Here is a 58,583-nt window from a genome sequence, read left to right as displayed (position 1 = left end):
ACCGCATTTCAGGAAAGATGTGGAGAAATTGGAGAAGGTCCGGAGAAGAGCAACAAGAATGATGAACAGTCTAGAGAACATGAGCTATGAGGGAAGACTGAAGGAATTGGGCTTGTTAAGTTTGGAAAGGAGACGACTGAGAGGGGCAAATGAAATTTAATGTGGATAAGTGTAAAGTAATGCACATCGGGAAAAATAAACCCAACTATACGTACAGTATGATGGGGGCTAATTTGGCTATGACAAATCAGGAAAGAGATCTTGGAGTTATCGTGGATAGTTCTCTGAAAACTTCCACACGGTGTACAGCGGCGGTCAAAAAGGCAAATAGGATGCTAGGAATTATTAAGAAAGGGATAGAAAATAAGACACAGAATATCTTACTGCCCCTGGATAAAACTATAGTACGCCCACATCTTGAATACTGTGTACAGATGTGGTTTCCTCACCTCAAAAAAGATATTTTGGCCTTGGAAAGGGTTCAGAAAAGGGCAACTAAAATGATTAGGGGTTTGGAACGGGTCCCATATGAGGAGAGGTTAAAGCGACTGGGACTTTTCAGTTTAGAAAAGAGGAGACTGAGAGGGGATATGATAGAGGTACAGGCAGTCCCCGGGTTACGTACAAGATAGGGACTGTAAGTTTGTTCTTAAGTTGAATCTGTAGCTACTTCGTGCCACGTGTAGCCGCGCGGCACGCAGTCCGAACTAGCCGGCATTTAAAAATGGCGCTGGCCGGCTTTATGTAAATGAAGCCCGGGATATTCAAATCCCGGGCTTCATTTGCAACTCCGTATGACTACATTACCCCCCCTAGTTTGAACTAGGAGGGTAGTGTAAACATACCCTAACAGAGTTTAAAGAAAAGCTAGATCATTTCATGGAGGTTAGGTCCATGAAAGGCTATTAGCCAGGGGATAAAATGGTGTCCTTGGCTTCTGTTTGTCAGAGGCTGGAGAGGGATGGCAGGAGACAAATCGCTTGATCATTGTCTTCGGTCCACCCTCTCTGGGGCACCTGGTGCTGGCCACTGTGGGCAGACAGGACACTGGGCTAGATGGACCTTTGGTCTGACCCAGTATGGCCGTTCTTATGTTCTTCTGTTCTTACGACATGAGAGCAGCTGTCAAGTATCCAAAAGAGTGTTACAAGGAGGAGGGAGAAAAATGGTTCTCCTTGGCCTCTGGATGACAGGACAAGAAGCAAGGGGCTTAACTTGCAGCAAGGGAGGTTTAGAAAGCAGCGTGGGCCAGGACACCTCTTCCTGCTGTTCTCAGTGGCCAGGAACAGCGATCCGTGGCCAATGGGAGTTGTGACTGTGACCTGCGGCCGTGGGGATAAATATAGCAGTGGGGGCCCGGTATTTGCCCACCCCTGAGCTAGAGCCACCCTCAAAGTTCAGCGACTTGTCCTGGGCTCAAGGCGTGGACACTCAGTGCCAGGCATTCAGCTCCCGGGAGAACCCGACTCGATCGCGAGATCACGGCATCCTCCGTCGTGCTGGGCTTCGGTGCCTGAGGAAGCCATTCACAGAGCGCCTGGTCGTTCCACTCACCGGGGAAAGATTCCACATTAATTGGATTCTATAAATAGCTCCCTGAGGCACTGCAAAAAAATACCATGAAATATTTAAGCTCCAGTTCTGACAAACACATGTCGTACCGTACGCACCCCCCGATGGACAATTTTCTCCCTCTCGTTACATCACCCTGTCATCACGGAGCATCTTGCATCCCAGAGGCTCTCCCAGCACACCCGGAGGAATCGCTTCTCTCCACCCTGGAAAGCAGCCACTGCTGGGGTGGAACGAGGGACTCTTTAACAGCACGCCGCAACAGCACCCGGCAGCCCAGGGCAAGAAACTCAGACGGGTCCCTTGGTTTTTCAAGGCACGTGAATTTAGCACTGGTGCAAGCAAGGGGCTACTAGCGTAAGCTGGAGCTAAACGCAAACCAGGCAGGTCTCACAGAAGCTTTCACCTCTCAATCCCAATCTGCAACCCTCTGCTGCTCCGGTCCTAGGCGTCTGCCAAGCCAAGGCTGGGCCCAGCTCGGCAGCTAACACAGTCCCCCTGGAGGTGCATCCTTGAGGCTAAGCGCCTGTCTGTCTAGGGCACAGGGTCAGCAAAGGTTCAGCAAGGGACAGGGTAACCTCCTCTGGCTCCACGGAAGCCCTGGCCTCCTCCTAACGCTTCCTCTGAGCCGCTCTTACCCAGCCCCAGGGAAACATGCTGCTTCAGCAGCATCAGGCTTTCTGGGTGTCCCCCGACTGCAGCACTGCACTGCAGGGGAGCCGGGGAAGCGCCAGCCTGCCTTTTGGAAAGGTCTGGGAGCACCTCCCCCGGCACCTCAGGGAGAGGCTCTCGGCCCCGTCCCCTCTGCTCGCTGGTCCCTCCCATCCCGGCTGAGGTGGGCTCAGGTGGGCAGTGGGGGGAAGGGGCTGGAGCATTTTCCTAGGTGCAGGTTGGCAAGGTGACTGTCCCCCCCAGCCCAGTGAGTCGTCTCACGCGACTGGGCCAGTTAGCATCACTCCGGCCTCACGGCCTGCCTGCTTCACTCTGCGCCTCAGCCTGGCTCCGTCCATCCCTCCCCCTCCCCCGCGGCCCCTTCCTCTCCTCTCTCCCTCTGGTGCAAGCCCAACAGCCCCTCTCTGGTTCCCTGCCCCCGCAATCCCTCTGCAGGCTCCTCCGCAGGCTCGGTGTGATGACACTCGGGTGGTGGGCAGAGGACACTTGTGCGCACAGGAGGCAGAGAGCACCTCGCTCGTGGGAAATCGGCTGGGACAGTCCTAGCTGGGCATGGGGGGGGGCGATAAATTAAGCACAAATGCCCCGATGGCAGAATCCATGCCCTGTGAAGCAGCAGAGCTTTGCAATGACCATGCGCCCCCCCCCGCACACAAACCGCCGAGCACACGCCATGCCATGCACACGCACGCACCTCTGAGCACGCCAGCCCCATGCAGACATACACTCCATGGCAACCAGGTGCCCTCCCGAGCGTGTAGCCAATGCCTGCACCCGCTAGGATGCAACCTCAACCCCCTCTCCCCCAGGGCAAATTTCGAGAGCCCCGCAAATCCGCGGAGATCCGTTGTATAGCCACGGGTAGCCGCATCCGCAGCTCAGTTTTGCAGATGCAGATACACGTTTTGTATCTAGGGCCCTCCGCCTTATAGCCATCTCCCCGGCTCGTTTTTGCGGATATGGCCGCGGATACCAATTTTGGTAGCCGCGCAGGGGTCTATGGCTACTGGCGCATTCTCAGACGTCTGCCACCAGGGCATTCCTATTCGGCACCTCAGCCAGAACCACCCCCTCTGCCCGGCGCGTCCACACGTACTCAGGGAATGTGAACCAGACACCACAGGCTCAGACCCCTCCCCTCCAGCACACAGCCTCCCGGCCTGGCCACCGCAGGCTTCCTGCCTCCCCTCTCCCCAGGCCGGCTTTTGGGCTCTTTGGAGGGAATGCAGCTGTCTGGGGCAAAATAATTTCCTGAGACTAAAATCAGCAGAGACGGGGTCAGAGACAGACTCAGCCTGATGAAACAATGAGAGTCGTGACTTCCCAATGCTCCAGCCCGGGGAGTCGGGACGGCAGCTTCCTAACTGAGCCCTAGGGGCCAAGCTCCAGGAGGGGGAAAGGCGCCACCCCAGGCGAAAGCAACTTGACACAGGCAAGAAAAATCCAAATCATGTTGGTGCATCAAAATCGGATTCATGGAGAACACACAGGGGCCAGATTCTGCCCGGGTGTGAATTAGCGCCGCTCCGTCGCGTTCCAGCTGCGCAGGGACTGGCCCTCTCACACACGCAAGCGACAGGGCGCGGTGGCTTGCGGAGAACCGGGATTTGTGAGTGTTACTAATCTGGGGAGGCGTCTTGATCGGAACCTTGGTTTCTTTTGATTCTTTCCCTGCATGCCCTGGAAGTCGATTCCTTCCCATGGCTCTGTCCCCCCGATCAAGGGCTCCTCTCACCCGAGTCCCTTCTGGTCCAGGCTATTGATTCCTTTAACAAGCCCTTTTCCCTCTGCCCAGGGTTTGCACGAGGGAGCGCCCCAGCACCTGTGTCCCAGAGCACAAGCCGGTGGCCGTGACACCCAGGTGAGACCGGAGAGCTGCTACCCCTGCATGGGGTAAATGCCCTGCCAGGATATGACCTGATTTCCTTGGAGCCGGATTCCTGATAGGCTGCCTACACTGCAACAAACGCCGCTTTTGCTCTGCGCCTCTCGGTGCAGTTATGACCATATATGGGAGAGAGAGTGAAAGGCGAACTGTTCTCAGCTGCAGCATCAGAGAGGGGGTGGTCTCCGGCGGACAGTTTTCTGTGTCACTGTGCAGCTTTGCGAGGCACCATCAGCTGGTTCCCAAGCAAGAGGGGTGGGGTGCACCCTCCCCAGGCCCTGGGTGAGCATCCTGGGTCACCTGGGTCAGTCCCACCCAAGAGCCACTTGGCATGAGATGGGGATTTGTAAGTTGCGCATTTGACCTTCTGGAGGGCGCTGCTGACCCTTTGGGGCAGCTCTGGAAGGAGAAAGTGCCAGGAGAAAGCCAGTTACTCCCCGCACAAGGGAATCCAGCTGCCTTTGCAAGCAGCAGCGGATCCTACACTCTGCCGCATCGAAGGTATTTTGTTAGCACTTGTGCCCAGACAAGCACAGGAATAAGAAGGCAGGCAAACGGCACAGCTAGGAAACCTGCAACCAGGTTAACCAGAGACCAGTAAAGCCGGCCAACCCCGATCCTCTCCAAATAATCCCAGGGGGACCAAACGGGAATGTTCTTCTCCCACCAGGTCCCACGCCAACCTCGGTGACATGGCCTGTTGGCAAAACCGGACCGGGTCTGACTGGCACCGGTGTCATGATGAGCCAGTCAGGCTAACGATGTTAAGATTGGAAGCAGGTTATCCATCGTAGAGATGATGGGCCAAATTCACCCTTGCTGCAGGAAGGACTTATGATTTCTGCTACACGACCACGGAGGGGCCGCATGAAGAGGGCGGCCCTATTGTGCAAGTTATGCTACAGGGACGTGGTTCCTGCCCCCGAAAGCTTACAGAGCTAAATAGGCAAGACAAAGGGACACAGAAAGAAGAAATGCAGGTTAGTGGTAAAACCACCACTGGGACCCAGGTTGCAGTGTTCTAACCACTGGACCGCGCTGCCGACAGGTTCGGTGCCCTGATGTGAACTGGAGACGGCGCTCTGGAGCTAAGCAAGACCCTGCATTAACTCCTAGGAACACAACACATTTTTACAAGCCTCCCGTTGTCCTGCACTCACTGCACGCTTGGTCCCGCGCCCTCCCCCGAGTCCCGGGCCCAGCCTAACGAAGATGGGGGGATGGCAGTGCGTCGCGTGGGTCACTCCTTGGGCCCCGCTTGGCCTGCGGGCTGCGCGGGGACCCCCGGCTGAGCATGAGCAAATCTAATTCTCGTTCCGAAACCCATAGCCTGGGGCTCTCGACGGGTGTGTCTACAAACAAACACCAACTAACCCTGCAGCAACGCTCCCTCTGGGGCTAAAACCAGCCAGGGAGCCGTTCCTGCGCGGGCTCGGAAGCCAGGTGGGAAGGCGGGGGGCGAGTCAGAGCCCAAGCGGGAGCATCGACGCGGCGATTTGCAGGCCCGCAAGCCCGCGCCAGTCGCTCCGGGCTCTGAGACTCGCTGCTGTGGCTCATGGAGGGGTTTCTACAGCGCAGACGTCCCCAAAGGCCTGGCAGTGGTTTTCGGGGTTCAAAGGACACCGGGGCCCATGGGACGCAGGACAACTCCAGGATCTGCTGCTGCTTGCCAAGGAAGAGACCCAGTTTCTATTGCCCCTGGAGTAACCCGACCCTCCCCGGCAGCCCTCCCCACCGCGGAACGGCCCCCAAGGCTCAGCACTCGCCAGAGCAGCATACAGTGAACCCCCAAGCCTGGTCTCGCAGCGTTCCCCTCCGTGAGCGATCCCGGGCTGAGACTCACCCATCTGCCCCGGCCCTAGGAGACGCTGCCACCCATCTCCTGTTCTTGTGGGCTTTCCCACCGGGAAACGAAGGTAACCGGCCCACAGAAAGCACAGCCAAGGGCAGGCCCTGCCAGACATACCCTGAGCACCTGCCAGGTCCTAGGGGCTGGGAAGCTGCATAGATTCCCCCGGCTACACGCTCATTCCAGCACATTGTACAGCCCCCCGGGACGCTTGCTCTGAGCTCTACAGCCGGGTGGAGCCTACAGGCAGGTATCTAGTCATCCGCATCCCCAGCCCTGCTGGGGCTCAACTTCTGTAGCCGCACAGCTCACCAGAGACACCCGCACCGCAGGCCCTGCCGCAAGCCGGACTCGCGCCTCCTTGTCCGGCGCAGAGACCTCACCCCGGACAGCTCTGCAGAGAGTCGGCACAGCCACACGCAGCCTCATCGCCCGCGGAGCCGAGTCCCGCGACCCTGGGCTCCCCCGCGACCCTGGGCTCCCCCGCGACCCTGGGCTCCTCCGCGACCCTGGGCTCCCCCGCGGGGCAGCCAGGCAAAACTCCCCTGCTCCTCCCTGCCTCTGCCCCCCCCCATTGCTCTCCAGACCCTCCCCAGGCAATGCCCCTTGCCTGCCCTCACTGGGCTCCTCCGCTCCCGTGAGGAGCAGCAATTTGTTCTTTCCCTCCCGTCACACCCCTGGCTGGAGCAGCCACGAGGGAGGGGCCTGCCCAGCATGAAGTGAAGCGGTGCCTGTGATTGGCTGTCTCCATGGACATGCAAGGGAGTGACACGCAGGCCAACCAGTCTCTGTCTGTCCCTCCAGGGTGATTGGGAGAGGCAGAGCATAGAGGGCTGGTACATTTCCCCAGTGCCATGTGAGCACACGAGGCCCCTGCCTTGGGCACTTCCGTCCCGCACGAGGCCCGTGCCTTGGGCACTTCCGTCCCACACGAGGCCCGTGCCTTGGGCACTTCCGTCCCACACGAGGCCCGTGCCTTGGGCACTTCCGTCCCACACGAGGCCCGTGCCTTGGGCACTTCCATCCCGCACGAGGCCCGTGCCTTGGGCACTTCCATCCCGCACGAGGCCCGTGCCTTGGGCACTTCCGTCCCACACGAGGCCCGTGCCTTGGGCACTTCCATCCCGCATGAGGCCCGTGCCTTGGGCACTTCCGTCCCGCACGAGGCCCGTGCCTTGAGCACTTCCGTCCCGCACGAGGCCCGTGCCTTGGGCACTTCTGTCCCGCACGAGGCCCGTGCCTTGGGCACTTCCGTCCCACACGAGGCCCGTGCCTTGGGCACTTCCGTCCCACACGAGGCCCGTGCCTTGGGCACTTCCGTCCCGCACGAGGCCCGTGCCTTGGGCACTTCCGTCCCGCACGAGGCCCGTGCCTTGGGCACTTCCATCCCGCACGAGGCCCGTGCCTTGGGCACTTCCGTCCCACACGAGGCCCGTGCCTTGGGCACTTCCATCCCGCATGAGGCCCGTGCCTTGGGCACTTCCGTCCCGCACGAGGCCCGTGCCTTGAGCACTTCCGTCCCGCACGAGGCCCGTGCCTTGGGCACTTCTGTCCCGCACGAGGCCCGTGCCTTGGGCACTTCCGTCCCGCACGAGGCCCGTGCCTTGGGCACTTCCGTCCCGCACGAGGCCCGTGCCTTGAGCACCTCCGTCCCGCACGAGGCCCGTGCCTTGGGCACTTCTGTCCCGCACGAGGCCCGTGCCTTGGGCACTTCCGTCCCGCACGAGGCCCGTGCCTTGAGCACTTCCGTCCCGCACGAGGCCTGTGCCTTGGGCACGTCTGTCCCGCATGAGGCCTGTGCCTTGGGCACTTCCGTCCTGCACGAGGCCCGGGCCTTGGGCACTTCCGTCCCGCACGAGGCCCGGGCCTTGGGCACTTCTGTCCCGCACGAGGCCTGTGCCTTGAGCACTTCCGTCCCGCACGAGGCCTGTGCCTTGGGCACTTCCGTCCTGCACGAGGCCCAGGCCTTGGGCACTTCCATCCTGTACGAGGCCCGTGCCTTGGGCACTTCCATCCCGCACGAGGCCCGTGCTTTGGGCACTTCTGTCCCGCACGAGGCCTGTGCCTTGAGCACTTCCGTCCCGCACGAGGCCTGTGCCTTGGGCACTTCCGTCCCGCACGAGGCCCGTGCCTTGGGCACTTCCATCCCGCACGAGGCCCGTGCCTTGGGCACTTCCGTCCTGCACGAGGCCCAGGCCTTGGGCACTTCCGTCCTGTACGAGGCCCGTGCCTTGGGCACTTCCATCCCGCACGAGGCCCGTGCTTTGGGCACTTCTGTCCCGCACGAGGCCTGTGCCTTGAGCACTTCCGTCCCGCACGAGGCCTGTGCCTTGGGCACTTCTGTCCCGCACGAGGCCCGTGCCTTGGGCACTTCCGTCCCGCACGAGGCCCGTGCCTTGGGCACTTCCATCCCGCACGAGGCCCGGGCCTTGGGCACGTCTGTCCCGCACCCCAGCTCTCCTGTCCAAAGGCTCCACCTCCCCAGTGTGGCCAGTGTCCAATGCTCCCTCCTTAGGGGGATCGGGGTGGGAACCCTTAAGGCTTCTTTCCATGAGGCGATCTGTCAGTTTGCCAGACATGTGTCCTCCTGGCTCTTGCCCGGGAGCGACCTGTTTCCCTGGCTGTGAACCCCTTGGGGCGAAGGGCCCGGAGGGTGCCCCTAGGCTCTGGGGTTGTAGGGGGTGCAGGAGCAAAGTGGGCGGGATGGGGTCTGGGCAGGAGCAGGGTGCAGGATGGGGGAGTTGTGGGGGGTGTGCAGGGAGGTTGTGGAAAAGCTATGGGACAGACCCAGGAGCCTGGCTGCGAGCAAGGGGACTGGGACAATTGGGGGGGGGGGGTGAGAGCCACTGAACCAGACTGGCAGTGGAAATGCTGGAGAGGATGGAAACCACTTCACGCCAGATGCCTGGCGCCTCTGGGTGACAGGGAGCCCGGGGGCAGGCGGAAGGGGGCCGGCTCACCCCATGGACAAGGCTGGTGGTTGGTGAGAGGGACGATCACTGTCCGTGTCACAGCCTGGCCTGGAGACGAGCCCCACGTCACGTTGCATTTGCAGCCCTGCCCTGCCGCCCTCACCACCGAGCTAAGCCCAGCGGGCCAATGGCGAGAGGGGAAACTGAGGCACGGAGCTGACAGGCTCCTCTTGGCACGAGGCCACAGGCTGGGAGCAGAGCTGGGAGGAGGACGCCTGGGTCCCTGCCGCCCTCACCACCGAGCTAAGCCCAGCGGGCCAATGGCGAGAGGGGAAACTGAGGCACGGAGCTGACAGGCTCCTCTTGGCACGAGGCCACAGGCTGGGAGCAGAGCTGGGAGGAGGACGCCTGGGTCCCTGCCGCCCTCACCACCGAGCTAAGCCCAGCGGGCCAATGGCGAGAGGGGAAACTGAGGCACGGAGCTGACAGCGTCCCCGCCAGCAGAAACGCCAGGCCGGCGAGCAGAGAGTTAATCGGCCCTGGCTCCCCTGCACCTGACACGTCACGGCGGCGGGTGGGGGGGCCGCGGTCTATGGTGGGGCTTTGTGATGCGCCGGCTACTGCTCGCGGCAGCTGCACGGAGCTCGCCTCCCTCGGCTCGCCTCGCGCTCGCGCACCGCCAGGGGCTGGGGCTGGGCGCTACCCCCGCCCGGGCTGCAGCGGGACCGGCCTCCCTCCCTCCTGCGGCCGCTTCGCCCGAGAGCCGCGCTGGCGAGCGGTGAGTTGCCTCCCGGGGCCGGGGGGGGGGGATGTGGCGTTTGCGGAGCCCCCAAAGCTCGCCTGGCCGTGGGCACCCCCCGCGCCCCGTGCATCGCCCCCCCCGGACCCCCCGCACCGCCGAGCCCCCCGCGCCCCGTGCATCGCCCCCCCCGGACCCCCCGCACCGCCGAGCCCCCCGCGCCCCGTGCATCGCCCCCCGCGCCTCGTGCATCGCCCCCCCCGGACCCCCCGCACCGCCGAGCCCCCCGCGCCCCGTGCATCGCCCCCCCCGGACCCCCCGCACCGCCGAGCCCCCCGCGCCCCGTGCATCGCCCCCCCCCGGATCCCCGCACCGCCGAGCCCCCCGCGCCCCGTGCATCGCCCCCCCCCGGATCCCCCGCACCGCCGAGCCCCCCGCGCCCCGTGCATCGCCCCCCCCCGGACCCCCCGCACCGCCGAGCCCCCCGCGCCCCGTGCATCGCCCCCCCCCGGACCCCCCGCACCGCCGAGCCCCCCGCGCCCCGTGCATCGCCCCCCCCCGGATCCCCCGCACCGCCGAGCCCCCCGCGCCCCGTGCATCGCCCCCCCCCGGACCCCCCGCACCGCCGAGCCCCCCGCGCCCCGTGCATCGCCCCCCCCGGACCCCCCGCACCGCCGAGCCCCCCGCGCCCCGTGCATCGCCCCCCCCGGACTCCCCGCACCGCCGAGCCCCCCGCGCCCCGTGCATCGCCCCCCCCGGACTCCCCGCACCGCCGAGCCCCCCCGCGCCCCGTGCATCGCCCCCCCCCCATGTCCACCACACCACTGAGCCCGGTGCATCGCCCCCCCCCCACCGCCCACCACACCTCTGAGACCGGTGCATCGCCCCCCCGGACTCCCGCCCCCCCCCCGCGCCCCGTACATCGACCCCCTCTGCTCCCCAAGCATCAGCCCCTCGTGCATCGTCCCCCCCCCCGTGCCCTCCGCACTGCCGAGCCCCTTGCATCACCCCCCCCCCATGCCCCCAAGCCTGGCTCTCAGCCCGCTGCCCCTGCGCTGGGTGGGGGGGGGGGGCTGAAGGTGACTCCCTGCCAGGAGGAGCTGGGGGAGTCTGTGCGCTTGGCAGGCAAGCTGCCCCTCCCCCCAAACAGTGCCCCCCCCCCCCCCCGGCGAGGAGGGGCTGCTGGCAGCAGGGCGCTGCATCCCCTGCGGTAAGTTCTCCGGCGGGGCGGGCGGAGGGAGCAGGCGCTGCCCGCTTGGCACCGGCGCCGGCTGCTTGCCCGGCGTGGGGGCAGCTTTCAGCCGGGGTCACACAGCGGCTTTGCCACCCGGCCCCAGGGGCAGGTTCCCAGGAGGGCCAGGCTGGAGGGCACCAGCAGCCGGGCGATGCCCTTCGCCTGCTCTGGCCGGGGGGCAGGCCCCAGCACAGCCTGGCTGCCGGCGGGGAAGCGGAGCGCCCCTGGGCCCAGCCCTGTGACCTTACCTCCTCTTTCGGGCATTTCCCCGAGGTCAGAGCTGCCAGGATCCTGCCCCCCTCGCCCCGCCCGTCCTGCAGCGTGGAAGATATTCCTCCTGGGGTTTGCGTCTCTCGCTCCAAAGGGGCTTCTTGCGGGGGGGGGGGGGGGGTGATGCTGGGTCAGTAGCTCCAGGGAGGGCGTTTCGGGTAACGCGGTGACATGTTCTCCTCTGTCGCCTGCCAAGGAGCAGGCAATGAACTCCTGCAAAACAAGACCTGGGAAGGGGGGGCCAGCCTGGGTCTGCCCTTGGGTCTGGGAGAGGGGATATTGGGCAACGGGGGGAAATTAGGCCACCCTGAGCTTCCACCTCTCCGGGGGGCTCGGGGCTTGCGGATTCTCTGCGTCCCTGCGCTGGGGCGGTGGGAACACGCTAGCGGCCGGCACCCAGGGCCCCGGCTTGGCTCAGCTGGCTGGCAGGGTCCCGGGGATCCAGCTTCCTATTCAGTGTGGCAGGCTCCATGCACCATCTCCCTGAACATCAGCCATAAAGCGCCGCAGAGCACAACAGCTGGCACATCAGGCAGGGGCTCCGGCGGACGGGAGCGGAGCGGCATTTCTGGCCCCTCCCGGGAGCCAGGGGTCTCCGCAGACAGCGGTGGTGCAGGGAGGGAGCCGGGCCGGGCAGCTGGGGACAGCGGGGTCTGACCAGGGTGGGGGACGGGCAGCCCCCTGCCGCGGGCGGGAAAGGAGGGTCCTTGGTGGAGTGTTATGGACTGAGCCCTGGGCTGTTGTCCCTTCTCACCTGGGCTGCGCGGGGGGCGGGGGGGCAGCCGTAGGGGATCCAGCCGCAGCCCCTGAGCGTGAGCAATGGCTGCAGGTCTGCACTACGGAAATGGGACACGCTCAGCCGGCTCCAGGCCAGGCCCTTACGCTTGCAAGGCTCCGCTAGATCCCCTCTAGATCTGCAGGGAGTGGGCCGGCTCCGGGCGGGGATGCAGCGGGAAGGACGGCAGCTGAGTCCCAAGCAGCACATCTAGGCCTTCCTGCCGGGCCGACGGGGAACGGGCTCCCTCGGGCTCTGCAAGGGGGTGGCCCGGGGGCTCCCTCCCACCCCACCCCTCCGGCTCCGCTGCAGCACCTGCTGCTTTGCATTCACCGGCGCTGGCACTCCTGGCTTGCACGGCTGGGCCTGACTCAGAACCGCCCCTTGGGGAGCGGGCGATGGGTCTTCCCCACTCGCAATGTTGCCTTGGGGCTGGGCCTGTGGAGTCCATACGGCGCTGGCACGGAGCTCCTAAGTCACCCTGCTCTTGGACCGGGGCCCGCTGTCACGCCTGGCCAGCTGCCTGGCCCTCCTGCCAGCCGGATGGCCCTCCAACAAGCCCCATCCCCTCCCATGCCCGGCCTTCCCTTCCTGGCTCCGACCTGCCCCCGACCAGCCTGCTCTGATCGCCTGCTCTGTCCTCACGCACCTTTGTCTGCTGCGCCCCGACGCCTGGGAGCCAGGCTGCTGCTGGCCCTCGGCTGGAGCCGCCCTGCGGGGTTTTGCTCTCAGGAAGCCAATTGGCAACCTGGGTAGCGAAGGGCAGGTCTGGGCTTCTCCCCATCCCTGGAAACCACCCTGGCGGCCTCCCCGGTGCAACACAGCCATGGGTGTCGCTCAAGGGTTTCACCAGGCAGTCGGCTCCCGGGGACCCTGCCTGGGGCTGGCGGGTTGCAGAACAGACCCGGAAAACCAGAGCGGCCTCCCTGCAAAACTGGCAGCCCCTCTGCCTCACTGCAGGGCCTGAGGGCGGGGCTGGGACGATGGCTGGAGGCGAGGAAGAGCAGGGGGTCTGCTGTTCATCATGCGTTTGGCAACTCAGTCAGAACAGGGGGGCGGTTGCCCAGCAGCGCGTGGGGATCCGCTGTCCTGCTCGCCCCTCGGAGAGCATCCCCTGCATCCCTCGGTGGTTTGCAAAGTGTCACGCTGCCCTTCCCCATCCCTGGCTCTGTGGCTCCTCCCCCATCTCACTTCCTGTCCAGAACTCCCATTCTCCTCTCCTCCCCCTTTTCCTTCTCTTGCACTCACCCCCCATGTGCTCTCCCCTCCTCATTCACCCTCCCTCTTCTTTCTCCCTCCCCCACCCTCCAGGGAGTTTCACTCCTGCATCCTCAGTCTGCAGCGAGCCCTCTCCAAGCCAGGTTCTTGGGCAATAGTGCCTTGAATTTTTTTCATCCATGTGCAGAATAAATGTTGTTATGTGCACCAAGACACACATGGATGTGCACCACCACATGCTGTGAGCACTCTGCTAATCAGCTGGGCGGCATTGGGATCTCTCCTGAGTGGCCGCACAAGCGCCCAGCTTCCAGGGAACACTGCTCTTGGGTGCTTTTTGTCGCGCCATCCAGCCCCTGTAGCGAGGCTGGACCCGAGAGGGAGAAAAATGGGATCTGCACAAAGAGGCAGGAGGAGCCCCGTGACTCCACACGGGTAGCCCCTTCCTGCAGACTGACGGTACGGCAGAGACTCCCTGCAGGGGAGCAGACACGGGCCCTGGGGGGTGGCATGGCAGGTCTCCCACCATTCCAGGAGGTAGCTTCCAGCAAGTCCTGAGCCCCCCAGTGTACAGCCGATTCCTAGGACAGGCGCCCCCCCTCCCCGGGACAAAAGCCTCCGCTCTGTATACTGCAGCCTCAGCTTCTCCCCACAAGCAATTCTGAGCGGCCCCACGAGGACTGGGAGGAACAGTCCCCCCGGGCCACCCCCTGAAATCAACTAAGCGGCGATTTGTGACGTGGGGCTTGTAAAAGGATTTCGCCCAACGCACCTTTCCTGCTGCAGTGCCCCCGCCCCCGTGTGTGCCTGGCTCAGCGAGGTGCCTCCGTTCCCTCCGGCCCCTGGGCAGGGCACGGCAGACCTGCTCAGCTGACAGCTGCAGGCCCCAAGACCCCTCCTTCGTTGGGGGTTTAATTCTCCTCTCCAGAGGCAGGGACACCCCCCCTATCGCCCATGCGCAGGGGCAGGACCTGCCCTACCTGGCACCGCTGCCCCTCCCAGACACCCCTTCCATAAACCACTCTGTCCCCTCCATGGATCCCTCCTTCCTCCCGGCGCCTGCTCTGTCCTCGGCAGCTGGGACCTCCACTCCCCTGCCATGCCCAGCATGACCCGGCTGGCTGCTGCAGGGCTTCCCAAGGGGGCAGCACCGGGCAGTGGGGGGCAGGATGGGAGAGACCCAGCGGCAGCGAACAGAAGCAGGGGCACCCTTCGGAGGAGCCCTGTCGCTGCCCTCCTGCCCGCTTCCCCTATTCTGCCCCCTCCGTGGCAGCTGGAGCTCCGGCCCGGCCCCCAGCCCCCCCTCAGGCAGAGCGCAGCGTCTCAGCCGCCCTCGCCAAGTCGGCCGTCTGCGCTCGCAAGGCGCCGCTGGAAAACGGGGGGGGGGGTGGCTGCTCCAGGATCAAATATTGTGGTGAACCCCCCCCCCCTTCTGCCCCCCGCAGCTCCCTGCTTTCCTAGCCGCATCTCCTTCAGCTCCCACCTGGGACAGAGCTCTCAGGAGAGACACTGAGCCAGCTGTGGGGAGAGCAGAGCCGAGGGGCTGGCGAGCGAGGCCCCTTGTTTTCCAGGGCCCTGCAGGGATCGGGAGAGACTGAATGGGCCTAAAATCATTCAAGGGGGAGTCACTGGTAGGGCAGTTCCAACGGATTGTCTGTCAGGGCTGGGAAGGGGCGACCGGGGAGGGATCACTGGAGGATTCCCTGTTCTGGGGCACCTGGCGTTGGCCACCGTGGGGAGACAGGACACTGGGCGGGCGGGATGGACCTTGGGGCTGGCCCAGTCTGGCCGTTCTTCTGTTCAAGGGGCTTAAACTGCCGCAAGGGAGGTTTAGGTTGGACAGTAGGAAAAATATCCTGCCTGTCAGGGTTAAACACTGGGATAAGTTGCCTAGGGGGGTTGTGGAGTCTCCATCACTGGCGATATTTCAGAGCAGGTGAGTCCGACACCTGTCAGGGATGCTCCAGACGGAGCTTGGTCCTGCCGTGAGGGCAGAGGACTGGACTTGACGACCTCTCGAGGTCCCTTCTGGTTCTGGTGTTCGGTGATTCTATGAATGGCTCCATGGCCCGGAAGGGCCGTCCAAGAGACGAGATCATTCTTCCCTCTCCCCTTCTCCTTTTAAACTGTTGTCTATTCCCTGGGGCTCTTGCTGGCTCCTGCATCCCCCAGCACCCGGCGCTAAGAGCCGGCAGGGGGACAGCGCGTAGATGCCTGGGCACAGACCCTCAGAAGTATTTAAGAACCCAATTCCCAGCGGTTGGGAGCCTCAATCCTTTTGAATCTAGGCCCTTGTTTCTGGCGGCTTTAGATCAAAGAACGGCAACCGAGAGGAATGGCCCAAGGAGAGACCAGAGCCTGCTGGCCGCCGAAGAGACATTTCAGCTGTAAAGAAAAAGGAACACGCTGGCTCTTTTTTCTTCATCGCTTTGTGCTGCCCAAGAATCGCCTGCAGCAAAACCACACAAACAGCGCTGCCGAGAGACGGGCGGGGCCGCGGGGCCTCCTGTACATGGGAGCCCGACCCTTCCCCATTTCACCTCAGTTAGGGTACGTCTAAACTACATGGCTCCGTCGATGGAGGCATGTAGATTAGACAGATCAGCAGAGGGAAATGAAGCCGCGATTAAAATAATCGCGGCTTCATTTAAATTTAAATGGCTGCTCTGCTCTGCCGATCAGCTGTTTGTCGGCAGATCGGGGCAGTCTGGACGCGCCGCGTCGACAAAGAAGCCTTTCTTGATCGGCACAGGTATGCCTCATGAAACCAGGTTTACCTGTGCCGATCAAGAAAGGCTTCTTTGTCGACGCGGCGCGTCCAGACTGCCCCGATCTGCCGACAAACAGCTGATCAGCAGAGCGCAGCAGCCATTTAAATTTAAATGAAGCCGCGATTATTTTAATCACAGCTTCATTTCCCTCTGCCGATCTGTCTAATCTACATGCCTCCATCGACGGAGCCATGTAGTCTATACACACCCATACAGACCTTGGAGGAGGGGGGCACTGAGCCTGAGGCCTCAATAAATAATCCTCCCTGCTCATCCACCCCAGAGTAGCCTCAGGATTTTCCTTCTCACCGCACCTTCCGAGCACCCGCCCAGTTGCTGGCGCCCAGAGGCAATGGTGAGGGGCACATGCAAGCACGGAGACTAACAGGCAGGAAACAAGTAAACCACGAGGAAAAAGTGCTGAAAAGAATTGTAGCTTCTCAGGCTGTGGTTCTCAACTGGGGGTCCATGGTGACTTTTTCAGTGATCCACAGGAACATTGTCCAAAGTCACACAGCGTGGGCAGGTGCTGCCTTTAGGCTGTTTTACACTGTGTTCACAAGCACGTGTCGTGTCATCCATAGCGTCACCTAGGACGCCACCGCGTTGTGTTGCCAGTAGCTTCCGTCTGAGGCTCTGAGCATCAGTGTAGCTGCCGCCGTCGTGCTGAGCGGTTGCTTTCTTAGCATGTCTCTAAAGGAGGTGGTCCACGAAAATTTTTTGATTGGCCTGGTGGTCCGTGGACTGAAACGAGTTGAGAACCAGTTTTAAGGCCAGAAAGGGCCACTCAGGTCATGGTGTCTTACCCACCAAGAGACAGCAGATGGCAGCAGCCCAGTCCAGTGCAAACCAGCAATTCCCTCCATCCCACAAAGACCCGGGCGTCTCTTACAGGGAAAGAGACCTTGCTGATGCTTGTTTCCACGGATGCTCGTCTGAACCTTTCAAGGGATTTGCTTCCGCGGCGTTTGCTCCTCTTAAACATTTATATTTTGCTGGCCACAAATGGCCCATGGAACAGGCATTCAGAGCCATGTGCCCGAGCACCTGCAGACGGCAAACTTTAAATTTGCACGCGCACGGAATAGGGATGTAAAGGGTTCACCACTTCCCCGCTAAGCATCATCCTCACGGGGTCATGCTTACTGGGTAAGCAGTTAACCAGCGGGCCCCCCGCCCGCAGGATCCTGGTTAACTGGTTAAACTTAACATTCAACCGGTTAACTTTTTAAATGGGCTGTTACGTCTCTCCTACAGAACCATGCACTTGCCGCTCCAACCACAGAAGGGAAACAAACCCATGTGGCCAGTTTTACCAAGCCCAGAGAAGCTGGAATTCGGACTGGTTTGTATTTGCTCCAGAAAACAAGTCCATTGGAAGAGGCGTAGGAGGGAATTGCCTTCGGATGGAGGCTGAAGATGGCTGATACATTATTCCGTGCTAGTATTCAACTCTGGTTGCGGCCATGAAAAGCTGGCCCCGTTGGGATGGGAAGAGGAGAGAAGGGCCGCGCCCAAACCACCTGGCCTAACGTAGGCCCAAGCCTGGTGGGCAAGAGAGCAGGTTGGCTTTGTGAGCAGGGACTTACGCCTGCCTCTCTCAACGGCTACTTGGGCAGAAAGCAGCGGCCCAGACCTGCCCCGAGAGCAGCAAAATCCCTGCAAGTCCCCGGTGCCAGGCCGATGGGGAATTCACTTGGGTGTCAGCAGCGCGGGGAAATCTCGGGGTCGGGGAGTCGTCCCTTGGGTGTCAGCAGCGCGGGGAAATCTCGGGGTCGGGGAGTCGTCCCTTGGGTGTCAGCAGCGCGGGGAAATCTCGGGGTCAGGGAGTCGTCCCTTGGGTGTCAGCAGCGCGGGGAAATCTTGGGGTCGGGGAGTCGTCCCTTGGGTGTCAGCAGCGCGGGGAAATCTCGGGGTCGGGGAGTCGTCCCTTAGGTGTCAGCAGCGCGGGGAGCAGACGGGGTCGGGGAGTCGTCCCTGGTTTCTGCCCGTCTGGATGAAGCGATTTGGGGGTGGCCTTTCTTTGAACCAGAAACAATCCAAATGTGGTCCTGTCACACCCTTGCCTGCCCTCCGAGCCATCCCGCAGACCAAGCACCTGCCTCCCCCCTTGGAGCCAAGCTGCCTGGCTCTCCCGTTTCGCTAATCCTGGATTTACGCTCAGGGCTTCTTCTGTCACTTTAGGGGGCCAAACATGTTTGTTCTGCAGGCGCTGAGCCCCCGCCACTGGCTCGGGGACTGAAGAAAAGCTCGGGTAACGCCCTCCCCACCCCTGCAGCTCCAAACAGAAGGCTTAGGGCCGGGCCCTGGGAGGGACGGAACGCGCAGCCTCAGCTGGCGCCGTACGGTTTAATGAGGAGTGTCAGACACTTTACAGGGCCTGTGGAGGATCGATTTAACAAAAAGGCCTCTTGGAGCTTTAAGGTTCACATTCATTTAGCGCTTCTGAATAGCCGCGCTTCTCATTTGACAGAGAGACGGCTGTTCTTTTTCAGCTGGTTTTACCTCCGTAGCAAGCTGCAGACTGGAAAATACCACGTTTGTCATGGTAACCTCAGGCACAGGATCATGGTTCTGAATTGCTGTGCGGGGATGGACAAAAAGGACCCTCAAAGGAGGAACCGGATGGCTCAGGGGCCGGGAGAGGAACATGGAGACTTTGCCTTCTATGTTGCACGTTCAAATACAGCCCAGCACTGCAGGAAGTGAAAGCGATCGCCACGTTTTCTCCTGTGTATTGTGGGAACACGTCCAGGGAGAGGGCCCCACTGTGCAAGGCGCTGTACATGCAGATAAGGACAGGACAGGCCTTACCCCAAAGCACAGATAACTGAAGAGGAGAGACAACTGGTGGTCCCAACAAGCAGACAAGGGGGAGCACAACAGCCATCTGGTGTCAGCTGTCTGCCAGTTCAGACCACGTTCATCCCCACAGCATCTGTGCAACATGTGCGTGCGTGAACAGCTTCCCTGCTCCCGGGGCAGCTGGCAAAGCTCAGAAACGGTTCTGGGCGGGGCGCTGGGCGAAGGCTCGGTCCCAGCAGCCCGCTTTGCTCTGCACCCTGAGAGCAGAGAGATCTGTGGTCATTTCTCACCTCTCCCGAGGGAGTTCCCACAGCCTCAGACCGGCACACAAGACAGCCCCGCCCTCGGTCTGCTGTGTTCAGTGCTCGGGGTCTGCAGCTTCGCCGAGGCTGTGAAACAAAGCTGTCAGGGGAGGATGTGGTCTGTGAGCGACAGATGTTCTGCTCGGTAGGGAAGGCCCATGCCACAGTGCGCGTTTCTGATGAAAGCCAGGAGCTTGACTCTGACCCTGGGCATACGGAGGCTGCGTAGCAAGGGGCCACAGGGGCAACCGGCTCTTCTGGGGCCTAACTCCGCGGAGGGCTGTGCCCCTAAATGCCTTTGAGGCTGTGAGCCTCAGTGAGCAGCAGCGGGAGCTGGACCCGCTGCTGTTGTTCTGAAGCCAGGGTAGCTGCTCCCAGAGGACCACTGGGGTCATCTCATCTTCTGCTTTCCCATCAGCCCAGCGATTAGCGAGTGGGCCGCATGTACGGCCCTCCTCCATCTCAGCGGCGGCAAGATCGTCCTAACCAAGGCGGCCTCTCAGGACAGGGCCGTTTGCTCCCGGCACGGGCGCATCTAGAATTTGCAGGAGGTGCCAATTGCTTCGCAGCAACACTGGGATGGGCTGCAGGGGGCGCGCCCAGCTCTCACAGTTCGTGGTGGGTGCAATCTGCCCGCACCTCCCTTCACACGCCCTGGCTTTCCGTGCGTGCCAGTCACACCAGGCGGGGAAAAACCACCTGAATCCAGCAACCCTGCGCGTGGCAACGGTAACAAAACATCTCGTGGGCCCCACAGAGACCCCGATGGGCCCCAGGCTGCCCGCTGCTGCATTAGCCCCGCAGGGCAGGAGGTTGGAACGTCTGTGAGGCAAGACGGTTTGGAGCTGGGCTCATAACTCGGACAATGGGCTGGGGAGATCAGGAAGCTCCGGAGCAGAGTTTGCTCTTCACCTGGTTGGCTGCCCTGAAATCTGCTGCAGCCGGAGGAACCAACCACAGACGGAGGGCCGACCCGCTCAGCAGAAAAATGACCCATTTGGCTGAAGATGTAAAACAGTAGGAGTCGGTGCTTGAACTGGGAAAAACCTAAAGTCCTCCCCCTAGATCCAACCATCCAGGCACCTCTCAACCCCAGGGGGTACTCAGCCACCCCCCTGTATTGGAAGGGGTGAGGGGCATCACCAGAAGATGCAGAGCCCACACCAGGGAAAGAGGCAGCTGGCAGGGTGTCATAACCACGCACAACTAGGGGAATCTGGCTTGCTTGGCAGAGGGATTCACGAACCCATACGTTCTGATGTATGGCAGGAGCTGGAGAGAAGCACCACTTTGGTTGGCAACTCAGAGCCCTGTAATTAAAAGTGCACTAGCAAGGAAGCTGCTTTAAGAGCCCCGGGAACTGCAACTCAGAGAGATGCAAGGAAGGCACAGAAGGGAAAAGATAGAGGAAGAAAAGAAGCCAAAACCGGAAAGAGCAACAGAAAACTTCCACCCCCCCCATCAGATAGTCATGTTTCCATGATGCACCCATCACCCTGGCCTCTCGTGCGCAGTCTGAAGGCTGAAGGGTGAACGCTCACGCCTGGCAGGATCTCGGAAATTACCAGGATTAGAATCGGTCAGGCGGGGTGGAGTACAAAGTGCATCATGTTTTCAACCACCCGGGACATCCTGGGCTCTTTTTCTAGCGTCCACTTGCAGCCCTTTCAACACAGAGACCTCACAGCTATTTTTTTTTTTTTGTGGTTTGTTTCGATAGTGTCTACCACTCAGAAAGCAAAAGCAAAAGGCTGGCCCAAGACTGCCGGCTGGGGTGAGGCTGGCCGTGCTAGGGCCTGGTCTCAGCTAGGGACCTGATCGGAATCAGACGACTCGAGTGCTACAGGCCAGTTCCCTTGGAACTGGAACCTTTGGAGCCAAACACCGTGGAGGGCCATGGAGCAATTTAGTGCTCTGCTAAAAGTCTCTCTCACCAAAGCGCCGCCCCTCGGGCACGAAAAGACAGGGACTGAGAGCACCGGCCTTCTCAAACTTGGGTGCCCAACAATGTTCCCTCTAACCTTTTCCATTCGTGTGTGGAATAATACTGATGTGCACCCAGGCATGTGTGAATGTGCACCACCATTGGAAAGTAAAAAACCGAGCGGTGGGTGCTCAGCTGGGTGGCATGTGAATCTCTCCAGAGTAGTCGCACACGTGCACAGCTTACAGGGAACGCTGGTGCCAAAACTTAGTTCCACATGACCCATCCCCTGTACAAAGAACTCGTCCACGGAGCCTCTGTCCGGGTCTCACTAAAATGCCTTGTATAGACCCACTTCAGCTGTGCTGCTTATGGTGAATCACATGCACCTGTGTGTAAATTGCCTGTTGTTGTTCCCCAAACTCTAGTCGTGGGCTACCTTGTCTGTCCTCCAAACAGGGAGTGTCCGTTTACAGCACTAACCCCAGACTCAAGTCCTGAAACCCAGGGCTTGATTTTCAGCAGTGCAGGACACTGGCTGCTCCCTCTGGAAGTGCCCCACACCTCTGAAAATCCAGGCGGTGACGACACCCAGCGGGAGGGGTCTGACGGACGGGACCCCGCTGTGAAAACGCTGGCCGGGATATTTCCTCCCCAGCCGCGCTGCTTCGCCACTGAAGCATCCTCTGTCCGTTGGGCGCCTGCGTCCAGGCAGCCGGGCTGTCTTCACACAGGGCAGAGGGCCCTTCCTCTGGGGGCCGGCGCCGGTCGTTCCGTAACTGAGGGCAGTTGTGGTGTGCGGGGAGGGACCGGAGTTCACAGGCACGGGGACGGAAGTGCTGGCAGGGGCGGTGGTGGCACCTGGCCGGTGCGATTGTCTCTGACGGGGCGGGGTTCGCGCGGCGGCGGATGGTGGCTCGGGGGCCAGGGAACAAACCCAAAGTCCGTTCGATTTGACCTCACTCTGGAAAACGCCGGCGGCTCTTCGGTCACAGAATCGCTCTTCCAGACGCAGCCCGGCAGTGGAGGGGAGCTGCCCCAGGCTGTCCGCGGCAGCGCTGGGCCGGATCCGGCCCGCCGACTGCATCTGGCCGCTTTCTAGGATCCCGTTTAAATGGGCAGCAGGATCCCGTTTAAATGGCTCAGGGCTCCCGGTCGCAGCCTTACCCTGGCAGGGGCCAGAGCCTGGGGTGGGGCCTGGAGCGGCGAGCCCTTTGCTATGTTTGTCATTCAAAGCCTCCAGCCCCAGACAACCCTGGGGAGAAGCGAGTCCCTAGCCACGCCCCTTCTTCTCAGGCCACACCCCTTACTCCTGGGCCACACTCCTTCCTCCCAGGCCACGCCCCTGCCTCCCAGGCCACACCCCTTCCTCCAAGGCCATGCCCCCTTCCTCCCAGGCCACTCCCCTTACTCCTGGGCCACACTCCTTCCTCTCAGGCCACGCCCCTGCCTCCCAGGCCACGCCCCTGCCTCCCAGGCCACGCCCCTTCCAGGGTGGAGTCGGCCCATGACCACATAGCAAAATTCATTAAGTGGCTCCCCCATAAAATTATTGCTCACCCCGGTCTACGGTCCAGGGCCCTCAAGTGGGACGGCTGCCCCAGTCAGCCCAAAACATCGGCAGCCGCCACAGGGATTCCTTCGGCCGGCCTGCCAGCCACAAGAGCGCACGAGAAGGGCCCCGCCATTCACAACCTCCCGCAGCGCCGCCACTGGGCCGGCGCCTGTTCAACTAGCGTAGTGGCTTTCCGAGCGCCCCGTCGCCAGGGCAGCCGGGTGCACGCCAACGCCTTTGAAAGCGCCTCTTGCCGGAAAGCCGCCCGCCGTGGGGAGAGCTGCTCACGGGGCCGCGGAGACGCGCAAGACTGGGAGCGGTGGCGGGATGGCCGTGGGGCTTCTTGTTCGGCAGGCCACAGCACCCGGGCAAGGGCTGACGGCGCGGGCTCCCAGAAACCTCTTCATGGCAGAGCAGGGAAGAAGCCGTGAGCGGCTGAGACCAAAAACCAGGCGAGAGAGATGACCCGGGAATAGGCGTCTCCATTCATACTCTGCCCCACGACACGGCCCTCACCGTGGGATGCCATTCGGAAGGCAGAGGACTGAGGGAAGCCACGGAGCGGGGGTGGGGGGAGAGCCGTGTTAGTCTGCAACTAAAGGAACTTACAAAACACTAATGGTCCTGTGGCACCGGAAAGACTAACCGAAATATATAAATAGTGTCCTGAGCGTTCGTGGGCCTGACCCCTGGCTCCGTATTTGGCATCTGAAGAAGCAGTCGCGCCCACGAACACTCAGGATAGTTGTTAGTCTCCACGGTGCTACGGGACCGCTCTTGTTTCCACGGGCAGTCGGTCTGCCTGGGATAACGTGGCTGGAGACGAGCCAGAGAAGTGCCGGGAAGGGCTTTTGCCCTTGTTCTCGAGCGGGAAGGATGCAATGTGGTGCCACCAGCCTTCTGCCCAGGCTGCGGGGCAAAAATCAGGCTCCAAGGAGATTAATGCAGAGTGTCGTATGGAGACAAGCACTGAGGCGCAGCCTGAGTGATCCCCTTGTATTTCGGAACGGTGCCCAGGAACCGCCGGGATTGGGAAACATCCGTCTCGTCGTGGCTCTTACAGCGCCATGGAACACCTGGGGCCAGAGCCTCACCTGGAGTAAACTGGCTGATCCGCCACGGAGCTACACCCATTTACACCTGTTGAGGCGCTGGCCCTGGGGAGTCACTCTGCCCCCATTGCAGCAGCATCGGAACAGGCGGCGCTGAGGGACGCTGCATCAGGCGGTTACCGGACCACAGGGAGAGACGAGGCCCTTCTCCCCATGGCAGTGTCCGGAAGAATGAGCCACTTGCCTCGTCTGCAAGGTTTTGGCAAGTCCTCGTTTACTCCTCCAGCCACACCACAGCCCCACGAGGCACCCAGGCCAAATGAAGCCGGGCTCCATTGTGCGAGAGCGGTTTGGATACGGAGCCAGAGGCTGGAACTAAGGCAAGCCCCCGGCACACAATCCGGGCACGGCCCCTCTACCAGCAGAGCCTCGCGTCACCTCGTCGGGGAGAGAGGAGGGGTCGGGGCGCGGAGGCGAAGGAGGATCTGCAGTAAGAGCTTTTTTTCCAGGAGCAGCTTTTGAAGGGTGAAGGTGAAGGGCTCCCTTCTTGTGCAGCCCGCGGAGAGGTCTACCGAGGGGGGCGCTCGGCTTGAGGAGCAGCTGCCTTGGGACTCGACCTGAGGCCGGCGCGAGCTGTTCCCCACGGCGAGCCAGGTGCGAACGGCATGATCGCCCCCAAGCCCTTTCCCTTTGGGGTTTCTGCCACGTCCATTCAGCCTGAGCAACCCGCCTCAGACATGCACCGCGGAGCTGTGAGTGAGGGCAACGTTGTGGCTCGGATGAAAGTCAGAAACCGCTGCCTCGGGGCCGGCGCGTCCTTCACCGCTTCCCCGGGCGTGCAAGAATGAATGAATGAGGAAGCAGCTCTGGGGAAGGTGTGAGGGGAGGGCTTTGCTCTACCCTCGGCTACGCCCGCCTGAGGCCATGCTGCTGAAGTCAGCCCATTCGCACCAGTGTCGCTGAGAGCAGAATTTGACTCAGGGCAACTTGGAGCCACATCCTGTGTGTTTTTGCTGAACATACCAAGTGTTGTTCCCCGGGGGAGTGCCTCCTCCCCCCTCTCCCCGCTCTTCCCTCCTGCCTGGGGCGGCTTGCTCCATTCGTAGGCCAGCACTGCCGCCTGAGGGGCACGTCTGTTCTGCAGGGACGAGGGATCCAGATCGGGGGTGGGGGGAGCTAGGGCTGGGGGCGGCCGGGTGTATTCCCCACACAAGCCCAGTGGTGGAATTTTAACCCAGGCTCCCGCCAGCGCATCCCTGACCCATCCCCGTTTGCAGCGAGCAGGCTGGGGGCTATGCAGGGAGATGTTGCTCCCGTTCAAGTCAATACAGCACTAGGGGAGCCTGCCTAGGAGAAGGCTGGTTCGCTTGTGCTCCTGTCTGTCTCCACCCACTGCTCCCCGCTCTTTGGGGCAGAGACAGTCTGTGTGTTCTGTGGCTGTGCAGTGTCCCAGGCCCTGGAGTTCTCCTGCAACACACACTAATGAACACAGAATACGAGAGCGACCTTACGCTGGCTGGTGCTTAGGCCACGTTCCGAAGCCAGCTCTGATGTCAGATTCTTCGTCGGTTTCCTCCTGGCCAAATGCCATTTTCTGGGGGACACGCCGGCCTCCCTGGAGACCCTGCGCCTGGAAACACTCATCTGGAAAGCCACAAAGAATCAGCATCCTTTGGCACGAGCTTCCACTGCAAACCCCTGGACGAGGAGCGGATTCCGGCTCACCCGGGGAATGGTTAAGCTCGTCCCAGTGGCCGTGCGATTCTTACTGGCGGTGATACACCCACCCCGAGAGAACCCAGCTTGGCTTTCAGGCTCCAGCGGGAGTTGGCAGGGCGGGCAGCTAAAAAAAGAAATATCTTTGCAATCTGCAAGCTGAAGAAACTGGGACTGGGCGACGGGAGGGATCCCGTGAGGATTCCCTGTTCTGTTCGTTCCCTCTGGGGCACCTGGTCTGGCCCAGTCTGGCCGTTCTCGTGCTCTCAATAACTCTGCTAAGGAATTGCCGAGAAATTCCACTCGGATTCCACAGCGCTGCTCCCACAGAGCCATTTCTCAGAGTGGAACTGAGCCTGGGGAGGCAGTGACCTTTATAAAAGAGGCGTCACGCTCAGGAAGCAATGGGATCAAATGCAGGGGAAGGTGTAGACAGCAACTGAGCTGAAACGGTTTCTCCTGTGCACCGAGCATGACAGGGCGCTTATGTGATACCTGCATTTTGCAATTTGCTCTTGCAAAGCGTGGTCAAGAGAGATGGTAACAATGTGCGAGTCCCGTTCATTTCCATAGGAGTTGCCGCATTCCACATCGGTTGTGATCAGGACACACCAGGATTAGAGTGAGTTGACTTTTTTGTTGAAACAGTTTTAGGACAAAAACCAGCTTTTCTGCTCCAATATTTTTGCAGAAAATTTCATTTTGGTCAAAGTTGTCAAAGGAAAAACAGAAACTTTTCTGGTTTATGTTCTCTAAATGGCCAATTTTCAGAAAAAAAAATAGGTTTTCAGTAAAACAGTTTCGTTTCAGAAACTGAGGGTATGTCTAGACTGCACTGTTTTTCCGGGATACGATATCCTGGAAAAACTCTGCTGCATCCAAGGAACACGTCTGCTCTTCTGAATTTTTTTTCAGAAGAGTAGACACGGGTTTTTTGGCATCCCTATAAACCTCGTTTTATGAGGAAGAAGGGATGTTCCAAAAAAGGGTTTTTTCCTGACATTTGGCCCAGTATAGACAGGCCAAATGTTGGAAAAGCCTCTTCCAAGAAAAGAAGAAAAAGATATGCACATTGCGGTTTCAATTTGCGTATCTTTTCCCGGAAGAACTGTGTAGTCTAGACACAGCCTGAGCATTTCTACTAAAAACTAATTTTAAAAAATAAACAAACGTTTTCAAGAGCATTTTCCAGTTCCCAAAAATATTTTCCAGTTCCCAGTTCTGGGTTTTTGTCAGAAAAAGTACACAGAATTAAACAACCTGACATATTTTTAAAAATGATTCCCACAAAAAATAAATGGCGTATTTTTTACCAGCACTAAGTAAAGAAGTTGCAACACAAGTGCTCAGTGCTACACAGTGTTGTAGCACATGGGCATCCCAGGCTCTGTCGTCCTAGCTGCTGTAAAAACACAGAACTTTTTTTTAATTGATTTTATAAGAAATAAAACAATTGTAGGGAAAATAAGTCTGGTCGTGCTGATAGTTTATAGCCCTATTGCTTTCCATGAGGGAAGAAGCTGCAGCTACTCCCATAGGTGTTGGATTTCCTCTCCTAATATGAAAACTGAAAACTTAGCAAAAGGACAAGTAATGGAGAAGGCGGGGGGGGGGGGGGAGTAAAACTGCTGGGAAGGGGAGCATGGCTGCCGGCTGCAGTTTAAGTCACAAGCTTCACAATGGAGCCTGCGAACTTAAGCGTCTTGAGCTTTTCCGACCTGAAAAGAGGGAGCATTATCAACATTATTTGCATTGTAATAGCACCCAGGGGCTGCATGTGAGCTCATGGTAGGTGCTGCACAAACACGTCCATGAGATAGTCCCTGTCCTCCCCCTCGTCCCCCAATGTACAATCCAGGGAGAGGAAGGGTGAGAGAGAGGCAATATGGCAGCCCTGATTTTGCAGCTGGGGAACTAAGATGCTGAGGTAAAAAAGGAGGTGGTGACAGGGCTAGGAAACGAGGCTAGCACCTCCACCACAATTCCACCCGGCCTTCTGCAGCCAGCGGCTGTCTTTTGCCTCTCGATTGGGGGGGGGGGCTTTTTTCCCCACATGCCCAGAAGGGGGAGTGTGGTACGGTTTGGTTGTCCTGGCTTTCGGGCTCACCGGGGGGTTATTCATCTGGTGACACACAGGCCCTTAAAACCAAACGGGACGTGTTGCCGGGAGGGTCACATTACCTGATGGTTTGTGGCTAGTGGCAGACCAGATCTCTGGAGAGGTTTGATGGTTTGGAACAGCTCTTACTGTGTGCCTGAGCTTCTGACTGACATTTTGCAAAGTGTATTTCTGCCTCAGATTTGACAAAGTGTTGCTGAAGATCAGAAGCGTACAAGCGTCGCCACCAGCTGTTTGCTCTGTGTGATGGGATGGCAAAGATCCCTAGTTTAGCTCTTCTTTCTCCATCTGTTTGTACTTTTTCCTTTAGAAACGCTGGGGGGTGCAGAGGAGTCTGAAAGACTTTGCTCCCCTCCGAGCTGTGGAAGAATGAGGAATTGGTAGTCCTGTGCTCGTGTACTCCCCAGGACTGGGAAATTTCCTTTAGGAAAAGAGCAGGGAGCAGCCTTGTTTTCAAGGGGCGAACAGTGACATCCGTACCCATACCTGTGGAACTCCTTGCCAGAGAATGTTGTGAAGGCCAAGACTATAATAAGGATCAAAAAAGAACTAGATAGGTTCATCAAGAATAGGTCCATCAATGGCTATTAGCCGGAGTGGGCAGGGGTACAAAACCATGTTCTGAAGTCTTCCTAGTCTGTTTGCTAGAAGCTGGGAACAAGCAACGGGATGGATCACTCAAGCGGAGCGTCCACACCTCAAGCGCACTTTCGCACAAGTCAAATGAAAAACAGAGGGGTTTCCGGTGTAGGTATTTCTCCTTCTATGAGGAATAACTCCTCTTTGCGCAAGAGATCTTGCGCAGAAAGGTGTGTGGGGACGGGAACAGGGTTTTTTTGCTCAAAAACACAAAAGAGGAAAAAGCACAGGTGCCCTGGTGGCCATTCTGTGGATAGCTATCAACGCTTTCTTTCGAGAGAGCGGCCATGCAGTGTGGACGCTCTCTCATGCAAAAGCACAGCGCTTTTTCGATCTCTTCCGCAAAAAGCTTCTTGCGCAAGAAGCCTGCAATGTAGATGTAGCCTGAGCTATCTGGACCATTAGCCTAATCCAGTAGAGCCGTTCTTAGGGTCAGATTGTGTAGAATCCTCCCTGACAACTTGGAATGGTACAAATAAATAGAAGGAGGTTTAGGTTGGACACAGGAGCGGCCCGAGGCCGGCTGTGGCAGCTGGCGCCCCAGGTGGAAGGTGCGATCGGTGCCCCCGCCTGCACGGCTGTCAATGGCCATGACATCATCATCGGGCGCCCGGGCTGGCAGCGCCCTACGCAACTGCAGAGTCTGCCTAGGCTCACGGGCCGCCCCTGGTTGGACATTAGGAAAAGCTTCCTGCCTGTCAGGGTGGTTAAACACTGGAATAAGTTGCCTAGGGGGGTTGTGAATCTCTATCACTGGAGATATTTAAAAGCAGGTTAGACAGACACCTGTCAGGGATGGTCTAGGTCAGTGGTCCCCAACCTTTTTGGGGCTGCCGGGCACCCAGGGACGGGGGCTGCACATGCGCCCGGGGCTCAAGAATGGCTTGGGCCAGCCCTGGTCACTAGGTGGGTGCACATAAATGCCCCGGTGGGTGCCATGGTGCCCACGGACACCGCGTTGGGATCTAGGTGCTTGGCCGTGCCGTGAGAGGATGGGACTTGATGACCTCCCGAGGTCTCTTCCAGTTCCAGTATTCTATGATTTTAAGACAAAACAGAAGAAAAAGGGTATTTTAAATTCATTACCCAATGAGCCAAACTCTGCCATATGTTCATAGCGAGGTTTCAAACCTAACGTTCTGTTCGGTTTGCCAAGGCTGGGCAAAGTTAGGGTTTGAGGAGGAAATCATGGGAGAAGACTCAGAGTAGAAGACAGTCCTGCTCGCAATTCCAACCCTAGCCAAGTCCCACCCACAATCCCAGTGTGGCTGGAGGTTTCTGCCAAACGATCAATCTGCCGCTGGGAGGAGATGAATGGAGCCGGTTCACAACTCCTCAAGTCATGACTCACTCTGTCTGCAGGCTCAGCAAGAGGGTTGTATTCAGAACAGGATGTTTTCGCAACTTTCATGCCACCAGCTGTTGGCTGGTAAGGGCTGCTACTGTCATAGCGCCATGAACGGGCTCTGTTCAAAACTCAGCCCTGGCGCGTGGTTTCTCTTGGAAGGGATGGCTTTGACTGCATTTCCCATGGGGCTTTGTGGGCAGATTCAAACTTAAACCACAGAAGGGTCCTCGGAAGCTTTGAACCCACCTGACCCAAAACTAAGGAAAGTTTTGCACCTCCCCTTGCAGACTGGCCCAATGTTCCAGCTGCTTTCTTGGGGCACAGGGGTGCCGGTGTAGCAATGGTAATGTGCCTAGGAGCATGCATAGCCCGCTCCTGACAACCGATCACTTTTTTTGTTTTTAATAGAGATAAACCTATCTCATAGGACTGGAAGGGACCTTGAGAGGCCATTGAGTCCAGTTCCCTGCCCTCATGGCAGGACCAAGCACCATCCCTGACAGATTTACCCCAGATCCCTAAATAGCCTCCTCAGGGATTGAACTCACAACTGGGGTTGGCCTCAGGTGCCAGACTGTGGGGGGCGCCACTAAGACCCAGCGTGTAGAATAGTGTGTCTGCTGCTGGTGCAGATGTAGGCAGCAGAGCAGGGCCATGAGAGAAGCAGAACAGGGAGGAGGCAGAATTGAGACCTTGCCAAGTTTTGGCCCAAGCGAGGCGGCCTGGGGGCGTCATTTGAGCTCCCCGCCTCCGGTGCCAAAATGTTGTGGGCCGGCCCTGCCCCCAGCCCTGGGTTTATCAGGGTAATGCTCAAACCACTGAGCTCTCCCTCCCCCCAGCCCCTTCTCTTGGTCAGGGCGGCCACTATCCTTTATTAATTGCCAAGGTCCCGAGCTGAACCGGCCGGTTTGCTGTGCTGTCCGGAGACCAGACAGATCCTCTGGCAGCAACCGATCGGTGCGAAGAGGAAAGTCCATGCCTCGTCACTGCTCCATTCCAGCCTCTAACTCAGGGTCAGACTGCGAGGCCAGAACAGCCGTTGCCCCTTTTTTAGAGTCAGCGTCGGATGCAGCAAACTTCCAGCGTACCAGGTGGCAAGATGTTGAAGGGGCCTCTGGGCAGGCGGTTGGGGCACCTTGCAGAAGGCGGTTCTTCATCCCCGCAGAGTGGCAGCCATCGGTTACTATTGCTCGACTGCTCTCCGGGCGCATGGTAACCGAGGCCTTTCCATGCGCCTCTTGCAACCGAGATGGCTGATAGGAAGCGGCCCTGGGGGAGAGAGAGACGGCTTGGACTGCAGCGACCCCCGGCCTGGCGTGAGGAGAAAGGCCTCTGAAAATGCCAACAGCTCGGGCAGCTGCCTCTTGTGGCTCTTGACTGCTGGAGGAGCAAGGGGCCCCCTTATGCACTCGCTATGGGGCGGGGGGGAGGCTGTCTTAAGAAGAGATTTTCGCTGTTGCCATAGTGACGTGAGAGCTCAGCACCGGCATGGAAACCAGGCAGACAAAGCGTCTTTACTGCAACTTGCTCTCCCGCTCGGAATTCTGGTTCTCTAGCGCCGAGCCCTCCCCATCACGGACGGGCCGTGCTGCCCTGGGGAGTAGGAAGGCATGGGGTCCCAGCCAGGAGTTCCTGGCGGGAGTGACGGGGACGGTCCCGATGGGAGGAGGAGGAATCTGGTAGTTAAGCTGGCCTGTGAAAGACACAAAATCCATCACTGGTGCGCCATCGTCCGCCCTGCATCCTGGATTTCGTTCCTGCGGAAAGACTTGCCCCAACCCAAAGCAGCTAAGCTCTTAACCGCAGGGTCACCCCTTTGAGTCACAGGCCTCTGACAGGAAGGTCATTTTCAGACACGGTCATCGTGCCCGGAGGCATGGCCAAGAAGCTGATCTGAACTGGAGGAGCCAGAGCACGGATTGAACCTCTCTAGTCCAGAACTCGCTGGTCCAGAAGCATCCGTCGTCCGGAGCTATTTGAGTTAGCCGGACGCCCACTTTTCATGGGTGTGGCACTGTTTCCTGGGGTCCCATCAAGTTTGTTTGCAGCCCCCAGTGCTGGCTCTCAGTGTTCTGTGCTGTGATTTCACTCAAATTTCCCCCGAAATGTCCTCTTCCACGGCTTAGTGCTGGCAATGCCACTAGACAATAGCTAGACCCCAGCTCCCGGGGTCTGGAAAATACTCCGGTTCAGAACCAGGCAGGTCCCGAGGGTGCCGGACCCGAGAGGTTCAACCTGTACAAATGAAAGACCTGCCCAATGAAGCCACGACTTGGGCAAACCGCCACGACGCAGCCTGGATTTCGAATTGGCAGATTTCTAATTGGCGTTCCCCTACTATCTTCCTCCACGTGACCCGCTCCTGACTTGTCTGGAGAGCTTTGCACAGACCTTGGCTGAGCTCCCTGCACGACAGACCAAGGTCGGGGCCTTTAGAGGGGGCTGCTTCGCTCATGATGGCGAATGCAATCGGGAAGCTGAGGCGGCGTGTCGGGTACCCCCCAATCCTGCACCCCCGTCCGCAGCAAGATGAGACTCCGCCAGCCAGTAGAACAGAGAGGGCTTATTGCTTCTCCAGGATACAGCCCAGCACAGACGTGATGTGGTTACAGGAGTCAGGGCCAGGCTGCCTCAGACCCCTTGGGGTGGGGTCCACAGGCCCCTGACCCCTCAGAACTCAGCTTAGTCTCTTCTCTTCATGTTTTCCCAGCCAAGACTTCCCTTCTCCAAGCCACCCCCTCCCTTTGTTCAGCCCCTTTCCTCCTCAGGTGAGAACCGGTCGGGCCATGGACTACCTGACATGAGGGCCCTCAGGGCGACCCCCGCTGGGCCGTGCTTACAGACAGAGGCCAGTAGGGGTCACCCACAGCCCACACAGCAACCAACGAATGCCCACTGGGGCCGCTAGAGTAAACAGCCCCCCAGCTCCGTGTCAGAAGCCTCCCGTGATGCTCTGTCCTCCTTCGCCCCGCAGATTTCTGCCAGCTGATGAAGTGATTTAGGAGCATCACCCACGCCCAGCTCCTGCCGGAGACGTCACCGAAGCATCAGAAACCAAGGTAAAAAAACCAATCGTCTCTTGTTGTCCAGTGCAAACCCGGCCGGGAGGCCCGCTACAGGCGGCTGCAGCCTTAGAGAGGAGGTTGGGGGGTCTGCTAATGGAGCTCCCAGCCAGCCTGCAGGAGTCATGTCAGCCCAGTTCCCTGGGCATGGGAATCGCACAGAGCCGCCTCCGTTCCCGCACTGGCCGGGCGAGGCAGCCCCGGTGGCCCCGCTAGCAGGGTAGCACTGCCGGACACAGCGTCCAGCCTGGGCTCCTGCCGGTGAAGGACCGTGGTACCCGCTATCGTAGAATCAGAGACTCCCAGGAGGTCACCAAGTCCAGCCCCCTGCCCGAGGCAGGACAAATCCCAACTCTATCAACCCAGCAGATGATACTGCCCCTCTCCCCCAGCCATCCGCCGGGGGGCGGTCAGCGACGGCAGTAGACCAGGAAGGGGTCTGAGCCCTGGTCTTCACAAGGGTTGTATTTCGAAATAACCCCCCCATCCTCCCGGGCGGAGCGTCCACATGACCCAGCCCGGGATTTCGAAATCTGCGCTCACGCGTTCCTCGGGGAATACCAGTGACGGTGAACTAGCGGGAGCGCGGGCGCCCCGGTGCCGCTCTTCAGCAATAACCACTCCCGAGTCATCCGACGGAGGGAGTCGCCAGGGCTTGCTGGGGCTCCGCGTCGAGGGAGCGCGGCGAAGACCCCTGGCTGCGAGGCGCTACGTTTCCCTAGCTGCCACTGAGCGAGGTTGAGGGTTTCCCGAGAGGGGCTGCAGCACGTGGGGAGAGCCGCAGATGGAGTTTTCTGGCCACCGGGCTCCACGCCAGCCCGAGGGAGTTTTCTGCCGAGTTTCTTCCCTGTGAAGCAAACCAGGGCAAGGCTCACCACAGGGAGCCCAGCCTCAAGCCTGGTGCCCTTTCAAGGCAGACTGGGGGGGTGTTGCGGCCGTACATGCCGTGAGACAGGGAGCAAGACTGCCCCTTGGAGGAGGACTCAGGAAACGTGGCCACCACTCCCTCTCTGCCACTGACTCACTGCATAATGCTGGGCAAGTCACTTCACTGCTCAGGCGCCCCGTCGGGCTAATGGGGATCATGAGAGCGGCCCGGAGCTGTACAGCTGTAGCGTGCCAGGCCTGAGCCAGGCCTCTCGCGTAGCTGGCGCACTCCAGGGACACCTGAGTAGGCTGCTCCCGGAGGCCTGCTCCCGTTCATTTGTGGAACTGTCGCTGCAGGGCTGGCCTGCGGCTCTGTTTAAGGAAGTGCAAAGGCCCTGGTGCATCAGGGACAGGTGTTTTCCCCTCCCAACACCCCCGGTTGGCAGACAGGCGCTGGCTGGGCTCCAGAGGAGCGCCCGCCTCCCGCCAGCTGGGGAACAGGTTCTCCCAGCTGCTGACCAGGTGCCAGAGCGAGCAGCAGCACGAGGCAGGGAGGCCGGAGGGGCGGGGGGGTTCTCAGTCGTCTGGCCGGGTGAGGAGGAAGTCCTGAGAGGCAGGCTAGCTCGAGCGGAGGGGAAGATGCGAGAGGCTCACACAGGAAATTCGAGGCACGGAACGAGTGCTCCGCTTCCCCTCCCGCCTCAAAAATAGAAAAAACAGAAGTCGGGGCGGGGGGGGGAGCGTTTCCGCGTCCTCGCGCAGACAGACGGCGGGAGAGGGAGGCTGGCGGAGCAGACAGCTGTGCTGCAGACGGTCATGCTCGGCTTTCACCGCCGCTCGCCTGCTCCTGCATCCCAAAGGGCATAGGGGGGAGGCAGAGGGAGACTCACCTGTATTTGCAGCGCGGCTCCCAGGTGTATCTGGAGCAAGCAGGTAAGGCGGCGGCGGGGGAGCCTCTGGCGGGGCAGTCGGCTGTGAGGTGCAGGCGGGGGCTGGCTGGCGGCCGGGGGGCGGAGGAGTGCCACGCTCCAGGCGGCGGCACGCTGGCGCTCAGGGCTTCTGCTGTTCTATTCTGTTCTGTTTCTCTCGCTCAGGTCTGCTGGCCATGGGCAACCTGATAAAGGTATTGGGCAAAGATTTAGAAAACTGTCCTCATTTTTTCCTGGATTTTGAAAGTAAGTCCGGCGCTCAGGGCTGGGGGGTGTCTGTGCCTGCTCAGGGGGCAGCCGCTGCTCTCGAGGGATGACAATCCATTCACACGCTGCGCTGGGTTTGACGGGAGGCCCTTCTTGTGCTGGCGGCCCCAGCCCAGCGACCGGGGGGACACGCTCCCCTGGCCCGGGGCGGCTCCTCTAGGTGCACACGGGGCCGGCCTTACGGGCGGGGGCCGGGATTAGCGGGGAGCTGCGGCCAAGAGGCAAGGAGAGGGGCAGGCCTGGGATGTGGGGCTGCGGAAGGGAGCTTGGGGCACAGTGGGGCAGGGGAGGCCCTGAAGTGATGAGTGGGGTGGGGAGCCCAGAGAGGCAGCAGGGGCGAGGGGGGAAACAAGGGGAGGCAATGGGAGCCCAGGGCATGGGTGAGGTGCCCATGGGAAGCAGTGGGGGTCAGAGGCAAGGAGGTATGTGGGGAATAGATGGGGAGTCGGCAGGGGGATGGGGGGTGGGTTGGGAGCCTGGGGAGGTGGCGGGGGCTGGGGCAATGGGTGGAGAGCCCGGGGGGGGTAGTGGGAGCCAGTGGGGGTGGGGGGATAGATGGGTTGAGAGCTGGAGGAGGTGGCAGGGAGAAGGGGGAGGAGGAAGGAGCCCAGGGAAGTATGGGAGCAAGTGGGGATGGGGGGATAGATGGGTTGAGAGCTGGGGGAGGTGGCAGGGAGGAGGGAGAGGAGGAAGGAGCCCAGGGAGGTATGGGAGCAAGTGGGGATGGGGGGATAGATGGGTTGAGAGCTGGGGGAGGTGGCGGGGAGGAGGGAGAGGAGGAAGGAGCCCAGGGAGGTATGGGAGCCAGTGGGGATGGGGGGATAGATGGGTTGAGAGCTGGGGGAGGTGGCGGGGAGGAGGGAGAGGAGGAAGGAGCCCAGGGAGGTATGGGAGCCAGTGGGGATGGGGGGATAGATGGGTTGAGAGCTGGGGGAGGTGGCGGGGAGGAGGGAGAGGAGGAAGGAGCCCAGGGAGGTATGGGAGCCAGTGGGGATGGGGGGATAGATGGGTTGAGAGCCGGGGGAGGTGGCAGGGAGGAGGGAGAGGAGGAAGGAGCCCAGGGAGGTATGGGAGCCAGTGGGGATGGGGGGATAGATGGGTTGAGAGCCGGGGGAGGTGGCAGGGAGGAGGGGGAGGAGGAAGGAGCCCAGGGAGGTATGGGAGCCAGTGGGGATGGGGGGATAGATGGGTTGAGAGCCGGGGGAGGTGGCAGGGAGGAGGGAGAGGAGGAAGGAGCCCAGGGAGGTATGGGAGCCAGTGGGGATGGGGGATAGATGGGTTGAGAGCTGGGGGAGGTGGCAGGGAGGAGGGAGAGGAGGAAGGAGCCCAGGGAGGTATGGGAGCCAGTGGGGATGGGGGATAGATGGGTTGAGAGCCGGGGGAGGTGGCAGGGAGGAGGGAGAGGAGGAAGGAGCCCAGGGAGGTATGGGAGCCAGTGGGGATGGGGGATAGATGGGTTGAGAGCCGGGGGAGGTGGCGGGGAGGAGGGAGAGGAGGAAGGAGCCCAGGGAGGTATGGGAGCCAGTGGGGATGGGGGGATAGATGGGTTGAGAGCCGGGGGAGGTGGCGGAGAGGAGGAAGGAGCCCAGGGAGGTATGGGAGCTGGAGAGGGATAAATGGGAGGGCTATGGGGACAGGGAGGGAACCCAGGGAGGCGGCAGGAGCCGGGAACGCTGAACTACAAGTTTGCCCGGGGGGCCATTTTCCCTAAGGCCGGCCCCGGGTGGCCACTGAGTGGGGGGGATGGGGTGGGAGCATTAAACCGACTCTCACGTGAAACAGCCACAGGATTTCCCTGTCACATCCCATCTCCATCGCCAGCCAGGCCCATGGAGGGAAACCCTTTGACCTCCTCTCCTCCCTCCCCGCACACCCATGATGCTCAGGGGCTCTGCTGGTTTTATCCTGGGGGGGTCCTCCACACTGGAGCCCCCAGCACTGCCATGCAGAGAGGCCCCAGCCCACTGGCTGTCTGTAATTACACACCCAGCCTCTCGCCCCGGCTCTGGGATCCAGGTGTGAGAGCACAGGGCTCCTCCCCGCTTCCGGCTCCGTTGCTGGCAGCGATGGAGAAGTGACCTTCCCCTGGAGGCCAGTTAGCAGGGAGAGGCCTTTGCCCTTCCCCCGGCCCGCAGGGTCTCGGCCCCCGAAATGCACCCTTGGCAGCTGCCTGCTCTGCCCTCTTGCCCCTGAACCCTGGCGCGCCTGCAGGCCGAGCCCCCCACCAGCCCGGCTGCCTGTAACGGCCGGTCACGTGCTGCCAGGAAGGAGGAAGGAAGGATTTATGCTGCCTCATGTACCGCAGGCAACATCCCATGTGTCGGGGAGCCGAGCTGGCTCACCCCAGCGCTGGAGGCTGAAAGGGGAGCATCTCAGAGGCTTACCCAGCTGAGAAAGCCCCCCCACCAGCCGTGGGGTAGAGCCCCAAGGTCAAACCACAGGCTAAGGCTGACTCCCTTGGGCTCCGTCCCTTGGCAGCAGTGCTAAGCTGCCCAGGGCTGAAGCTGGGGCTGCCCTCCCCCTGCGTGGGAAGGGGGCAGGCGTCAGGGGAGCAGAGACCCCCAGGGGACAGAGCAGGGAGCGCGAAGGGGGCTGAGGAGTAAGGGGGAGCAGTGAGAGCGCTGGAGGGGCAGGGCCGTGGGAGGGACAAGGCAGGCTGGGAATCACTCCCACAGCGCTCCAGCTGCCTGCGACTAACCCCTGCCCGGAGCCGTCACGAAGCTTCCAGGGTCTCTGCGAGCGAGCGAGCCACGGACCCTCCTCAGCGGCCGTGCTCAGGAAAACCCCAGGGGTGTAAAAATAGTGCCAGAGCGGGGGCGGAGGCGCGACCTCTGTCTCCACCACAGAGCCTCGCTCGCCGGCAGGCCGGGGGGAGCCCAAAATAGCCCTTGGGCTCTGCAGCACCGACAGGGCCCCTGCAGCGTGAGGCTGGCGGCGGGGCCGGGAGGCCCTGGTTGTCCCAGAGCAGGGCCCCGGGGCGCGAGGCAGGAGCCTCCTTTCCAAACACGCTGCCCGTGTGGAGCAGAGCCTGGACCAGGCGTTTCAGCCTGGGTATGGGGGGGGGGGAGGTCTCCTGGAACCACGTTGCATCCGGGGCCCCGGAGCCGGCTGTACGCCTCACCCTGCTCCATGCTTCCCTCCCTCCCTGCCAGGCCAGACCAAGGGTGGCTCTGGAGATGAAATGCGACACCCACCCTGTGCAGGGAGACTCCAGGGAGCCCTGGGCCCTGCGGAGCAATTTGCTCCCTCCTCATCCTGGAGAACAGCGGCTCCTTCCCTCGCTTTGCTCGTTCTTGTTGGTCACCCCCACCCCCATCCGCCAACGCTCATCTCCACGGGGAGCAGGAAGATGCCGATTTCGGGAGAGTCTCTGGCTTTAACGTGCGATCGCTGGGTGCTGCCGAGCTGTGGGCTCCACGGCCCTCCCCCCGTCGGCCCTGGATCGCGGCGAGCCCGCGGCCACAAAGACGCCGGCGCTCGGGGGCGACGCAGCCGGCCGAAAACCAGGGAGGCTCTTCCTGCTGCCCTGCGTCCCGTCCTCCCTCTGCTCCCTTCCATGAATGCACCTCACTGCCCATCCCACTTTTTTCCCTCTTGTCTCTTCTCTTGCAGGTGTCACATGGGGAACCTTCTTAAAGTGTTGACTTATAACGAGCTTGAACAAGGCCCTAATTTTTTCCTTGACTTTGAACGTGAGATGGGATTTTGATTTTCTTTTCCCCCTCCCCACCCCCCCATTCATGTCATTTTACGTTGGCATCTCAGCGAGGCCCCCACGGCATCAGACCCATCCCCGTATCCATCGTACTCCCCCTCCACTCGCCCACCCGGAGGCCAGGCCCTGCGCAGGAAGCCGCCAGGTGTCGGGGGGGGGTCAAACAGGGGCGACTGGTTATTCAGGCTCTTGGCCAGGACATGTCAGAGCCGAGGGGGGGCTCAGCCCTGCCTCTCTCAGCTTCACACCTGGGTGAGGATACCCCCCCTTCCCTTGCTAGTCACTGCTCTGCCAGGGTTCAGGAGCAATTTTTAGAGAGGGGGTGCTGAGCTGCACCCCCGCTTACCTCTGCCCGCGCCCATCACTGCCCTTAGAGCTGGGGCTAGCAGCCAGGATCCCACCTGTGGGGCTGGAGGCCAAGACCCTGCAAGCCACCCAGGGTCCCGTGTCCAGGTCCTGGCAGGAGGGTCAGCAGCTGAGTGGAACCTGGGGCCAGCAGCCAAGCCGCTGTGCAGGGGGCCAGCAGCCGAGTGGGACCCAGGGCCGGCAGCCAAGCCTCTGGGCTGGAAGCAGAGCCACAGGAGAACTGGGGGCGTGGCAGCCAGCACCCAGGGCAGCAGGGGCATATGGCTGGGATGCCCAAAACATGGGGATGGCGCAACGCCCCCCATGCCCTTACGTCCCACATTCCTGCTGCTAATTCTGACCCACAGAAGCACCACCGCGGAATCGGGTCTCAGGCAGCCGCTTGAATTCTTAGCGGTTACCTGCCACCTCAGCCCGCTGGGGCTCACCTGGTATCCGGCAAGAGGAGGCTGGTGAGCGGGGAGCCATTTTCCCCGGTCGCCACGGCGATGGCAGGAAAGGAAAGAGCACGGTCAGGTGGAGGCCGTGGGGAGTAGGGTTGCCAGACACACAATATTTTTTTGGTCGAGCAGAGCGGCAATCGCGACCCTGCCTCCCAGCTGGGACTCCCAGCCACTCCCCCGCCCCCGCCTGGTTTCCGTCCAGTGCGCAGCCAGAACAATCAGAGAATAGCAGACATTGCACGTTGCACGTGTCCAGTATTCTCTGGGTTTTTTTACCGGACAAAAAGCACAAATCCCGGACTGTCTGGTAGAAAACCAGACACCTGGCTACCCTAGTGGGGAGGGAAGGACCCAATCAGGAGCAGTCAGACTGGGACCTGAGCTTAGTCAAGACAGAGAGAGCCCCCGTCCTGCCGCACCTTACGCCAGCCGGAGGGCCGCTGCCTCCGGCTTTGGTCCGGGATCAGCCCCAGGCCGGTGGAGGGGAGTCCCATTCCCAAGGCATCTCATTCCAGTTGGGTTGGTCTCTTGGCCGGAGACGTTTCCTCCCTTCGCTTTGGTTTGGTTTTGGTTGCGTTGTTTCCTTTGCACACGTTTCTTTTCCGTTGGGTGTGGGGCTAGGCCCGTGGGGAGAGGGCAGCCAGGCCTCCAGAAAGTTCAGCTCCGACTAGCAGGCAGACGCGGCCTAGGGCAGGCCAGGGCCTGGCCCCGCTGCCGGAGCCCAGCCCTCTCGACCGCTGCCTGGAAGGTTCTCTCATGCCCGGTAGCCCGGCCCGGAGGCGCTCTGTCTGCCCTTGCGCCCCAGACGCGCCGGCCCCCGGGGCGGACGCTGCCCAGGGACCGGCCTCCACAGCTCCCTCGCCGGCCGCCACGTGCACTGACCCGTTGCTGGGGGGGGGTCTCCTGCAGATGCGCAGCCCACCGAAGCCGAGACAGCCGTGTGGAACCAGGTCAACGCGGTGCTGGAGGAAGCGCAGACCATCCTGGCCGAGCTGCAGTCCTACACGGGCGCAGGCCTGGAGATTCGAGAGGTACGGCTCTCGGCCTGGGAGCAATGGGGCTGGCAGTCTCCGGGGACGGGGGGCCCAGCTCCGCACCCCCGGGAGAGCCTACGGCACCCAGCCCTTAGCATGGCCATGACCGCTGGGCTCCGCCAGCCCTCAGAGCTGCACAGAGCGGCAGAGCGGTGCTCCCACGGCCATTCAAAGGGGCCCGTGGCCCCAGCCGCCGTTAGCCAGGCCCCTGTGCAATTGTCCCTTTGCCCCCCATGCCGGCAGGCCCGAGCACCAGCCGGGATCCGGGCCCAGAGGCTGAGTTTGCCGCCTTGGTTCCTTGCAGGCGATCCAAAACCCCAACGACCTCCAGCTGCAGGAGAAGGCCTGGCACGCCGTGTGCCCTCTCGTGGCAAAGCTGAAACGCTTCTATGAGTTCTCCCTTCGCCTGGGTGAGCCCGAACGCCCCTCCGTGCGCCGTCTCTGTGCCCAGACCCTGCTGACCGCAGCCCACATGCAGCCCATGATCCCGGAAGCCGGGCGCTTGGGCGGGCGCTCAGGAGAGATGCCCCCTCCACCCACCTGATTAGCAGAGCACCCACAGCTATGGTTTTTGTTTCAGCGGGTGGTGCACATTGGCACATGCCTCGGTGCAAGTCAAATATTATTCCACACGCGGCTGGAAAAGACTAGAGGGAACATTGCCGGCAGCGCCCTGCCCCTCCCTCCAAACTCTGTCACTAGGATGCACCCACCTGTCCTTTATTCAGCCCAGCCAGAGCATGGGCCTCAGCCTGGACGGCAGCGCTGGTCCTTGGGCTCCAGAGGGGAGGATGGTCTAGTGGTTAGGGCTGCACGTCCTGCTTCTGCCACTGACTTGCGTTTCTAAGCTCTGTGCCTCGGTTTTCCCATCTGTAAAATGGGGATTGTGAGACTGGAGGGTAGGGCGCTGGCCAGCCCAGGCTCCCTTGAGAAACCTATTGGCTAAAAGGGACTGAGAAGGACACATCCCTGCTCCAGGAGGGCGGCCCTCCCTTCCTTCACTGAGCCAAGGGGGGCTGCTCTCTGTGGGAATGAGACCCAGGTCATTCACCTGAGTCTGGCCGGGAGGGGTGATGCCCGGGAGGGGTTGCGTTTGCGGGAGGTGGGGGGGACGTGCCGCCCTGCAACGCATCACTTCTCTCTCCGGCTGCTCCCAGAGAACGCCCTGCGCAGCTTGCTGGAAGCGCTGACCTGCCCGCCCTACGCCCCGACTCAGCACCTGGAGCGAGAACAAGCCCTCGCCAAGCAGTTTGCAGAAATCCTACACTTCACCCTCAGCTTCGACGAGCTCAAGGTAGGGGAGTTGGCGCCGGCGGCCTGGGCTCTTGGCATGCGCAGCGCCGGGCGCTCGGCCGAGAGAGTCGCTGCTCCGTGCCAAAGGAACAGCCCCGCGCCAACCAGGCTGGTCAGCTGATGCACCCTGGCCCGTTCTGCCGCCTCAGGCTAAGTTGGGACTTGGCGAATTCGCTCCGCTTTGCTTGGCGTGCGAGCAAATGGCGCTGAAACTAGCCCACATTAGCTCCCTGGGCCACTCCCACCCTTCGCCGCGGGGGTAGCCTCCCTCCACGCCTCTTTCAGCCATCTCTTGGAAGCGTAGCCCCCCAGTCTCACCGCTCCAGATCTAGCCCCCATTCTGCCGTACGGGAGCGTTCCTCACCCCCTCTCTGTCCACGTTTGCTGCAGATGACCAACCCTGCCATCCAGAATGATTTTAGCTACTACAGAAGAACCATCAGCCGAAATCGCATCAACAATTTGCAGGTAAGAGGTAGGTCCCCCTCCCGGAAGGGGTGAGTTCCTCTCAGCAGGCCGAGTGGAGAGCTTGCCCAGTGTGGAATGGCTGGAGGTCTTCTGAACTGGGTTTGCACCGGGTAAAAAAACTGCCGAAACCGCTAGTGTAACCCACACACCTAGACCACAGCAACAGATAAGACCACGAGACCTCCCCAGCATAGGCTAGGAGCCAGCTGGCTTTTAGCTCAGAGGCTAGAGGCCCCTCTACTCAGCTCCAGAGGGCACTAGCAAAGTAAGAGTGGGTCTAGCAGGGGCAGTGGGGGTCACACAATGCTCCTCAGAGGGGTGGCAGAACGAGACCTCCGTGGGGGCTGCTCCCCGTGGGATGCCTAGGAGGAACCAGACGCCTGCCGAGTGAGACTCCCTGCACCACCCGCACAGCTTGGGCAGCACCACCCTGAACCCCGACTGGGTCAAGCCACTGCCACAGAACTTCTGTGCTGCCATGTCCCCGGGCAGAACGCCGTCCCCCGGCGAGCCCAACCTTAGAGAGGGCAGGCAGCCAGGAAGAGCCTCGTGCTTTGGAAACATTCCGGCTACGTCTAGACTGGCATGATTTTCCGGAAATGCTTTTAACAGAAAAGTTTTCCGTTAAAAGCATTTTCAGAAAAGAGCGTCTAGATTGGCACAGACGCTTTTCCACAAAAGCACTTTTTGCCGAAAAGCGTCCGTGCCAATCTAGACACGCTTTTCTGCAAAAAAGCCCCGATTGCCATTTCCGCGATCGGGTCTTTTTTGCGGAAAACAAATCTGAGCTGTCTACACTGGCCCTTTTGCGCAAAAGGATTTTTGCCCGAACGGGAGCAGCATAGCATTTCTGCAAGAAGCACTGATTTCTTACAGTAGGAAGTCAGTGCTTTTGCGGAAATTCAAGGGGCCAGTGTAGACAGCTGGCAAGTTTTTCTGGAAAAGTGGCTGATTTCCAGAAAAACTGGCCAGTCTAGACACAGCCTCCCAGAACAAGGGCAGGTGCAAATGGGCCCATGGGCTTTCTGGGCAAGCGGGAAAAGGGCCGGGAGAGCAGGCTGGGGGCAGTCTAGGGCTGGTGCACAGACGAGCATGGGCTCAGCACTTGCCAGTCCTGCTGGGGTTCACACGACCATCTCGCGTCCTGCAGCTAGACGCCGAGAGCGACGTGAACAACGAAATGGCCAACCGGATGTCGCTCTTCTACGCCGAGGCCACGCCCATGCTGAAAACGCTCAGCAACGCCACCACCAAGTTTGTTTCCGAGGTGAGTGAGCCCCCCAGGGAGAGAAAGAGAACCCCAAAGGCTGGCAGGCAGGGGGCTGGTGGAGAGGAACCCAGCCCAGCCCCTTGATGCTCCTGTTGGGTAAACCAGCGACCCTCCACCGGCGCCCAACAGCCGTCATCTGGCCCCGAGATTCACCACGAGAGAAAACAGGACGTGGGCCCAGGAGGACTCCTCCGTGAATTCAGCACTTTTCCAGCATCCCTGGCCCGGATCCTGCGTCCTAAGAAACTGGCCTCAGGTAGAGAGAGCAGCCCCCTGCAGAATAGGCAGGAGAGTTTACAAAGGGAGGGTGGGGGAGCTAACGAGATGAGTTCATTATTCAGTTCCTAACTGATGCCTCCCCAGCGAGGGGCAACACGGGAGCAGGAGGCAAATCTAGTGTCTCTTGTCTGGCTGCAGAACAAGACCCTCCCCATCGAGGACACAACTGACTGTCTAAGCACCATGGCCTGTGTCTGCCGGGTGATGCTGGAGACCCCGTGAGTAATTCCTCCTGGGGCTTGTAAAATCAAAGGGCTGGAAGTCAGTCAACGGCCACGGGGAAGGCCGGACTAAGCAGCCGCCCGACTAGGCGCGAGTCCCTGCCGTGCCCGAGCACTGGGAGCAGCATTCCCGGGAAGCTGCGTGAGAGTCACATGCTGATTAGCGGGGCGCCCACAGCTAGGTTTGTGTTTCCAATGGTGGTGCACATTCACACATGCCTCGGTGCGTGTAAAAGTTTATTCCACACTGGATGGCAAAAATCCGCACAGTGACTGAGAGCTCCTTGCAGGTCCCTAAGCCCAGCTGTATGATAGGCACCCACGCAGAAGGGCCATGTACAGGTAGAAGTGACACCCCCCTACCCCGGGAGATGCCAGCCGCAATGACACCATCAGACCCTGCCAAACTCTTCCCCCGGCTTCTCATTGTGACCCCTCTCTGGCGGCAGGGAATACAGGAGCCGGTTCACCAACACAGAGACCCTTCTCTTCTGCATGCGAGTGATGGTCGGCGTCATCATCCTCTACGATCACGTCCATCCCGTGGGGGCCTTCGCAAAGACCTCCAAGATCGACGTGAGTGACTCTCCGTCTCAGTACACGCCACAGGGCCCCGCAGGGGGGCGTTGGCAAAACACTGGAGGTGGGAAGGCTGATTCGGGGGGTGCCAGGGGACCCGCCCTCGGCCTGGCAGTGGGCAGGACCATCCTGCCAGACACCTCCCAGATCAGGCCCCGTCGGAAAGACGACCCTGAACCTCCACCCGAGTTCTGCTGGTTCTTCCGGCTGGAGGACCCCGTCACAAGCAGCCGAGCGCGAACCGCCCCCGCTGTCCCCTCTCTCAGCGAGACACTGGGGGGCACCCCCCAGAGCCAAGCCTCGCCCAGTGCTTTCCGGCCTGCCAGGCTGGAAGTCCGACCCCAGTTGCATCCCTGCCTGCCGGGACGTGCAGGAGACCCGCCCCAGCACACGGGCTCTGGGCCCCACACATGGGCTCACTGGAGCAGCTGGCAGGCCCAGCGGGGGGGCGGGGGGGTAGGTCAGAGCCCAGGAAGCTCCGGAGACACATGAAGGGATGGAGGACGGCGCTAAGGCCGCCTCAAGGCTTAGCTTTGCCCACCCGTTGGGGACCGCCCAGCGAGACCTCTGGGGAGGGCCCCTGGCTGGGGTTTTGCCCCCCCCCCCCGGGTTTTAGAAGACACGGTGCTTAACACACCAAGGCCCCTGCAGAATCAGTCTAGAATCACAGAAGCCTCAGGAGCCAGCGCGTCCAGCCCCCTGCCCGAAGCAGGACCAGCCCCGACTCATCAGCACAGCCGGGGCCGTGTGGAGCCGGGACTTAACACCTCTAGGGCTGTAGACTGCACCCTCCCCCCCCGGGAACCCGTCCCAGGGCTTCCCCACCCTCCTCGGGAATAGCGCTTCCCCAGAGCGCCACCCTGCAGGGCTGCCCCCCGGCGGTGGGACGATTCCAGAAACAGGGCAGCTCTGAAAACCCAGCTGTGATTTTTGGTGCTTGGATCTGCCTGGCGGGGCAGCGAGGACGGAATCCGGACGGGCCTGCAGGCGGCGGGGTCTTCTCTGGGGGCGGTCGCAACGCTAGCCTGACGGAGGGTCGGGTGCTCGTGCCTGCCGGTGCCACGCTCACCCCTCCGTCCCCAGCGCTGGGCGCAGACACAGCCAGAAGGGGGCGGGGCGGAGAAGCCGCGCGGAGGACAGGGGAGTTGTGCCATCTGCGGGGGCGGGGGCTGCCGTTCCCTGCACCCACCTGCCACGTGCTCGTCCCACGGGCGCTCTGACCAGCCTGGCTCTCTCTCTCCCATCCCGGCAGATGAAAGGGTGCATCAAAGTCTTGAAAGAGCAGCCTTCCAACAGCACAGAGGGGCTCCTGAACGCGCTGAGGTAGGCACAGGCCAGCCGCTGCCTTCGCCTGTTCCACGTGAGGGGGGGTGGGGGGCTGTGGTCACTGGAGCTGCCTCTCCCCGTGGAAACACGTCCGCCTTGCAGGAGCCGCCTCGCCAGCTGGAGCGCCCCACCCCGCCGCCAGGGATCTCAGCGGCTGTAGCTTAGAGACACCCCCGCTCTGGGAGCCGGGAGGAAGCGCGCTCCCCGGGGACGTGCTGGGGAGGGTGCTCGTCCGCCCCATCTCCCCCCAGAGTTGACCTTCCCGGGCGAGGAAAGGAAGCGCTGCTGGCTGTGAGCCACTCGCCCAGGCCTGGGCTCAACGCCGAGACAGCAACAGCCGGAGTGACCCCCCCCTCCCTTGTTTAACCTTGCCAGGGGCCAGGCTCACAGTCGGGGGGCTCAGGGCCACTTGCAGTAGGGCCTGGGTGGAGTTTGAACCCCACAGCAGAATTGCAGCCCAAAGGGCGATGCAAATAGAAATGGTGACGTTTGCACACAGAGCGGTGCGGTACGCAGGCCAGGGTGCAACGACAACCGGGGGATTTTTTTGCATGTAGAGGCCCCTCGCACTTAGCTTGTGCGTGCACCTGGCTCAGGGGCGGATACACCGCTCCCTTCCCCCACCCCCTAGCGTCCCCAGAAGCGGGGGAGCATCTCAGACTTCACGGTGTCTTCGGTCCTTGGCTCTTCTGCAGGACGTGCCCACCCGGAGGCTGATTTTCATCTGTCAGGCTGGGTGTTTTCCTGGGGTGGCAACAGCCGCCTGAGCGCTGAGACCCTCAAACTCATTTCAGAGAGGTCACCACACAGCCGGAAGGCGGTCGCCCCTAGCGACCGACTGGGTGGGGGCCAGGGACCTAATGACTCAAGGCGCCTCGTCCCTCTCAACGGGCAGGTTGGTCTTGTGGCTGAGGCACGGGCTGGTTCAACTCCTACCTCTTCTAGTTACTTCATGCCTCAGTTTCCCCACTTGTAAAATGGGGGTGATAAGACGGCCCTTTCTCTCACCTGTGTAGACTGAGCTCAGGCCAGTGGCCTGACTGGAAGGCTGTTCTCTTGCTGTGTGTGCAACACCTAGCACAACGGGCCAAGGCCTCCGGACAGGGCAGTAACACAGAGCCATCGGGCGTTCCCTGAGTGAGCCCGAGCGAAGACTGTTTCTGGTGCTTGCCAATTGCTCTCTCGGAGGCATTGATCCAAAGCTCCAGGCCCGTTCTCCCAGAGGGGGTTAGGTTGCTCCCAGCTGTGCTTGGGATCCACTCCCACGAGGGAGATCCACTGGTGGCTGGTCTCTGGCGAGTGGCTCTGGGGGCTGCCGGGTCCGGGAGAGGGTCGGGGTTCGGGCGTGCTTGGACACGGTGCTCCGTGCGCCACGGCCAGCCCGTGGACGAGCCCTCGTGTCACACCGGGGCTTGCAGGCCCCATCCTGGCTCCGCCCCAGGGGAAAGCAGCCACGTAGCGCATGATCTGTTCCACCCCGGGGCTTGCCTGGGATTCCGGCCTGTGCCTCGAGGTTCCCTGTTGCCCTGGGCGGTCACGGCTCAGAGGGGCCCTGGCGGGAGAGCCCTGAAACGCCGTCAGCCTGACGCTGGCCCGACCTGGCCTCGGCGCAAGCAGGAGACCGGGAGCCAGGCCCTGGGGCTGGACTCCTGACTCGTCCTGGCTGTGCGCGAGTCGCCGCCCCGCTGGCTGCCTCCAGCCGGCCAGCCGAGAGACGGGGCCACGGGGGTCTCGTCTTTCCCTGCCCAGCGGGGACACCCCGCCGTGGGGTCAGGCCGGGATTTCCAGGGGGACCGAACATGTCGGATGTGGTGCCCAGCACCTCCCATAAGGCCCCAGGCCAGACGGGGAGTTCGGGGCAGAGCCGGCCTCTGGAAACCACAGCTCCGGTCTTGTCCTCGGTGCTGCGTCAAGGACCCGCTTATTGTCCAGGCGGGGGGGTCCTGAGGGTCAATGGCTCGTACCGCACCAGTGGCATAACCGCCCCTCTTCCCTTGGCAGGTACACCACCCGGCACCTCAACGACGACACCACGTCCAAGCAGATCCGGGCCCTGCTGCAGTGAGCGCCGGGGGGCGGGAGGGGGCGGCCTGTCCGGCTGAGGCCTGGCGGTTCCGCCACGCCGCCGGCAGGACATTTTCAATGTTGCCATGTTGCTATAAATAACCATGATCACCGTCGCCATTTTGTAAAGAAAGGGGGAAACGTTTTTAAAAATAATAATAATAATAAAAAGAGAGAGAAATACACCAACCGACGAAGCAACCCTTCCCCCCCCCCCCCCCGCCCCCCAGAAAGGGTCAGCGGCTCTGGCCGGCTCCCTCCTCCCCACATCCGCGGTGACACGACATGTCCAGTTCTCAGCCTGCCTGAACGTGGGGCGGGAGCCGGGGGTGGTGCCTGCGGGGCAGTGGAGGGTCTTTACCTGGACTCTGCCCCCGAGTGCCAAGGGAGGGGTCCAGGTGGGGACGGCCGGAAGCCGCCCCTCCCGACATGTAAATAGCGTGTCTGAATCACACCACGTGCGCGGCGGGGACGAGGCTGAGGATGATGAAGAAGAGAAGGCGGAGGGAGCATCGTCTCTAGACCCTGCACTGAGGCCACTGGAAACGGCTCGGTCACACTGGTTAGATTTTTAATATGAAACAATTAAAATCCACTCACCTGTTATTTTGTACATTTTTGTGTGAAATAAAATAGCATTTACTCTGTTTATTGCCAGTCCGGCGCCGCCTCTGTCGCTCGGCCTCCCTGGGGCCCGCTTTATGGGGGGAAGGGGGCATGGCCGGCAGCCTCCCTGTGAGCAGCTGGCCACACTCCCCGGGGCACCCGACGGTCATAGCTTCCGGTGCAGCAGAGGGAGACAACGGAGCATGCGGGAGCCAGGCCTGCCCATTCCCCACCCTGCCGTGGGTCCAGCTAAAAAGGGCCCAGACCCACCCGCAGCTCGGCCCCTTTGGCGGCAAAACGCTGAGGGTCCCACCAGCCTCCTCCTCTGGGCTGGACCCTCTGGGGTCTTCCTCACGCCAGGCTCTTGGGTCTTCCTCCTGCGGGCGGCGCCCGAACCCGCTGCCTTCCCATCACAGCTGGGACCCCTCCACTAAGCCCTCGGGCCTTTGCCCAGGCGGGCGAGGGCTGCAAGGGAGCAGGAACCAGCGGTGAAAGGAACTTAACGCTTCTCCCGATCCTGGCCTAGCGCAACCCTGGCTCCCAGCTGGCGCTGGCCTCAGCCACGTGCTGGGCGCCCCCCCGCTGACTTTCGGGACCAGGAGGCGCTCCCGGCTAGCCACGGCCCGTTCGTGCGGTGCTTCCTGTCCTGCAGGTGGCGCCGCGACACTGTCGGACACGGCGCCCATCCCACGCCCCGCCCCGTGGACAGAACATTCGTACAGGTCCAACCTCACCGGTCGGCAGCCTCCAAGGTCCAGCGGGAGAGGAGTTCGCCGGGCGGCCACTGATGGGGGTGGCTGAGTTCCCTGCAGCCCCGTAAAGGTTGTTTGCAGCCCTCAGGCCTGGCTCTCGGTGTTCTGGGCTGCGATTTAGCTCGAATTTACCCCGACTCTCTTCTAAGCGCCCCACAAGCAGCGGGCATGCTGGCAATGCTGCCAGGCACTCCTGCCCTCCCGACGTGCAGCACCCATCTGGCCCCGAGGCTGCCGGACGTGAGAGGTTCAACCCGAATCCACATCTGTAGCTGCAAAATGAGCCGCAGTTCCCCGCATTGAAAGCCACAGCTGCAGGCGCCCGCGGCGGGAGAGCGAGAGCCGTAGACTGCTCTAGATACCAAACGTGCGTCCCCGGCCGCACACGCGCTGCGGCTCTCTGCGTCCGTACCGGAGGCTGCGGCTACCTGCGGAGAGAAAGCGGATCCGCAGATTGGCCGGGCTCTGCCCCTGGCTTGGTCTCAGCCGTGCCAGAGAAATCCGAGCCCCGAAGCGGGGGGCAACTGCGTGAGAGCGGCTGGGGAACAGGCCTGCCTTAGCGTGGGCCGTCGCCGTGGGGCGGGACCCGGCCACGCAGTGCACTGCTCCCTGCTGACCCATGGGAGGGAACTTCCACCCCGCCGGCCCATCAGCAGCCGCACGGCGGGAGCCAGTGAACCCCGGGCCTAGTAGCCGGCCCAGCTCCCGTCAGCTCTGAGCCACGGCACCACACGACAGCCCGGCGCCCTCAGAGCCAGCAGCCTCCGGGCTGCGGTGGAGCCTGCCCCGGCTCCGGGATGTCCAGCAGGGCCCAAGAGGGGTGGGGGCAGGGCTTGGACAAGCTTTAACCCTGACCCCATCCATGTTCCCGGCCTCGGCCCCAGCCTGCCCCCTCATCCCACTGGGCGGCTCCTTTCCCAGCCCGCGGGACCCACCCTCCTGCTTCCAGCTCCCGCCTGGCTGCCCGGGACCTCAGGCAAGACTTGCCGCCATCAGCCCCCGCCCTGCCTGGCAACAGCCCATGAGCTCTGTCACCTGGGTGCACAGCCTTGGGGCCACCCCCCCATTACTCCATGGGGTCTCCCCTCCATGCCCCCAGCCCCTGCGCCTCCACTGCGGCCCTCCCCATCCTCTCCAGCCCCTGCCAGCCCAGCCCAGCCCCACTCCCCTGCCCTCATCACGCCACCCCCTACCATCCACCGGTAGGGAGCCCCTCTTCCCTGGCCCTCGGGGCTCCCCACCTCCCCATACCTCCCAGCTGCTCCTTCGCATCCCCCCTCGCCCTCCCTCGCTGTCCATCCCCAGGCAGGGACACCAGCACCACGGGCCTGCCACGTGCATCCCTGCCCCCCCTGCCCACTCCCCACTCCTGGGGCGGGAAATGCGCTCAAGCAGCTAAGCCCCCCCAGCGTTGGCTGAGCCCTCTGCAAAGCTGAAGGGGGGGGGCTCGGACCAAATGGGCCATCAGATAACCAGGCCTGGGGTCCGGGCACCTCGACAGGCTCTGCCCAGGGCCCGCGCCGGCCGAGCAGGGGAACCCTGGGCCCCGACTTGCCCCCGGACTGGTTTGGGAGCCGGGCGGGCCCAGCGCCTCGTGCCGGCAGTGAGCAGCTCCGGGACACAAGACAAGCCGGGGATCCGGCGCATGCAAAGCGGGTCCCTGACGGACGGGGGAAATGAGAGCAGATAACCAGCCCCACAGGCCCGGGGGGAGAGTGGGGGCTGGGACAGCCCGTGGGGCCTACGTGCTAAGCCCTCGGCCACCTTGCAGCAGCTGCAGCTCCTGTGCCTAGGGTCCCCCCGCCCTCCCCCCCGCTGTCTGGGCCGTGCGACTAGCCAAGCCAGGTCCCCCCGAGGCAAGGTGAGGGAAGGCGTCTCCTGCGGGGCCCCCTCCAAGTCCCTTGCCCTGGAAAATTCACCGGCACGTGGCACCGGGCTCGGCGCTGCAGGGGCGCTGCCGGGAACGCAGCTGGGCCCCCCCGAGCCCTGCCACCCCCCTGCACAGGCACCTTGGGCAGCAGGGGGGCTGGCGGCTTTCCCAGGGACCCTGCCGCCAAGTCTCCCGCCCAACCGCCACTCGCGCCGCTCACTGGGCCAGAGTCCACATTCCAGGAGGTTTTGCATTGTGAACCGGGCCTCCCCCCCGGCCAGTTCTGCCGCTAAGCTCCAGCGCTTTCCCGCCAGGCACTCTGATTCCCTCCCGCCCGTCCTGCCCCCCCAGCCTGAGCACAGCGAGCCCAGCTGCAGCCCCCGGGCTCCCCTGCCAGGCCCCTGCGGCTGGCAAGTGCCGTTCCACTCTGGCCCTCTTGCTGCGTTCCTCTGGGGGCCAATACAGAGCCCGGCCGCCCGCCCCAGCCCCACCTGGCCCCAAAAGCTGGAGTGGAGAGACTAGTGGTTAGAGCAAGGGGCTGGAAACCAGGAGTCTCGGTCTTCGGGCCGGCAAGGCACATCACGAAAAGGAAGTAAAAGGTGAACTAGTTCCCCGGTAAGCATTAGCCTGGCTGGCATGATTACCTAGTAACTGGTTAACCGGTGGGGGGTGTAGCCTGCTCCCACAGGGCCCCAGCCGGCCGGAGCAGCCCCCACCCACCGAGGCGGGAGAAGCGGGCCAGATCCCGGTTAACCGGTTACAATTATACCGTGTAACCGGTTCACCTGAAGGGCACGTACATCCCACAGCTCTGTGGCTCAGCTTCTGCAAGCCGGGGGCCTCGGGAGCCCCCCCACCTCTGTGGGGTGGAGATCCTCGGGGAGGGGCTCAGCGCAGAAAACCTCCCACGTGCGAACTGTGCAGAACCCAAGCGGCCCGGGGCTCAAAGGGGTGATCTGCCCCCGTCACCAGGGCGACGGTCACTCTCACCGTGCCTCTCCAAGCGGGGCGGCGGGGAAGGAAGGCAAAGGAAGGCCCTCGGATGGGGATGGGGGAGGGGAAGGTTGTTGAAGGGGGCGTGGTCTCTGGCGAAAGGGGTGTGGCTTTGGGCAGAAGGGGCGGGGCTTGGACTAGCCTTCCCCAGGTGGGACTTCACCTGCCACCCATGCCCTCCAATCCCTTCCTGACGGGAGCAGAGGGGACGAATCCCACCCCCCTCCTCTGACACCTCCCTTCGGTGGGTGGAGGTGCCCCCACGATTTCCCCAGGCAAGACGCAACCAAGAGAACCTAGTTCTGCCTCCCCTGCCCCTCCACTCCGGGCAGCTGCTAGTGGCCCCTGAGGAAGGGCAGCTGCAGCCGGGGGCGATGCCCATGAATCCCAACACACCCAGCAAAGCTCTGCCCCCCCCCCCCAGCATCAGCTGGGCAAAGCCGGCCGAGCACAGGGCTGGGGGGGGAAGTGGGGGGGGGCAGCCGTGATGCATGACACTGCCCCATGGCAATGCTGGGGCCTGTTCTCAGCCCGCAGGCCTCGACCTCAGCGTTGGACGGGGGAAGGGGACCGGCCCCGTTCCTGAGAGGGGGGCGGGGGGGGGGGGCTGAAGGCTCCTGGGGGGCTGACGTTTCCCAACAGCTGCCCAGGAGAGCAGAGACCCTGGGAGGGGGAGGAGAATAATCCCTGCGTTACGGCCCTTCCCTGAACTGCAGCTCGCTGGGCCTGTGGCCAGGATCCGGGGCGCGGCCACATTCCCGCCGCAGGCTCTGCCGCCAAACCCTGCTCGGCCCGGGGCTCTGTGAACCCCTCCCCCGTGGCGTCACACCCCACGGGGACGCCCTGCCCGGAGCCCCCGGGGGCACGGCCGCTCCCCGCCGCGCAGCCACAGCTGCAATGCTTGGCGCAGGGCCTGACGGAGCCGGAGCCCCCGTGCGCATGAGGGGGCAGAGCCCTGGAGAGGGCCTCAGGAGGGCTCAGTCCTGCTGCCGGGTGCCCTTGGGCCAGTCACTTCCCTGCTGTGAGCCCCCATTTCCCCATCTGTGAAATGGGAGTAACAGCAGCATGTGAGGGGGTGGGGGGGAGGAGAGACAAAGGCAGCAGCTCGCCAGGCTGCCAGTGATTTAAAAGGGCCTGGTCTCCCAGCTGCTGCTGCTGCTGTAGGAGCCAGAGCCGTGGCCCCTTTAAATGGCCACTGGAGCCCCAGATAGTGTGGTCTGGGCAGCCCTGAGGGCTGGGCGAGGGAGGCTACCCACCCGTCCTGCCCCTTCTGCCATGGCCCTGCCCTTTCCAGGGGCCCCATAACTGCCTCTCCCCCCACCCGCCCGGGGCCTGGTGAAATCTGTCACCAGCCCCAGCAGTGACCTCACTGGCAAAGCGATTCGCGACCGAGGTAACGGCTGAGTCTGAATTACTAACGGGACTTGCCTTGAGCGCGACTGCGGCACCCACCCCCCGCCTGTGATGGGCAACTGCCCCAGCCACGAGCTCCTTCGCTTCACTCTGCCCTCCGGCCGCCTCCCCTGCTGCTGCATCCCAACCAGTCGCAGCTGGCCCGGAGCACTCGGAGCTCCAGTGCCCAGACAGGGTGCTGGGATCCTGGCCTGGCAGGGAAGTTCCAGCCCCGAAACAGCGAGACCCAGGGTAGCCACAAAGCTTGTGGAGAAAGCACCGGAGCCATCACTGATACGGCCGCCTCCGTCCGGGCATCGTGGCCAGCCCATCTGGCCCATGCTGGGCAGCCGCCAGGGCGGGGGTAGGGGGCGACTGCAGTTGTGGCTGCCAAGTGCCAGGAGAGCCCTGTGCCTTGCTTGGGGGCTGGATGCCGACAGTGCAGGACGGAGCCCGTGGCCTCGGCCACGGGGGACTGAGCTGCGCTGGGGCACCCACAAGCTGTGGGTTGGTGCCCAGCGCTCGGGACTGAGCTGTGCCAGGGCACCCTGCAGAAGGCGACCGCCTCGGGGGAGGGGTGATCACCCCCCTCCCACCGTGATTCGTGATTGGCGGCTGCTGAAAAACAGCGCGAGGAGGGGGAAGCGCCACTCCAAGCAGCAGTTCCTACAGGGAAGTTGGCACCCGCCGGAAAACTCCCCGGCCCTGTGTAAACAGCCCGTTGCATCCTCTATTTCAGGCTGATTGGGGGAAGGCAGCTGCTCTTCCCGGCCAGTCCTAGCTCCAGGCGCAGCAGCACGGTTTGCAGAAGCACCAATGACCCCCCCCCCTATTTCCCACCCATGCGAGGAATACATTTTGTGATGTGCGCCGAGGCACGTGGGGATGTGCACCGCCAGTAGAAACACAGGCTGCCGGCTGCGGGCGTGCTGCTCACCACCTGGGCGGCCGCCCAAGCGCTCAGCTTACAGGGAGCAGTGCCTGCCGCCAGTCAGGAGAACCACGGGCCAGCCCAGCGTGGAGCTCACTCAGCACTAAGAGCTGGTGCTAACAGAGGTGCCCTGCCCCCAGGTGCTGGGGACTGTGGATTCCCACAAGGGCAGAAGGCAAGAGACATCCCAGCAAAGATTACACATGTGCGTGCAGGAAGGAGGGGTGGCTGCTGTTTGACCCTGCGGCCAAACACCCTCTGCCAGGCTCAGAGGCAACCCCCAGCCAGCAGAGAGATCAAGGCCTCCAGCAGCGAAGAGTTGTCCCCTGGCTGCTAATCCCTCCGATCGCAGGACCAGAGTCGGCGCCCAAAGGCAACAGCCCTGAGGCCCCATCTCCCCTCCTGCAGACCCACCGGCACGGGCTCTCAGCCTCCTTCCTTTGAAGGCAGCAGGGAACGGTACGGAAACATGCAGCTGGGCTGGGCTTGCTGCCCTCTGCTCCCCGGAATGCAGCAACCAAAACCCGCCTGCCGCGGCGCATCCCTCCTGCAGGCAACAGCTCCCTGGAAGAACCCACGGGAGGCCTGAGACAGGCCCGAGGCGAGGGGCAGAAGAAACAGCAGCCGGAGACCCGCCACAAGGTGTCCACAGGAGCTGATGTGTTTCAATAGTCTTCTACAGCGTCCCTTCCCCAACACTTTGCCAACTCTGAAGTTCTGGGTAGGGGCCCCTGCTCAGGTCACACTAGATGCTCAGCAGCTGTCCCTTCTGGCCTGAAAAATCCACGGAAGTGGTGACACGTTAACCACCTGTACACCTCCTGGCATGGTGGGTATTAGCCCCATTTCACAGATGGGAAGAGAGAGGAACAGAGAAGGTAAGTGGCTTGACCAAGCCCAGCCAGCAAGTCGGTGGCAAAGAATGGGGGTGGATGCTGACTCCTGACTACTAGACCCCTGCGATAGCCAAACGACAACCCGCGCGGCCTTTAAACAAAAACCAGCAACGGCTCCATGAAAACAACGTACACAGAAGGTCTCCCTCCCCTTTGCCCAGGGACTGCAAGGAAGCGGGTTTTCCCCCAGAATCAGCAAGGCAGCTCGTTGGGCAGCACCTGCCTCGCTTTGGAGCATGTTACATGGAGTGAGGGCCACCTGGCGCGGCTTGGAGCGAGCCATCAGCTGTTGGTCCCCTCCATTGTTCTCGGTTTCAGATGTTCTCCACCCGCCGGCCGGGTACCGGAGCATTGCTTATGTAACAATCTCTTGGCCTCTTTTCTCCAGCACTTGTTGCCACCACCTTCCCGGAGGTCTTTTCCTTGGGGGCGGGGGGAGAGAAGACAGCTTGGAGTAGTGACCAGAAGGTGTCTCTGCCGGCCACGTGTTCGCAGCCAGATGACGTGGCTCTCACCCAGACACGGCTGGCAGCCGGGGTCTAGTCCGGTTTCCATGTTTGGAGTTCCAGTCCCTCCGGGGTTTCTGCAACCCCCTCTCAGTCACGGCTGTGCTAGTCCCCATGTGGGTTTGTAGCCCAGGGAGCTGAAAAACAATCCATGTCCACGAGGGATGGGAAGAGCATGCGAGCCCCTTGCTGGTTGCCACCAGCTGTGAATGAGGCCGGCACTGCCGCAGGGCTGGACAGGATCCGGCTGCTGCGCTGAGGCCAGGTAGTCCAAGGGGCCATCCGAACCACAGGCCGGGACTAAGCGCTAGAACCAAGCCCCACTCATTCCCTGCATCAGGACCTGCAGGGATAGGGGGGGACGCAGGCAGGACAGTCCCGTGGCAACCTCCTCCCTGGAATCCCCGGTGCTGCTCAGCTGGGGGGTGGGAACAGGAGGAGACGTGGACTTTCGGCCGGTCCCAAACCTGACAGACTAGCCAGGTGCCCCCCCAGCAGCCCGGCTCTGCTACAGCAACGCGGGGCCCTCTCCGGACGCTTCGTTCACCCGCTGACAGGTCCCAGCTGCCTTTCCGCCTGGTCACTTTCATGCACAGAGTCAAACACGGCACCACAGAGCTCACTGAGCAAAGATGCAAAGGAGCAATCGGTAACCAGGGCTGTCCTGACGGACCACAGGCCCCACCCCTTCCCAAGCTCCACCCCCTTGGCTCCTCCCACAAGTGAGGCAGCCCAGGGGATGATGAGGGGGCCTGGCACCGCTGCACACGACTTCTCCGAGGTGGCAGGAAGCAGAGCGCCTGCCCCAGGGCCCTGCCGCCTGCAGAGAAGTGAGGTGCAGCAGGCCAAGCCGCTTCAGCCCCCGTTGCCCATGTGGGGGGGGGGGGAGAGGGGTGCAGCCCCTGCTGCTGCAGCACCAGGCCCCCCGTAGTAATCCCCTGGGCTGCACTGCTTGGGGAAGGGGTGCAATGGGGGGGTGTTGCCCAAGGCCCTGCACCCCCTCGAGTTGGCTTTAGGGGCTGTCAGTAGTTTAGTTTCTGAGGGACGGCTCAGCCATGACAACGCCCAAGGGCCTGTCTCCATCCCGCCAGGGCGCCGCCAGCCGCTGAATTATCACCTCTGAAGACGCCGCAGCGAGAACGTCGACTGCAGCGCCGCTTGAGCAAGGCCAAAGGGACACGGGTGAGGGGCTAGACGGAGCCACCTGGGGCCCAATGAGAGCTACATACAGGCGAACGAGGGACTCGTGACAGGGCCAAGAGGCTGGTGCTGAGGAAGACCCCAGCAAAACCTTCGAAGGGAACGTAACCCTCCGAGGAGTAAAATGGAGGGTCTGCCAGGGCAGCCGGTATCATGGCGAGACGGGAAGAGCCGCTCGGTCAGCTGGTGCCCAGGGGGCGGGACAGCCCCAGTAGAACAGGAGTGAACAGATGCAGAGACTGCAAGCCACCGAGCCGTAGGTGTTAGCCCGGCCTTCTGCGGCACAGGCCACCCCTGGAGCCCAGCAACATGTGGCTGAGCCATGGAAGCACCGGGATGAACGGTTGTTGGTGGCTTCCATGAAACGAGCTTGGGGAGTCTCAGTCTACAGCCTGGTGAATAACGAAAAAGCCACCACGGCCCTTGGCACAGGCATGGCCTTTTCCTGGCGGGCTCCGCCACAGTACTGGGAACAGACCAGGGCGCCAAGGCAGAATTCCCCTCGTTCATGGAGCTGCCTCCCCTACTGACCCCCTCTCCAGGCCCCTCCTGCCAGCATCTCTCGGGGGCACTAGGTGGGCCTGCGGGGGTTCCAAATCCCACGGGAATTAATTACCTTCTCGTTGGCCAAAGCCCTTTAGATCAAGTGCCTGCGCGAGGGGCGCGCTCAGACTCCAGCCGCGCAGATGGGAAGGCTGCATCTGTCTGGGGATTAGCGGAGGGTAGATGGAGCTAAATGGCTCTCCGCAGCCTCAGCCCACTCCCAGCTGACGGCAGCCTGGAACAGGAGACCACCACCACTTCGCAGGGAGGCTGACTCTTAACGGTGCTCTCGGGGGGCAGAGGCAGACGGGGGCTTGCTGCTCCCAGCCAAGCGAGGGAAAGCTGGAGAGAGGTCACGCAGCACGAACCCATCCGGGCTTGCGCCACAGCTGCCCTCCTGTCTGCTGGCACTTGCGACACGCGGGGAACAAAGCGAGCCGACGTTGGCTTTGCCCCTCCGGGGGTAGGTGCACGATGCGCAGGTTAAATCCAGAGGGGAGGAGCTGCTGGCTGCTCCTCTCCTGCCTCTCAGGGTAACAGCTGCGTAGGAAGATCCGAGAAGCAGGCATTGCTCCCCTCAAGGCCAGCTGGAGACATGAGCAGCCAGAGTCAAGACAGCCTCAAGTCCACCCGGAGGGGGTTCAGCTACCGCGGTGAACGGCGGCAGGACAATTTACAGGAGCGGCGTTTCCTGTCTGCTCGAGGGGAGGATGCTCCGGTGACCGGGAAATGAACCTTGCACCTGCTCCAGGAAGCCAGGGGGCACCTCGCAGGCTCAGCCCCGTCACGAAGAGAGTTAGAAAGAGACGATTGTCGTCTGCAGCATGTACCCAGGCCACCAACACTGGGCCTGGGGCTCTTCGGCCGAGCAGAGGAAGGGCTAACGCAGGCCAGAGGCTGAAGGATGCCTTCTGGCAGTCAGACATTGGCTTTCAATGGCAAGAGCAACAGGGGCTGGAGCCAGTTACCCAGGGCCAGGGTGGGTTCTCCAGCATGGATCGTTTCCAAATCACGAGCGGAAGGTTTCCTAGACGACGGCTCAGGAATTATCCTGGGACGTTCTCTGGCCCGTGCCGTGTAGAAGACGACACTGGATGATTACAACGGTCCCTGTGGGCCTTAGAATCGAGGACTCTGACCCCTTTCGTTTCCATCCACGGATTCGTTTCCCAGCTCAGGGCTGGGAGGGACGAGAGCGAAAGGAAACCCACATTCACGTGGGCTGTGCCCTCCCGCCCCTCCCTCGACAGCCCAGGCAGGAGCGTGGGCGCTGGACAGAAGGAAACGGTTCTCAGCCACGGAGCCCCCACCTGCAGCCCCGTGTCCATGGCTGATGGGCTCATCGCTGGACCAC

The 58,583-nt window shown here is 61.8% G+C and overlaps 1 protein-coding gene across 7 annotated transcripts; it reads left to right on the top strand.

Annotated features, from left to right (window-relative positions):
* Positions 1-9,493: 9,493 nt before the first annotated feature.
* LOC102445639 (CYFIP-related Rac1 interactor A-like) lies at positions 9,494-48,189 on the top strand. 7 transcript variants are annotated; one of them, XM_075909017.1, is made up of 13 exons: positions 9,494-9,668; positions 32,332-32,416; positions 34,381-34,461; positions 38,095-38,174; positions 39,916-40,037; positions 40,345-40,450; positions 41,198-41,334; positions 41,724-41,801; positions 42,952-43,068; positions 43,489-43,568; positions 44,030-44,147; positions 45,403-45,473; positions 47,478-48,189. In XM_075909017.1, exons 4-13 carry the CDS (start codon positions 38,102-38,104, stop codon positions 47,539-47,541), a joined length of 966 nt encoding a protein of 321 aa, XP_075765132.1. In that variant the 5' UTR covers positions 9,494-9,668; positions 32,332-32,416; positions 34,381-34,461; positions 38,095-38,101; the 3' UTR covers positions 47,542-48,189. The 7 variants fall into 7 exon arrangements, with proteins under 7 accessions (XP_075765132.1, XP_075765125.1, XP_075765128.1 ...); XM_075909010.1 differs by having other exon boundaries at positions 44,021-44,147; XM_075909013.1 differs by lacking the exon at positions 34,381-34,461 and having other exon boundaries at positions 44,021-44,147.
* Positions 48,190-58,583: the final 10,394 nt, after the last annotated feature.

This window comes from Pelodiscus sinensis, chromosome 25 (assembly GCF_049634645.1).
Source record: "Pelodiscus sinensis isolate JC-2024 chromosome 25, ASM4963464v1, whole genome shotgun sequence".
Classification (NCBI taxonomy): domain Eukaryota; kingdom Metazoa; phylum Chordata; order Testudines; family Trionychidae; genus Pelodiscus; species Pelodiscus sinensis.
The sequence above is the reverse complement of the archived record's forward strand: the minus strand, read 5'-3'. Positions and strand labels throughout refer to the sequence as shown.

Coding starts and splice junctions, on each gene's coding strand:
- LOC102445639 (XM_075909013.1), top strand. CDS start 38,102: ATGGGGAACCTTCTTAAAGTGTTGACTTATAACGAGCTTGAACAAGGC. Junction 41,335..41,723: donor TCAGCTTCGACGAGCTCAAG/GTAGGGGAGTTG, acceptor CGTTTGCTGCAG/ATGACCAACCCTGCCATCCA. Junction 43,069..43,488: donor CCACCAAGTTTGTTTCCGAG/GTGAGTGAGCCC, acceptor GTCTGGCTGCAG/AACAAGACCCTCCCCATCGA.